The sequence below is a fragment of the Lepisosteus platostomus genome, chromosome 3, assembly GCF_059453375.1.
Source record: "Lepisosteus platostomus isolate fLepPlt1 chromosome 3, fLepPlt1.hap1, whole genome shotgun sequence".
In the NCBI taxonomy this organism is placed as follows: Eukaryota; Metazoa; Chordata; class Actinopteri; order Semionotiformes; family Lepisosteidae; genus Lepisosteus; species Lepisosteus platostomus.
In genome coordinates, this window is record NC_142613.1 from 33,447,740 (window position 1) to 33,501,260 (window position 53,521).

Sequence of the window (53,521 nt, forward strand, 5' to 3'; positions counted from 1 at the left end):
CGCAGGCTGTCTAGGCAGGCAGGGAGGAACTCTGCTTGGAAACGCCAGGTGGTGGATTGGGAGTGAAGAAATACCAGTTCGCCAAGGAGAAACTTAGCAGTGTTTAAAGGGGAACAGCAGTCCCAATTTCTCAGACTGGTTATTCAATCTTGCTAACAAAATAAATTCATTGGTGTTATAGAAACATTTGACAAATTTTGAGTTGAGCTCAAAATCGTGAACTTTGTGAGTTACTGTAAGTAGCCATGTTCTCGCAAACTCGCATTTGACTTCCCATGAATTGAGACATGATGCAACCCTTCCTGCTCACTAGTCACTGTAATGGCTAATGTAATGTGATGCACAAGCATATGAGCACAGGTTGTGCAGCAGATATTTCACTGAAGAAATGTTCCAACGTGATCTGCATTCAGACTCAACAAGTAAGTAGTATTTATTGGCAAAACTGTCTTAAAATTGAAAGCAATATTTCTATTGGATTGATAAAGGTGTATTCACAAGCCTGGTTGTTTACAATGTAGTGAGGCCACAACACGTTACCAGATGTTTTGTTGCCTTGTTCTGAATCACAGAACATGGGGCTGCGCATACCTGGAAATTTCACCTGTTTTGTGATGTACTGTAAATTGGGGGTTTTACAAGTGTCCATTGTACTTTTATTGTGGTTTGAAATGCACTCATCAATGCTGATTCCTTCTAATTCTGAAATATAAAAACAGCATTGCAGTTCTCCTTTAAATAACCCGGAGCTCTTGAGCTCTTGGTACTTCTTGGACTTGGACTTCTCACTGCAGCCAGGTGCTCCGCGTACCCTGTCTCCTCAACAATCATTGCAGGGCAGAGGCGTGGCCTGCTGTCACTTTAGCTGCACACACCCCCGCCGCTTCACAGACAGGGAGATGTAACCTCATCTAAGTACACTGGCAAACTTCAGACAGGCATCAATGACTCTGACAATTAAATACAATACAATTAGATCACAAATAAGATTTGGAATGCCATTTATTTATTTATCTTTGGTGCACAGCATAAGAATGCCCCCATCTCCCTGCCCGACATAATGCAATTGAAATATTTAATGAATTAAACTCTTTAATAACTGCAAATTGTATTGAATTGTATCAAATACTTTATGCTCTTTCGTTGCAAAGTTTCATTGGTATCTGTGTTACATTGTTGATGATAAGAAAATGGTGAGGAAGTTGAGAACTTTGGGTAATTGCACATTAGGTAGTGGAACGGGTTTTGATTTGGAGACAGAACCAGCTGAGTGAAAAAACAGAATGCACATGTGCTGGAAGCAGTATAGATGTGGCTTAAATTAAACCATTGCTTGAGAGGTGTTGTTTATTTCCAGGTGGATGCTGCACATTGGTGGTGGTGGAGGGGAGTCCCCATTACCTGTAAAGCGCTTTGAGTGGAGTGTCCAGAAAAGCGTGATATAAGTGTAAGCAATTATTAATTATTATTATTATTTCAACTTGGAGCATAGAAGGTGTTGCTATAAAACAATTGTACTACATTAATTCTCAATCAATTGTGTGTAGGAACTCAAAGTTGTGAAATAATTTAAAAGTGTGGCATAATTAGACATACTTGTAGAAGCTAACATACTTGTATTCACATGTTGGTGAGGCTTTTAAAGCATTTGTAGTACAGTAGTGCTTTATTTTCCCAGGGCCAACCAGTAGGTTAATCCAGCTCTGTTAAATCATGCATGTCAGAGATATGAAATTATCAGCTGCTTCAGCTGCTGGAATTTAATGATAAAAAGAAATGCCTACACCAAAAATGCCTAATTCAACTGTTATTTATCACATTTTGTAAAGATATTTTTACATTGCATACATCAGAAATGAACTATTTTAAAGTGCTTGTAAAATTCAGTTTAAATAAGCATGAATCAAGATTATGAAGAAGCACAGTTATGACCCTTAAACAGTTTTCATATGTTGTTGTTTTAAAGCTTGTGATCAGGACGCTTTAAGGTGGAAATTTATATTTCTTATAAATGTAACCTACAAAGCTAAAAACAAAATGAAGTAAATAGATAAATAATATTAAAGAAAAATTGAAAAGTTGTGATCTCATAGGTATTTAAACCCTTTGCTATGACAAACCTATATAAATTCACTGTAGGTGTACACAATAACTTGAATGCAAAGCCTTACTTCTGACAGAATCTGATGGAGCTAAGTTGTAGCAAAGTACTAACAGATCTGAGAGGAAAATTCTCTTCTGACCTAAAACAGTGACAAACATTCACTATGCAGCAGGACAATGACCGGAAGCACAAGGCTAAAGCTATGCTAGTGGTTTAAAAATAAGAAAGTGAATGTCCTTGAGTGGCCCAGACTAAGACTTGTCTTGATCTGACAAGAAAAATGTTTATTTCTTAGTATTTCTTGCTGATTCTTACTGTAAATTATCTTACCTTTTGTAAGATCTTAAGTTTTGAAGAAAATCATAAATTGAAAAAAATGTGTAAGCATCATATGAAGGGACTATTTTTGCTGCCAACTACTGTACATTTTCACTTTTTGTGATGCCTGTATTATTTTCTGCTCCATCACATATTTGCCCATTTTAGGCTCCAAACCATTATAGCTTGATTGTGCAGGTGGGAGGAAGGATGCGAGGAGGCCTTTGAGAGGAAAAGTGCCAAATATGAAGATCTGGTACAAGACTGCGGGGGAAAAGTGTAGCAGATCTGGTTGTTCCCAGTGGACGCTGGATACAGAGGATTCCCTGCACAATCAGAGTGGAGAATACTGAGAGCTGTTGGGCTGACTGGGAGGGACAGACAGACAGCATCTGACGACATCTATTCCTGGCCAACAGCAATAGTCATTGTAACTATTGACTAATGTGAGCATCTGTAGATGGATACAAGAAATAGCACTGACCCAGTTTTCTGGCTTAAATTACATGCTTTCGGTTTCTTTAATAATTAATTCACATTAAGTTATGTATGACAAAACGTGCTTCCTTTGAATTTTGAAAGCTAATTTGTGTAAACGTCAAAGCGTTTAATGTAACTGAAAGACCATGTTAACACCCACCTCGGGTTGTGATTTAAAAAAAAAAACAACAAAAGACTACAGTGTGTTGTCTTTTAAAAGACCATGTAGCTTACAAAGCCTTTGGAATAATGTCAGGTCCAAATCATTTTCTTCTAAGAGCAACGTGGCCTTAATGGATTTCTGATGCCTGTATAAAACATACAGTTTTGTGGTTTCTGAGCACCAGCATTGCTGCCTGTTTCCCTGTCATTTCTGCTGCGTGAAAAAACTCCAGTTCTGACTGTGGAAAGTCTTCATAGGGACATTTCTGTGTTGCAAAAGCTATTCCAAGGGCAAAGCTGAAGTAGGTTTTTCTGGGGGCTTCAGAAAGAGCCCTGATAAAAATATGGCTAAATGAGGTGAAGATACTGTGACAAAATCACAGTGGTTACTTCCTAGGTCCAATTCTATATATCAGAATTGATTACTCTGAAATTATACAAACTCACTTTAAATTAATGAATGTATCTAGAAATTAAGAATCATTTACTTTGCCCAGTCGCATTATTTATTTTCATATAAATAATCTCTAGAATCTATCTCTGAATTGAAGTAGAAAGTATACCTGAATGTATAAAATGCAAGAGAAGTTTTAAAAGGTGGTCAATGAAACGGAGAAAACAAATTAAGAGTTCTGTCCTGCCAGACTTTAATGATTTGATCTGTATTTGGTGAGCAGAGATCTGGTATTTTGGGCTGAGAGAAGTTTTGTAATTATATTGTTTCTTGCAGCAGGTCAGTGAGAAATTAACGGTTGTCCAACAGTAATGTCCTACAAGTAAAGACATACAGTAACAGAACTTTATGACTTTGCATAAAATGAGCATTTCAATACAAATGTGTCTGAATGCCAGTCATACATGCTACAGAAGCAAGACTGCTGTGTTGTCTGTTAGTATTTTGGATAAAGCACTGAAACTGGTCCCCTGGAAGATGGTGTATAAAACTCTCATATGTACTGCAGAGTGTGGCAGAAAGAATCATGATTCAAATAGTGAGCATTTTTGGTGTAACATACCTGGCTGAGAAGAACGACAACCCTTCCATAGGCACTGTCTAAACACCCCCCAAAAAGTGAAGTACTGTATTTATACAGAAGTAGGACAAAATGCAAGACTAGGCGCTGATCTGCTCCCAAACATTTGTTTGAAACACAAATGTTGGTATTCATTTTTTTTATGTCAACCGCAGAATCCTGTTTAAAAATAGAATAACGCCATAAAACATCGATTACAGCACTGCCATGGATGTCAAGACCGTGCACCTGTTAGCAGAATAACAATAGACTAAGTACTGTATATGCAGTATATGCTTTTGTTTTCTTTCATTTTTTGAATGAAAAGAAGGGGTGGGGGGCAATTGTAGCTAGCAGTGTTCTTTAGAAAACTAGTTGAACAGAGGCTGACGTTTTAAAAATAACGTTATTAGAGTTTATGTCCGCTTTTATTTGTCTTCTTTTGTTCACAGAAAACAAAATCTTGGCAGTAAGTATTACCCATTATGAATTTGCTCACACATTTGTATATAAGAACACCCTACTCTTTGCAGTGGAGAGTTTCTTGTTAATTGTATTTGGGGATTTACCTTTTAGAGATGCTACTGTATATTGTACTGCATTTCAGTAAAGATAACTGCTTGTCTTTATCAGAAAGTGCACAAAAGCTGCAGATATTGTGGACTGCACATACAGGAGAGGATTTGGAGCATACATTTGTAAACCATTTGAAAACATGCATTTGAATGTTTCATTTTCTGTTTTCCAAGATATCCGATTTCTGATATTCATCACCTACTGTATTTTTCAATGAGAATATATTTTAAATCAATACACATATTGGCTGAGTTTGAAAAGACAGGAAGTCTAAGTAGTTATATACAGTACAGACATGTACAGTACATCTCAATTATACAGTACACAAACTTCCTTGATTCCAGGTAAAAATAACTTACAGTAATAACATAAAACATTATCCTCGTATCTACAGTATGGCTATTAACAGTGCTTAATTACAAATTCCAGTCCCTACATGTCTTATTTTCTCATTTATCTTTTTCTCATGACTTGAAATGCGCTTAATCTATCAAAATAGCAAATGTTGTCAGTGAGATATCAATACTACTAGGAAATATTTTATCATACCATGCTAATCAACTGAAATCACAATCAGATGTTTCAGAAACTGAAGTGTATTGATTACACTTGTGTATTAGATTTTCTAAGAGGTTCAAACAGAAATCATATTTATGTATTCATGTAAAAAAATGAAATGGCTGTAATAATACATTATTGAGCAATGATGAGCATTGTTTATCTCTGATTCAGAAAAAAAATCCCGATTAATACGAGGTTCTCTAGGAAGAATGGGTTTCTGAAAATAAACAATGGCTGATTGACTTTCTGGAATTAACTGAAGCAAAAAGTAACTGTTTAAGGGAGCAGCATCCGTCTGACAGCTGTACAGGGTTTATGTTAGGTGTTTTGAAGTTTAGCTGTAATACTGTATTCACTCTAGGTACACAGACTATTAAATACTGTATGGCAATAATCATGGACAACTTGTAGGTGAGTGACTACAGGACTAGTGCTCCCCTGCTGTGACAGCAGCTCCATGGGCGTTCTGTCAGATTAGTTGCGTTAATTGCACTAAGTTTGTATACGAGTGTAGTATTGTAATCGCATGCTCATTTGCAACATCGGGACAAATCCCTTATGCCTGTTGTATCTAGTTTATACTCTGTATCTTCCTGCACGGTTTTGAATTGTATGCAAAATGGTTGCACACAGGGAGTCCACAGAGATGACACCGCAGCAGGTTCTACACTGTACGTCCTGCCTGTGTCTCACACCGTGTCCAGAACCCTGCTGCCCTGGCCTCAGCTGCAGTGGTAGGGAATGGTCACTGGAGTGCACTGTTTACAACCTAACCGCATGGAACAACAGTCTCATCATGCTAAGATACTGTACTTAATGCAATGCATCTTTAAGACTGTCTAACAGCATGAGGTTACTTTTCAGCAACTGTATCATTCTATATAAAGGCAGGCTGCCTTTCAGATTAATATTATAGAGTAGCGTTCATTCTAAGTATTGGACATATTAATTCTAAAGTAAATATACATTCGAAATATGTAAAGGTTTATTCTTGTGTGTCACCCCCCGAAGAAGCTGAAACATAGTGTTCCCTTTCTTTTCTTTGTTTAGCTTGGAATAAACCAACTGTATTACTTGTTCCTTTGCAGCCTACGCATGCTGACGTAGCTAACTACTGTACTTGAACTACATTCTAAATATTCTAAGTATTGTATTCTAAGTATAAGTGTTATACAAGCGTTATACAAGTATTAATGTATCACTTTAGAGACAGAAATTGAAAACTAAAGTATGATGAAAGGTTAAATAGCAGGGTTTTTTTCTCATTTATATGTGTGTGTTTCTTATGTGGGGTACATTCTATTTATTTCTGAGAACTAGTTGGACAATTATTCAATGTAGTTAATACAAAACGAGGACCCAAAGTAGAATTAAGCTCCCCAGATATTTCACAGATCACATATTACCATTTACTGCAGATTTAACAACTCCATAAGGTTTAACGCCAGTTACTGTATGTTCAGATTGGTCCATAAGTAGAAAGGAAACCTATTCCTCAAAAATCTGCAGTAATGCATTTAAATATACATTCACATACACACACATATAAATATACACATATGCTTTACAAAAGGATACTGTAGTAATGAAAGAGTGCATGTTTTTGATAAAATGCAACCTAGTACAAATTAAATTAAATTTGTTTTCTATTATTCTATACCATACTGTTTATAAGTTTTCTAAAATTATTTTTGGTTTTGAGCTTTTCTTAATGATAGGATCCCCAAAAAACAACCAGTCTGGACATTCTTAAATTCTCTTTCACTACAAAGATCTTCTATACTGTTACCAGATTTTAGATAGTTTTTTGCAACTGTAATACAGCCGTAGTGCTGATTAAGTATAAATAGGATTGTCATTTTATGATCAGTACAAGAAATCAATAAATTGATTGTGACACAACACTGCTGAGAACTAGGTTTTCAAAACTGATTACATTTAAAATTATTTAGCGCTATCCCACAAAGTACTACAAAGGATATTCAAATATTCTGTGGAAATAGACAATCAGCCTCCAGGGTACTGGCTCTCTCTTAGAAATATATTGCTTGGGATCAATTTATTACAGACAAGAATAATTTATTCCTCTAAATTAATTCAACTTTATAGTTTTTGGCTTTTACACATTTTTTTGTGTGAACACAAGTTTCTTTCTGTGGTTTCTGGCATTAATAAGGAGTTTTCTTTGAAGGGTGAAAAAAAATGGTGAAGTTTAACCTTGGAATAACTCTATCCAAAAAGTGGACCAGCAGCTGGGTTATATAATCTTGCTCTAGAGATCTTGTTAATCCAACCACATTGAAGGTTCTTATTGTAAATACTGAACGATATGCTTCAGTGAAGTGGTCATTTGACTGCATATGGAGAAGACCTTTTAACCTTTCTTGTGCTGAACTCTAAATTAATTCAGATACAGGGAATTGATATAGCATGTTAACACCTTGCTGAGATCAACCAAACTAAACTTTACTACAGAGGGCTTTTATGATTCTGCATTAACATAAAAGTCCCAGAAGTTAGAGAAAAATCACACACATGCTCTGCATTCTGCTTGAGCATGAAATACCTTTCTTGGGTGAATACAAACATAGGCATTTCCTTTGAAAGAGATGAATGAAATTCTTCATGAATGAGCAATTTTACGACCATTTTCTATACTCAAATCAGACCTAAAATATGAGACAATATATGCTATTCCTTGTTGACTATCTCACTGGATTATAAAACATTTAAAGTCTTCCACACATTTGTTAAAATGTTGTAGCTAGACAACTTCCACTGTCTAAATAACTTGCTTTAATTGTCCCTGTAATGTCTGCACTAGAGCACCTTTTGCTTTTCCTTTCTATTTTTTTAAAATCTCTCTCTCAGATTTTAATATACAGTACTATGATTTGGTCACTGGAATACACTCACAAAGGTCTTTTTTGATTCTGAAGTTCTTACTCTGATTTTCCATTCTAGGTGAATGTACAGTTATCTCCATGTCCATGAGTTGCCCTTCTCCAGCTCATATCATGTCTTGGGTTTTAAGGCCATAACTGCAGTGTGGTATTTTGAACAGTTGTTGCCTGGGCAGTCCACGAGGGGTTGTAATCCACATTTCCACATTTCCAAACTGTGTACTCTCTTTGGTCCTTATAAATTATAGTAAGATGATCCCTCTGGATGCAGCTATCTAGTCAGGCACAATGAAGCAGGGTGGATTCGAAAAGGACTGCTCAGTCACAGGTACAACTACCTCAGTCCCAGTGCTTAACAAAGGTCTTGTAACAGCTGCCTCTGTGCCAATTCATGACTAGGACTAGGTGCTTCCCAGCACCATTATCCTGCTTATGCTGCCATGAGCTGGTCACTGGACAATGTGCTGGGATGGAAGGTACTGGATGGAAAGACATCTTTTATCATGAAGAAAACACTACATACCGTATTGACAAAACATGACTTCTGTCTAATGGCACGCAGACTAAGACAGATAGAGGTCTCATTTTGCTGCAGCCTTCTTCCACAAGAATATCTGTTGAGAAATTCCATGTGCTACATCTTCTTCTTGTTCTGTCATTGAGGACCCTGCTTGCTGAATGTGGAGGATGCAGGGATCATAACAGGCCTTCACAGTTACTGAAGTGGCTGTAGTTCCCTCTGTCAGTGCTGACCTTACATTACTCATTGTCCAAGTTCTACATAGAAGACAAGGGTGTGGACTTTGGAGCCCTAGTTGTGCATTGCTCACAGCATAACAAATTCACTCCTTTACCTCTGAATTATAACACCTAAACCTTTGCCTTGAAACCATAAATCCATGGTATGTTCAGCCGGGCAAAAAATAAATTTAAACCCAGATTACAAAAGTCATTCAAATCTATGAACTGAAGTAATCACTTTCCAGGTATTTATATTGAGAGCCAGGTGGATGAATACAACAATGTCATTTAAAAAGCTTTAAATGTTCCTGAGCTAGCATAAACACTGAAAAAGAGTGGGTCTTATTTTATCTGTAACTCCACAAGAAACCAAATTAGAAAAAACATATCCTAAAAAACATATTCAGTGGGTTCAGAGAAAACCCTACCGCTAAATGTACTTAGTGGTTTAATTTAAGAATGCAAGGATTTAGCTACAGACATTTTAAAACTTGAATCCTATTGGCTGAAGGGTGTCCAAGAGGACAAGGTAATTCAGAAATACCCATATTAAGTGAGTGAGAATGTACAGTAGCTAGAAAACAGATAGAGGGACACAAAGCAACAAGCCCTGAGGAAAGAAGAACTTCTCCCCTATCTGTAGGTGGCCAGGTAGTTTATCTTTTCTCTGAATCTTCAATTTCCAAATTTAATTTGGGGTGTATTGAACTGTTAATCACAACAAAAAAACTTTTTTGTCTTTGCTATTTCTCATTTGTGGTGAGCAATAAGGACGTCTTAATGTTAAAAAAATTAGCATTTAGGTATTCAATTTTTTTATCTTATATTGCATTACAGATTTTTTTTCATTTTCATTATATCTTTGCCAGATTTTCCAAAAAAATCTATTCAATCTTTCTGACAAACAAATCGAAGAACTACATTTCATCCTAACGAGAATTAAATTACATGTTTAACAAGTACAAAAATCAGATTCCAAAACAGGAGTATATTCCTGGTGGCCAAAATTGTACACAATATTCTAAGGCCTCATTTAAGATCTTGTGTACAATGTTCACCATGTCACAGAAAATATATTCCTGCTCTGGAATCTGGCCAGAGAAGAGCAACCAGATATATTCCAGATCTTAAAAGAAATTAATATTTCAGTGCTGAGCAGAGAGGATTAGGAGGGGATGTGACAAAATTGTTCAGATTTCTGAAATCAGGCAAAGTCAACCCAGTGGACGTCTTCAGAATCACCAGTGAAAAGTGACGTCGAGGACGCAAGTGGAAACTCTGGGTAAGACTATTTAAACCAAAACAGGAGGCACAAAATTTCTACCCTGCCAAGTGATTGAAGCCGATAACCTGGCTTTTTTCAAGAAATGACCGGATGAAATCTGTGGGACACTCATTCTAACTACCAAATGAACTAGATAAGATGAATGGAAACCTTTTCTTTGTAAGAGTACTGGTGGTTTTATGCTCTTAATTCATATTCGCTTAACAGTCCACGAGTACCAAGGTTGGAGATATACTGATTGAACTATTTAGCAGTAGACAGGCAGATTATTACTTGCCATTGCCTTAGAAATTGGCTGTGTAAAACTTAAACTCTGGCAAACAATCATTATGGGGGAACATTTCTTGAAATAAAACCCCGCTATTAACGCAAAAGAGAGGGTTTGTCTTTCACTAGTCTGTTTTTTTATATATGGAGTGACAGAAATGCATGTACAATTTGAAGTGGATTCTTTTGAGGAATGAGATACACTGAAACATAGCTGCTAGTTACTTTGATTTGAGAAAAATAGTACTGTATAATGTTTTAATACAAAGAGAAATGAGGGAGGAGGACTCCTGTCATCTCTGCAATAAACATCCATATACATCTGAAAAAAAGGTTTTTATTTCAGGTCAAATTTCACCTTAGGTTTCTTTTAATAAAAATTGCACTATAAAAACCTTATATCAGTTTTAAAGTTTTAAAAAAATCATAAATAACAACATTGTTTTCCACATAAGTTGCAATGATTTACAAATAATCAAACATAAGAGTCATGTTAATATTTTTGTCCAAAAAAAAACTTATTTTGGTTGGCCAGTGATGTTCAGTTAAAATAATAATAATGAAAATGAGAAGAACTTCCAAACTTTTTGTACAAAATTTAATTGCTGATGTAATTTGTGCCTTGTACCAAGTGCCAGTGTTTAATGTTTTTATGGGCTTTTATCCTAGCATTTGTCCAGTGTGCTATTACATAGTCCGCAGAAAAATGGAGACAGTGATTCCAAGTCGCTGCTTTGATCATTGCGTTTCCAAAAGACATAGCTGCGGTCGTGCACATAATGTGTGGCTTTGTTATAAGACCTTCGGACTTGTTTTCAAAAACCACAGAGGAAACCTAGAGTTAACATAAATATGTATTACATACACGAGCCATCTTCGTAGCGCTGTTGAATATGAGGAATGTGCTTGCCCATTCAACCCTTTCAAATTGTCCATGAGAAATCTTCATATATCAACACACTGCTTACTGTGGGTTTTGTGAAAGAGAACACACCATTGCTCAATTTGGAACCTTCAACAATTGTCTTGGGAACATTAAAAATATCAAAATGTGTGTCTAGAGAAGATTCAGATTATTCTGGATGCAGACTGGAGTTTTGAAAAAAAGCAAAATAGGAATCTATTAATCTAAACCACGAATTTTCTACTTTTCAGCCAAGCCTGAGCATTTTCAAGCTGGAACTTTTTTAAACTGGGATATTTTGTTTATTTTTGGACCTTTACGCTTAGCAATAAGAAATTGTAACTGGTTATGATTGCATTGATTCTGGTAGCTTCAAAATGCCTCTGGACATTTAATATTGTTCTTGAGTAAGCCAGTATATGGCACTGTGGAATGGTATTTAGAACCTCGCAGCTTTTGTATCCTGGGTTTGATTCCAGATTTGGGTGGATTTTGCACAGAGTTTGCTTGTTCTCCTTGAGCCTATATGGATTTTCTCTTAGAGATCTTCAGTGGCACATCCAGCTGACAGCATCGTCTCTAGCAACCTCACTCACAACACACAGACACAAACACCTCCACAGCCCTTTCCATAGCTTCTTCTCCAGTGATACAGCCACCACCTTCCTCTCAGGCTGCTTAGTGGGATTAGGAAAGCCTTCTACCAACAACTGTTTCTCTTTCGAAGAGAGTTTCTCTTTCGCCCTGAACAGACCTTAGACAGACCGTTTAAATAGGACAACCTACCGCTGCAGCTCATCAAAGCACCAACTCCCTGCAGCTGTGCCCTCCCCAGATGAGCACCTACTGACAACCTGTCACATCCACATTGTCAATAACTGTTATCTTCACAATTTCGGTATCACAGAGTTAAACCGGATCACGGTCCAATCTGAGGGAATAACAATCCTCTTCATCTAACAACGTGAAACAATGGAAGAGGAAAGGCAAGTCAAGAGCAAACGTCATCTCTTGAGCATCACCTGCAACATAAGGAGAAAAGGAACTTGTCATCATGAATCTGCTTTAGGCTTAGGAACTGCCCTCACACAAGGTTAATGTGAAAAGGATAAGGAATTATAAAAACAACATTTTAAGGTCTCAATTTCTGAGACATTTATTTTCTTCAATGTAAATATTTCAAAATACAGTATTTAATAATAATAATAATAATAATAACTGCTTACAGTTATATAGCGCTTTTCTGGACACTCCACTCAAAGTGCTTTACAGGTAATGGGGACTCCCGTCCACCACCACCAATGTGTAGCCCCACCTGGATGATGTGACGGCTGCCATAGTGCCCAAAACGCTCACCACACATCAGCTATCAGTGGGGAGGATAGCAGAGTAATGTAGCCAATTCATAGAGGGGGATTATTAGGAGGCCATGATTGGTAAGGGCCAATGGGAAATTTGGCCAGGACGCCGGGGTTATACCTCTACTCTTTTCGAGAAACGCCCTGGGATTTTTAATGACCACAGAGAGTCAGGACCTCCATTTTACATCACATCCGAAGGACAGCGCCTGTTTACAGTATAGTGTCCCCCTCACTATACTGGGGCATTAGGACCCACATGGACCACAGGGTGAGCGCCCCCTGCTGGCCCCACTAACATTAAACCTTAGTTTTTTGCAGGAGGTCTATCATCCAGGTACTGACCAGGCTCACGCCTGCTTAGCTTCAGTGGGTTACCAGTTGTGAGTTGCAGAGTGATATGGCTGCTGGCTACATAATTTAGCCAAATTTTAGCATTTAAATGCATATTACATATTTGTTGTTAGCTTTTGATGCTTCTCAGTCTTTAAAATGATCATCTGTGTGACATTTGTTTCTAAACATTTTGTTTTGTAAGAAACAGGCTTGTGGAAATTGAACACAGCCCTCAGATGTGGAATTGCCCTCATGAGTTTCTCTCTCATGCTTATCATTGAGAATTGAGCATTTATCAAACAGATACGTACATGCCTATAACATTTTCACAATTCGGGTCTAAAGTGGATGACTGAGAATCAGGTACAACACCCAAACCAAGTATGTTCCTCAGCTCCGAAGGAGAAATTCTCCATGAAAGTCAGAGCAGGTAGTCGAATTTAACACACACCAAAACAAACTTTTCTGAAACATACTTTTCTACCTAACTACTCCCCACAAACCCTTCAGAAAAAGAACTATAGATTTTTTTACATCCTACATTGTAGTCTATAGTCACAATCACCTCCTTGTTGTTTCTAAACGGTGCAAAAGGTGCAAAACTGAAATATTCACCTTAAAACATCTTGTGAATGATGGAATACCACTTTTTCAACATAATAATAAAGCAGGAATTTTAAAAAAACTCAGGTACTGTATGGTTTGTGATCCTGGATCAATGCCATTGAAATGACTTTTTTTCTATATACTGTATGTATTCTGTAAACAATAGATTTTAAGATTCCTTATCATATTAAAGATGGAAGTAGATTGGTATAATATACTTCTGTATGAGATGTGTACTGTAACTTGTGTGGTCATTTCCTTATTTTGAATATATTGTAGAAGATATTAAAAGTTTATTGATATAAGGCAAATTACTTTTTTTTTGGCACTTAATTTTTTCTTTATCACCTTGCTATAAAATAAAGGCCCTGAGGATATTTCTAAAGATGACAATTATCTTTTTACGAGTAAAGTGCATGTGTTACTCAAGTTGCTCTGCTGTTAAACAATGTGATGTACTGGGGGACAATAAGGGTGTAGAGTATCCTCGGGTGCGTCTGTCAGCTCCAGCGGGACACTCGCACAAACTGTGTATCAGGTTTGGTTAATTATCTACTGCTTGGTTCTGCTTCAGCAAACCAGTCTGCTTGTAGACAGAGATCACTGACTGGGAGGCAGTCCTGGGAGGGAGGAACAGCCTGTGATGAAGGTCTCAGGGCTCTCTCCCAGTGGAGGTGACCGACCGTTAGTCATCCACATCTGCAGGAGCTGTAGCCCTGGGAGTGAGTTCAGGGATAACAATGCCTGCGGCGGTCAAGACTGTCCTGGAGGGTGTCACAGGGGACACCGGGGAGCTGGAGAGGATCATTCCGGAATGGGAGAGGTCTGGCAAAGACAAGACCCAAGTGCCCGCCTGTCTCAGTAAGGTCCCGCGGGATACAGTGAAAAACTTTCCTCACACCAAGAGGGTCGGGAGCTACCTGGTGGGCAAGATGATCAACAAGGGCTCCTTTGCCAAAGTGATGGAGGGACTTCATATCAGCACAGGAGAGAAGGTAAGTTTCAAATCTGCGAGCACTAATTATTTCCTGTGGCAGCCTTGGCTTCCCACGTCTTTCAGTTATTACTTCCTTTTGGCATTGGGCTCTGTTAAACAAAGCACAGTGTCGTGGCTTTCTTGAGTTGTGCACCAGAGCAATAGAGTTCTGTACCACAAAACCTCTGAAAGCTGTCTTGAAGCTGTTTTAAACTTGCTTTCCCTGTTTGATTTATCAGCTTAACCAGTACCTTATTTTATCTAAACACATTTTATGGTTAACTGGTTTATCTTTGTCTATTATCCCTTTGCAGTGATTCTACGAAATATATTAAATGTTCAGTACTTCATAAAACTGTTGCTGTTATTGCTAATATTCTCACCTATGATTCCTCAACTACTGAAGTTCCCATTTAATTTTTGCCCAGCACTTTTATTCCTTTGTGCTGATGTTTATTGGTCCTCATACTGAACTTCAAATGAGGATTGCTGTTTACTAAATAATGATTGTATTTCTAAGTGTTATCTAAAGCAGAGGCTAGGTATTATAGATTTCTTTAAATTGGCAGTACCCAAAAAGCTTGACAAATCTGTTAAAGTACACCCATTGAACCAATAATCACTTCAATTAGGTTGTTAATTGGATCGTGCTTGCAAGAATACCTGCAGGACAGCAGCCCTCTAGGACTTGCATTTCTGATCTAAGGCTTTGATATGTCTGGATGAAAGTTTAATTTGTATCCAACTTTATAGAAATAAAACAGAATGCAGTATAGTATTACTTGGGATAGAAGGACAAAATTATTTTAATAGTAAAAAAGTTAGACATATTAAAGTGGAAATGGTTAAAAAGTATCTTCTTTATGATTTTAATTAGCCACCTGCTTGAGTTATGTGTAAGAGCTTCAATTACACGAGAGGGCTAACTGCCAAATGTATGTTGAGCCTGGCATTTTCTACATTTAAGTGTGAATTACTCAAAAAAATGTTTTTTCTAAAAATAACAGCTTGAATACAACAAGGTCTGGCATAAACTACCAGTTTCCTTCTTAGGACTTTTCTTATTTATTAGCTTTGCATTGCCAGCTGTAATAAATTAAACATTTGTCAGCAAAGGTAATTTAAAATGTGACAAAACTGTGAGTAAATTCATCAACAATAGTTAACAGGACTTCACTTTTCTTCAGGGTTCTAAAGTATGGCCTTGGATTTCACTTAACTGCGCTTTGTAGAGGAAAGCAATAAACAGAGTTTGTGTACAGACTTTTAGTGATCTCTGGTGTGATGTATTTCCCAAATATAGCAACGGGATGTTTTACTACTAGTGTGTGTCTTTGTAAGCAAAGTATTACTTTTTACACGCGTTTCAGGAAAAATAATTATCTCTTAACATAAAAGACCTGGATGGGTGCCATTCAAATTTTATCACACACCTGTTATATGCCTAAGAAAACTGCTTAAAACCCCAACAGAAGTATCGTTATTTCTCCTAGAAAAAAGGACATTCACCTTTTTCAGATTTTTGGTGATTGAATTAAAACAAACACACAGGGAATTACAATGGTGTACAAACACTAAAACAGTAACAGATTTTTTAAACGGAATTTATGGAAACCTTACTTTCTATTTTTTAAAAACTTGATCTAATGCAAGACAACTTTTAAATAGTTTACTGATCAAACAAAATGGTTTTATAAATCTTCCACTTGGGATTCAGATTTCAATAATAGCTTGATAAATTGAGCATAGTTTATTTTTTTATATCTGTCTGTCTCTATCTCCTCTGAGCTTTGTTGTAGATGTCCTGCAATAAAGGTGGACAAAATAAATAATACTTCAAGCCGGACACTTCCTAAAAGAATTAACACACTTCATACTATATTAAAACTAAATTTAATTGAGACAAAGAAACACTTCATTACATGCCTTCAATTTACTTTATGCTCACACCATTCAGATCTAAAGTAAGTTTAATTGTGCTTTATTATATGACTGTTCAGTTGTGCATTTTTGCAAATCCCATGATCTTTCACAAATTAAAATACTTAAAACCTCTTTCTTGGTGTAGCACTTGCTTTACCTCATGCTGTCTTAAGTATTGTATTTACCTTACAGTGACAAACATTCTGTTCCTTTTACGCAAAAAGAAACGCCAAGTAAACCTGAAATCCCTCCATGAAATTTTAATCATGCATTAGCCAAATGACACCATGAGAAATGTGTTAATCAAATACCTCTAAGTAGACCAAGTACAGTATATGCATTCACTTAGGTTTACATTTACTGTAATCAGAAGAGCCCATTCAAAAGTAAATTCATTTTTTTTGGAAGACCAAAAAGCTTAAATAAGTTCACAATGCAACAGTTTATGCCTAAATGAAATCACAGTGGGTTTAGAGTAAAATGACTGTCAGTTCTTTTTGTCAGTGAATCGTAGCATCTAGTCTGTAACAAGCCATGCAAAACCTTCTGTGTTGCTTATTCCAACACAGGATATGTAAATCACGACTGGTGATTGAACAGCAGGTCGCTCAGGGGGGGCAGATTATTTCTTACCTTACTTTGTGTATCTGTTATGGAAACCATGGAGACGGGCTTTCATCCTGACACACAAAGGCTGATTCCATAACTATCAGGCTAGCTGTGAAACCACATGTTAAACTATATGCCTTGTCTTAGTTGCTCATTTAAACATATCCAGCAACTTTCTGACTACTCTGAAGTCATGTGTTTTGTTTTGTTTTTTGCTGCTTGTTAAACGTGAGCAGATCCATATTTTGCTCATGAGATACATTAAGTAAAAAAACACAGAAATGTAAAGTTCCAGTGGTCTTTGTTTGGTCTAAAGGTCTGTGGTCTTTGTCTGCGGAGTGCATGTGGTGCAGACTCCCTGTCAGAGTAGATTGTCCGGTTGCCTATAACACGACAGAACAATTGTCACACTTCACTCATAAGGTACCTAATCATAGATACTACAGTCAGTAGGTGAGGGACACTGTGGAACTTCTACCAGTGTAAGATAAACCACCTTTCTTCTAATATGGTTCTATGGAAAGGAATTGAATTACCATTTACCACTTCAAGAAGTCTGATCTCATCCACACCTAAGATGAATGAGTTGGCATTTGCAAAAGCGAAAACACCCCCCTTGTAAACAAATTAGTAGTTTCTATCCATCCATAAAGGCAGGGTTTGTAGGGCTGCTGTAACTCCAGCATTAACAAACAGACATTGAACTGACTTGCCAGGTTGCCATCAAAGTGATAGATAAGAAGAAAGCGAAACAGGACTCGTATGTGCTGAGGAACATGAAGAGGGAGCCGCGGATCCACCAGATGGTCAAGCACCCGAACATCGTGCAGCTGTATGAGACCCTGGAGACGGAGAACTCCTACTACATGGTGATGGAGCTGTGCCACGGGGGGGACCTCATGGACCGGATCTGTGACAGGAAGAGGCTGGAGGAGAAGGAAGTGCGCAGATACACCAGGCAGATCATGTCGGCTGTGGAGCACCTCCACCGGCACGGCATCGTGCACAGGTAGTGAGGCCCTGATCAGAGCCCTGTTCCACCACTGACAGCTGTGGCCCAAATAGACCTTTTTATAGCAGCATCTGTGCAAAAACCTAGGCCACTTAGAATAGACATTTCATTTATCTTCATAACCTAATATTATTAAAGAATAATCAGTAAAGTGTGCGGCAGAGTGGTGCAGTGGTTAGCACTACTGCCAAACACATCTGGGGCCCTGGGTTCAACTATGGACATAGTACTATCTGTGTGGAGTTTGTGTTTTCTACATGTTTGTTTTGGTGTTGTCCATGTGCACTGGTTTCCTCTCAAAGTCCAAACACAAACTGGTAGCTTACAGTAACTGGCGTTCTGGAAAATTGGCTCTGGTGTGAGTGTGTGTATTTTTGTGACTGTACTGTATATGACAGTCTGCAATTGACTGGCATCCCATCCAGGGTGTACCCTGCCTTGTGTCCTTTGCCCGTTGGGATGACCCTGAATTGGTTCAAGAGCTTAGAAAAGGAATGGATGGACAGTACCATCATAGAAGAGGGAGAATTGTTTCAGGTACTAGAGGCACTGAACATTAATAAATCCCCAGGGTCCAATGGTATCTTACCTATAGTATTGTAGGAAATGAGAGATGTTATTCAGAACCCATTGATATAACTCTTCCAAAAGTCACTTGCTCACTTGTGAGTAAACTGAACCAAGTAATTACAGACCAATATTTCTGACTATTACATGTAAGGTAATGGAAACCATCTCATATACGGAAATAATATTCTAGGAAATAGTCAGCAATGATTTAGAAAAAGGTAGGTTTTGCCTTTGAACAAGTTGAACAAGAACAACTCTAATTAATTCACACAAGACATATGATATGGTGTATTTAGACTTTCAGAAGGCCTTCTTATAAAGAGTCTCATTAATGAATTGTCAAATTGCGGGAGGTTCCAATTTGAAGGCATTCAAGGAAATGTGATGGTTTGAGTGCTGCAGGGATCTGTACTAGGATCTTCATAATTTCTATCAATGATCTTGTTTGCAGTATAACAAAATATACATAAAGTTAGGTTTTGAGATGGCTTTCGATAATGTCTCTTGTAAAAGATTAATACTTCAATTACAGATTTATGTTTTCATGCATATTTTTGTATTGATACCTGGATAATAGATGCAAACTAAAAAGAAAGTTAGGGTTAGGTTTAGGAAACAAAAAGGAAAAGGGGTAAAAAACTGTGATATACAGTAATTAGTGGAGTACCACTCTATATTTAGTCCAGTGGATATTAATGAAGTAGATTCAAGTATACAGTAGTAAGGCCAAAATGGGAGGATTAGCAAACACTGTAGAAGCTGCAAAGGAAAGACAAAATTCAAGACGAGGCAAACAGACATTCATACAGACAAAAGCCAAGTGCAGTGTTACAGTGTACTGTATGTACAGTATACAGTGTAACAAAATCATGAATTGTAAATCTAAGATAATAAACACTAATCTTGAAGAAGCAATGTACAGTATAAAAATAAATTAAGTGTGTATGTAGACATGACCTTTAAGTTTCCCAGATGATGTGGAGAAGCAATAGAAAGGAAGTCCATGATAGGATATATAATTAGATGACCATCCACTATCAGAAACCTCACATTCATGATAAGTATTACTGCACCCTGAAGCTAATCCCAGAGCTTGTCCCAGAAGCACAGATGAGACTAAACCGTGGAGGAGATGGCAGTGCATTATAAGGCATACGAACACATTCACAAGCACTAGCACACAAGGACAAATTAGAAACATCAATTAATATACCCAGCATGACTATTTTACTATACTGCAATCTAGATCATTGATATAAATTAAGAAGAGCTGTGGTCCTAGTACAGATCCCTGTAGCACTCTAACCCTTATGCTTCCCTGAAGGGCTACATCCTGCCATTTGAGAATTAATAATTTATGGCAAATTTTATGCATAGCCTTCTGAAAGTCTAAATAGACCGTATCATATCTCCTGTGTGAATTAATTAGCGTTGTTCTTGTTCCTACCTTTTCTAAATCATTGCTGACTATTTCCTAGAATATTATTTCCGTATATGAGATGGTTTCCATTACCTTACATGTAATAGAAGTCAGACATATTGGTCTATAATTACTTGGTTCAGTTTACTCACAAGTGAGCAAGTGACTTTTTGGAAGAGTTGTGTCAATGGGTTTTGAATAACATCTCTCGTTTCCTACAATACTACACTACCATTGGACAATGGGGATTTATTCATCCTGAATGCCACGAGTACCTGAAACACGTCTCCCTCTTCTATGCTAGTACTCTCCAACCATTCTTTTTCTAACCTCTTTATCCAATTCAGGGTTGGGTGGGAGCTGCAGTCTACCCCAGCAAGTATTGGGCACAAGGTAGGATACACACTGGATGGGACGCCAGTCCATCACAGGGCACACAAAGGCGCAAAAGTACACACACTCACATCTGGGCCAATTTTCCCAGAAGCCAATTAAGCTACCAGTATGTCTTTGGACTGTGGGAGGAAACACATGAAAAACATACAATCTCCACACAGACAACACCCCGGGAACTGAAAGGCTCCAGCACTGTGAGGCAGCAATGGTAACTAATGTGCCACCATGCCACTCTGATACTCTGTTTTGCTGCCTGTGGCATGTTGACTTCTTTCCTAGTAAATACAGTACCAGAGCGAAATACTCATTTTCTACATCATCCGTTTTCAGTTCACTGTTAAGAAGTTTCCCATTTGTGTCCCAGATATTTTTTTACTTTGTTCTTGAAGATTGTTTTCCTCTTGCAGTGCCAAAAGAGCGTTTTATCACATATTTTAGCCTCCATTCCTTTTAATTTCTACTTGAACTTCCTCCTGATCCTTTTTTCTGGTGCTTGCAATGACATTCGACTTATTTTCTTTAATTGCTGTTTTTTAATCATTTTAGAAAATGATTTATTTTCCCTTATGTTTGTGCTTATTGCTGTCTTGAACCATTTGGAATACTGGTACCTCCACGTTTGGTCACCATGTTATGAAGAAGATATTGATACTCTGGTTTCCAGGGTGTAAAGAAATGTCCTGCTCTGACAGGTTAAACCATCTGAATCTTTTTAGTCTTGGCAGAGACCCTGATTCAAATACTCAATATCCTCAAAGGCAATGACAAATTTCATTGCATGGGTCTTCCTCGGGGACAAATACAAACTAGAATCTAAATGGAAATGCTTAAACCTTACACATAGTGTTGTGACAGTCTAGTACAAGCTTCCCATTTGTTGCAGGATGAGTTGCTTGGCTCACTTTGTTGCCAATCTCCAAACAAACAAGATGGGCCAAATCATTTACTTGTAATCCTTCTTATAATGTTATGGATGTTTAAACAGCAGACATTTCTATAATTCTTGAATTTGGGGACTTGAAGATAAAATTATGATAAATTTTGCCTGTGTTGATTTTCTACTTTTTTTTATCAGCTTTACCACACATAACATCCCTGTGTCCAGCAATCCAAGTAGGAGTACAGTGTAAGACTGTTAGACTAGCACTACACTTGATTTAGTAGGTGCTAAGCTACAGTACAGTATGTCGACCCTACACACTACCAACAGAACCCTGAATGCGGATCACATTTTACAGGATGTTTGAGGGGCAGATGCCAACATTATGCTAGATTTTATGATCTGAACTAGAGATATTGATTTCAGTCTACATTTTACAATCTACATTTAAAGGAATATGGTGGAAGACCCTCACAATCCCAGTGTTTCAATTAATTTTATGGACAGACTTCAATATACTGTACTGGATTTGATAACCAGTGTTCATTCACTGAATTGGAATATTTATCTTCTTCATAGCAGTTATTATTCACCTCATGTCAGTGAATGCTAAAACATGATTAGTTAAAAACCATGAAGCAACGTAGTATTTGAAAATGAAATGCTGAATATTACAATAATGAAAGAAAGAATAGTAAAATATATATTTTCCCTGACAGTCCTAAACCACAGCAACCCTTGTGTTTCTTCTATCCCCTGCCTTCTATTTTAATGTAATTCCCAAAAATCCTCTGCTCATGAAAAGGAAGAAATCATAACTCTTGCAAACTGTCAGGCTCAGTTCCAGGAACTGTCACTGGAGATTCCATTTATAGCTCAGAACACCCAACACCTGAACTTCAGCTGTAATCTTTCTAGTCCCAGACTTCTGCTTGGCTGTGCAGAAGTGTTATGATCTAGGTTAATCAGCAAACTGCTTGACAGAATTATTTGGTCTCGATTGTATGCCTGCCCAGGCTTTGTTTCAGGTAAAGTAGGCAGTTTCCCTTCTGCAGTGATATTCACAAGTTTAAAAGGCATTTTAAACAGCATTCTTTATTTCAGAACACCATTTTACAAAGCTGACAATATACATTCTACATTCTATCGAAGGCTACATACGAAAGTCATGTTTTTTGCACAATTTCTTTTTGCTTAAAAAAATATTTAACTGATATTTAAAATCAACTTTTCCATATGAGATTTGACTTACAGTGAGATTATGATTATTAATGTCAGAAAGAAATTTAAAATGAATCTAATAACTTAAAACTGGTAGAATTCAATATTAATTATTTGAAAACTTTGAACATGTACCTTTATAAATTTAATTCCGCACTACTGTACGTAAGATATAAGTTATAATTCACTTAGTTATACTTAAGGATGCTAAAAAATGTTGCATTCTAAGTACAGTATTTACTACTGCATGTCCTGTAGCATTATTTTACTCCTGCAGCATGTATTTATTCACGTTTGCGTTTGTTTTTCAGAGATTTAAAAATTGAAAACTTTCTCCTGGATGAATTCAACAACATTAAAATTGTCGGTACGTGTATAGCTATTTTAAAATTTACTGATAATTTACTGGCTTTCATATAATTAAGTCTTTTCAAGGTTGAAAGAGGCTGAAAGTTATTTAAATTGAATGCATGGTTTGTTGCAAAGAAGGGAAAATACAATCTCGTGATCATAACAAGAGTTTTCCAAAATGTATATGCTCAATGAATTTGCTCAATTTAAGTTGTAAGAGACAAATACATGTACTTTTGAGTCATGCTTTCAAAGTCTCACAATGAGGAGAGGGGCTTATATGTCAATGTAGTGATTGTGTCCCCTTGTGCTTCATGCATATGAGCATAAAACAAGAGATCTTTTTCTGTATGTGATGGGAACTTCAATGATGCTGCCAAAAGTACAATATATTAACATTTTGAGCAATACAAAACCAGTTTCCTTCTTGCCCAGCTGCTCTGCTCAGTTTAAAGGAACATGCCTGATCTTAGCAGTGTTTGGATGTCTTCTGCTTCTTAATGATCAACTTCATCACGTTTAAAGATGGTCTTTAACCCTTATTAAGGGTCTTTGAAATATTTAATACCATTTTTGTGATCCGCACCTTTATACAACTTTATTCCTGAGTAGGTTTGAAAACTCCTTCGTCTTCATGGGTGAATCATTTCTAGAAATTCACATAAGAGGGATCTTACAGCGAGAGGTATATTTATTCTGAAACCATGAAAATGTATATTTTTGCACACAGAGACCACTCAACTAATTGTGTGGCTCTTTAAGGCAATTTTGTGCACCTAATTTAATTTAGGTTTGCCACACAGAAGATTTGAATACTTTTTTAAAATACTTTTGTTACATATTATTTCTTTCATTTTGTTTCTTTTTACATTGAATGCGTGGAATAGGTTATGTATATAACCAATATTAAAGTAGTTCAGCTTTCTTCGGGTGTGAGGCTTGTGTTTTCTTTCTTCTCTTTTCAGCATGGAATAAACCTATTACTTGTTCCTTTGTAACCAATATTAAATACTACTTTAATGTGTCATGACTGCAAGCTTAAAAACCAACAAAATGTGAAAACTGCAAGGGTCTGAAAACTTCTGCAAGGCACCGTACTGTATATAGCACTTTTTAATTTCAAAGAATCATAAAGCACTACAAAGTAAAATAAATGAAAAATGTGAAAGCACAATAATTTCACCATGTGACATTGCATATGGAATATATAGCATAGTAATTGGCCGCACAAGTACTAACCCAGGGTTTTTCCAGTGTGCAGGACAGAAATCATGTGGTTTGTGTTCTTCCCTTCAAATGATCACATCAGATGACTTCATCTCGAACTGAAAGAACACCAACAAATTGAGAGCCATGAAATGTGACACATTTCAGGCCATTCATCAGGGAAATGTTTTAATACATTGGTAAAATATCTTCATGCTTAAAAAGGTTCAACAAATGATTTAAGTGATATTATTATGGGGTAACATGAAGAAGGTACCCTATAAGGGAGTGTAGGGCAGAGTTGCAGGTTCTGTGTATGGGGAATTGTCACCATGGAGATCTTCTGTTAAATGTCATCATTAATGGGTGAGGTTTAGTGTCGTTCTTTCCTTTGTGAGAAAAAAAACAGCTTGTTTTTTGTGTGGAGTGGAGCCCATGCACATGAGATGTAGAATCATTTCTGGGATAAAAAGAGGCACTGGAAAAAACGCGTTGAGTGGAGAGAATGGTGATGTTTCGTACTTACAGTACAAACATGGCTGTGTCAGTGAAGAATAAAATGTGCAGAGCATCATTGCAGACCATTGGTTAAAAACTTACATTTTGTTTGACTTAGGCTGGTTAACACAAACATTCCATTGTGCATTTGGTCTGATCATTAAAAAAAATTAAATATTACTGGCAGAAATCCAATATTTCTGATCTTACACATAAGGCATAATATATGATGATCTTACCCATCTTATATTATGCACCATTTGGCATATTGATTTGATTGGTTTAAGAGAGAATGTGAGCTTCCATGCTTCTTCTTCCAAGAGGAAATAAGGAAACTTTACTTCCACAAAAGCCTATTTGTGGTTTAAGACTTCAGGCGAATGGTTCTGAATTAGAAAGAAGTATTAAACACACTATGTAACTACATTGAATTTCTTATTAGGGAGGTTTTGTCAACCAGTATGCCAGACTGTCTGTGTAACTGCAGATACTGTATATGAAGGCACTTCACTGTGTATGTACTGTAGCTTCATATGGTTTCAAAGTTATTTGTATCTCGCTAAATTTCCTGGAGTGTGCATGCTTATTTTGAATGCACATTCTAATTCAGATAGAGTAAATGTGTCATGTTGCTGTGTATGTATTTGTATTGTCCAAATGACATCAGCTGCAATTGTAGTTTAAGAGGTGTAATTACACATGTCTTTTACTTGCACAAAAGAAATGCTAGAATTCCAAAGAGTAAAATGCTTAATATCATTACCAGTGATGTGTAATTTTCATGAGTTCAAAAGAGAGCAGAAATGTTTGTCTGCTCTTGTAGTTATTTCCATGTTTTGGTTTCACAGACTTCGGTTTAAGCAACACTTTGAAAGTGGAGTCCCTCTCACTGGAGCTTCTGAACACGCAGTGTGGCAGCCCTGCCTACGCTGCCCCTGAGCTCCTGGCACACAAGAAGTACGGCCCGAAGGTGGACGTGTGGTCAATGTAAGTTGCTGACCAAGCAGAAACACAGGCGATTTAATAGGCCTCAAAATAAGCCCTTGTCAGTAACAAATATTTGTGGCTGTTATTGGTGGTCGTGTGGAATCTAAGGCAGTCACCTCACTGTTTTGGTTTCCTGGATATGGAAAGTTCAGCTGTTCCCTAAATGAAATGCGGGTTGGATTTCTGCGAGGTATTTTGTGAAGGGTTACACTCCAGTTACTGCAGTGGTTCTGGTGGTCAGTTTGCTTCAGGCCATTAATGACGGGCTCAAGCTCTATTTCCAGGAGTAAATCATTAATGTTGCCTGGTGATTGTAAACACAATTATATAACAAAAAAATAACCTTTTTTTTTCCATCACAGTATAAGGCAATATTGTGTCAGGCCTTTCGCTATTAAAGCTAAAATACAAAGTTTAGAGAGTATCTTATATTCTTCAGCGTTGTATTATTGCTTAAAAATAAATGTATATTAACTAACAATGGGCAGCGCATCACTTAGAATGCTACCACACAGCACCGGGGGCCCTGGGCTCAGTTCTGTACCTGGGTTAATGTCTGTGTGGTGATATGTTCTTCCCGTGTTCATGTGGGTTTCCCCTGGGAGCTCCGGTTTCCTTCCACAGTCCAAAGACTGTGAGTGGGTGCATATCTGCGTCTGTGTTTGCCCTTTAATGGACTGGTGTCCCATGCAGGCTGTACCCTGCCTTGTGCCTGTGTATCCTTTTCTTTGCCAGGATAAGCTCTGGTTTCCCCACTAACCTGTATTGTGATTGTGGTATGAGTGATGAGGAAATGGATTAACTAATACTTATATTTTATTTCTATGAATACATACAGTATGAACTAAATATACATTTGTATCTAGGTGTTTAAAAAAGTTTCTCTGGTGCTGAGTGGTTGGTTCTGTTCACCCTCATCGTATCTCAAACTGATCTTAAAAACATTCCTACGCAAAGCATAAATATTGCTGTTTTATCTGTTGCACACAGGATCCCACAAAAACAAGAAATCCAGTTTTATTTAGCATTTACAATAGTGTACAGTTAAATGCCATACGGTATGTATTCATACGGGATGTGATCCGGTGACAAAGAACTATGAAGCATGTGTGTGATGGCCAACAGGCAACGTGAGTGGGGAGGTGCACATGGGGTGAGAAAAGGAATGAATAGAGGTTAATTCCACACTGAAAAATAAAAGGCAAAAGTAAGAAATGTGACCTTTCGGCCATGACGCCTTCTTCAGGTGAGCGGCACACAAACCCCAAGAAGGCTCCACAGCCAGAGCGTTGTTTCTCCTTTTGGTGGGAAATGACCTCCGCGCTTTCCCTGAAGGGGAAAAACCTCCCTTCTCTCATGGCCGCGATCGCCGGGTCTCTTTCTGCCTTTGCGCTGTGGCTGACTGATGCTGTTTCTCGCCTCCACAGCGGGGTGAGCATGTTCGCTATGCTGACAGGCACGCTGCCTTTTACTGTGGAGCCCTTCAATATCAAGCAGCTTCATCAGAAAATGGTCAATGGTGAAATCAGTGCTATTCCATCTGACATCAGCAAAGGTAATGTGCAACCCCATATAACAACTTCAACGTGAAGACAAGAGATATCCTATGTCAGTTATGTCACTGTTATGCAAGGTGTTATGTGCCATGAATTCTGAAGCCAGATAATAAAAAGGCAGAATAGCAATAAAACCAGCCATGTGTTACTAAAACATTTTCCCACTCTTGATCAGTCTTGTGATATCAAAGTTTCCATAAATAATACAGCTCACTCAGGCTCCAGTACTACTGGTGCCAGGTTTCCTGGCTGAGCAGACTGAAATGGAATGGATATACGAGGCATGCAAGCACAATTTTTCTCCCTCACCTTTTGCCCTAGAGATTCCATTTGCTTTTTGCCATCTACACACAAAAAGAGGTAAAAGTGGAATTCTGTCCCTCAAACTTGCTATAAAGCTGCAAAGAGGTTTTATCAAAATAATGGATGAAGATATAAAACAAATATGATGAAAATTCAGGAAACAAAAACATTTTAAAGCAAATCACAGTCACCTATTTAGTTTTTAACTGTGATGGACTGGTGTCCCACCCAAGGTGTACCCTGCCTTGCGCCCATTGCTTGCCGGGATAGTCTCCTGCTTCCTTGTGACCCCGAATTGGAAGAAGTGGTTAGAACATGCATGGAGGTTTTTTTATACACAATGCACGCTAAATTTGCAATTTGCCTCCAGTATTATACACCTGGTGTCGCTTTGTTTGGAGAACCTGGAAAAGGCCATACACATTTCTATTATGTATCATTGAAAGCATAAATTTAGATTTCTGCTACTGGAAAAATGTCTAACTCTGGACTGGTAACAAAACAAACAATGTTTAAGGAGCACATACAGACTGCAAAGAGAACAGTTAACAGTACAGTATGTTACTTTTCAAAAATATTATTTTGACACATGGCAAATAACCAGAGGTTTATTTCATTCAGGACTAACAATTCCCACAAACCACAAGCTGGATTTCTACATTTTAATAGCATACTGCCATACTATCTGTATTTCTCTAATAATAAATAATGTTGCCACGACAATGTTTTAAAATAAACACTACACTACAAAATATATTTGGAAATACAATTTGTTCACACTGGTATTGCACAGCAATCACGCAGTGTCATCAAGGAATAAGCAAACATACTGTATAACATCTAGTAAGTCACTCACCAAATTGGTTATGCCCACACCCAGGTACAGGATGCACTTCAGTGAGTGTTGTTACTATTCTTAGATCAGGTAACACGAGTTCTAGTTCCCCAGGGTTGGTTTACAGCAGTGAAGAAGACGGAGTGGCAGCAGTCAACGAGTGTCAGGCATCCCTTAGCCAGCCTTGTCAGAATGAGCTAGAGTTTACCTGCAGAATTACATCACTTGCTACGGAGACAGAAATTTACCAAGAGAGATGTGAGACAAGCCAGTCAGTGACAACATGATACCCGTGCTGGAACTGTACTATTTTGGCAACGAGGTGACCTACCTTTTAGCCTCTGTGACTTTAGCAATTTACTTCTAAGGCAACTTGGGTTTGTGAGCTCCACTAGATAATGTTGAGATCATAATCAGAGTCAGAAGAGAGCTTTTTTAAATTACTGTGCAATTCACCAACTGAACTGAGCACAATTGCATGATGTAGCCATTTCAAAAGCTGATGTCACACTTCCACAAAACATTGCCACAGAACAATGTATGGTACAAGGATTTTAAGTATGTTCACATAAGCAGACACTGGACACGCTATTTTGCTACAAAGATGTTCAGAAAATAGAACAATTGTTTAAAGGTTGTATAGAAACCTCAACATATGCAAGTTGTATATATGCTCATTAATTTTCGTGAGAAATTAGCAAAACGCTGTGCTATAAGCTCAATATCAAACACTGTATCCTTATCGAGCATGATACTGAAAACGTCCACTAATACACTTCCTTGCTCATAATTGTTATAAGAGTTCTTAAAAGCATAAAGTGTATACTGTTTTTGTTCTTACATTATGGAAATGTAATATATAGCAGTGCAAATAGGAGCCGTTTCCTGATAATGCAAATAACAAACTGAGCAGAATCCAACAGAATAAGGTCCGCTACCGTACATGCAAGAAAATATAGGAGATAACAATAACACCTTGACTAGGAGTTACTGTTTAGCTACTGTATGTCTTTAAATCCCAAATTTATAGATTAGAATTTAATATTATTTGATGGTTGTTTAGAAAAATGTGAAATAGTGGGTCAGCTCAAATGATGTTTGAAATGTACAATCACTGCTGTGGAAAATAGAGGGTCTTGTTGCACTTTGATGTTGCCGTGATTGTGACACAGATCCTTCAAAGTGAGGCAAACCATGTGTCACTAATTCCACAGGCGCTGTTCAGTTCATGCTGTCTCTGCTGGAGCCTGATCCCACCAAGCGGCCAGCCGTCAAAGAAGCAATGGAAGACAAATGGTTAAATGAAGGCTACATCAAGAGACCTCTTAATTCAGTTTTTTACAAAAACAGGTATCGGCTTTGATGGTTTAAAAATGTGGCAAGAGTGAGGAATGATCTGTGGAAAAAAACATGCATAGTGTGCTTTTAATGGTTTTGGCAGAATATTATAAGAAATCCAAGAACCCTGAATGGCTTGCACACAGACCTGGGCCATTATTTTTACTGCCGACCCACATCAATGTGTACTCTTAAGGTCTGGGGTAAGGTCTTTATCTCTCTATCTCAGGCCCATTCTCCATTACACAGTGGTGCAAAAGGCCACATTTCGGAATAACAGGGAATTGCAAGTGAAGTCTAAGGACCTTGTTGTGGGCACCTTTTGGATTGATTTTCAGCCAAAAGGGGTTTGGAAAGATAGACTTTTTCCTGTGTTGTATTATTGCTCTTGTAAAAGTCTGCAATGGTGAATTTAAACTGTAATTTCTGCCATGGTTTTATTCATGCTTTCCACATGTCTTCACTGAACCCTGCAAGCTTATGGTTTAGCATGCTAAAATCAAATGCTATATGGTGCTCTGCTTTCAGCACCTTATACAGAAACTATTATAAAGTGAATTAGCCGTAGTTTTAATTCTCAAGCACTTCTATTTACACTTTTGAATTAGTATACTGCATTGTCTTAATGATAAAACCTGTGAAATCATAGGAATGTAAAGTTTATTCTTCACAAAGCCTATTGCAAGGAAAACAGCTGTGAAGTAGCTACAATGTCATACTAATTGGTACAATTTGTATCTGATTTGGGGGGCATTTACTCAGACAGAATCCCATACTTTTCTGGACCCTGAAATCATTTGTTTTGTTTTGATTGTTTTCAGAAAGGGAGAAAAGCCCATTATTGTGTTCAGACTCAACCTACCAGCACAAGATTCTGTTTATAACCATATGATTCATCAGCTGCAGATGTCTTTTTTAATGACATGTATAATATTTTTTCTTGCTATTGAAACAAAAGAAAAAATACGCATTTGTACAAAAGAGTTCAATATATTTACAAGCATGACAGAATGACAAGCTTCTGTTTGCATTTTTAACTCCAGTTCAGTGGATCAGAAATGATTCTTTGGCAGTCTAAATAACAAGTTTCAATGTTTTGTTTCTTACTTCTGAAGTTCTAAAAAGATGAATAAGAAATGTAAAAATTTATTTTGCATGAAAAAATTAAATTATTTGACCAGGACTTTCTTTCAGACTTCGACCAGACGAAATGAACTCAGTGGTACTGAACTACATGACAGAGTCTCTGGATTATGCCCTTTCTGATGTCATCAGTACAATGATTAATAACCGACCCTCAGCCATCATGGCTACTTACTGCTTACTGGTGAAAAAACTTGCAAGACACCAAAAAGGAGTCAAAACAATTAAGGTAAATTAGATTAGAGTGCTAATAAAGTAATTTATTCTAAATACTACTACTAATAAACTTTATTTTATATAGCCCCTTTAAAGGTGGCTTCTCAAAGCACTTTACAGAATGACAACAACAAATGAAAGAAATACACAATATATACACAATGAAAATACACAATGAGAGGAGACAGTAGATGGGGGGTTTTAATACAGTAGGAGCGAAGGAGTATATAACAGAACCTGTTAAATAAAGGCCCTTCTAAAGAAGAAGGTTTTGAGGCTAAATATTGCTGAAATTCCTACAACCATTGAAAAAACAGTACCCAGAAATCCTTATACCATCCAGTATAGGATGTACTTCGTACATAGAATTTGCCTGAAAAGTGCATAGAATATACGTAAGTCCTTACTATAAAATTGAACTAATTCCCTAAACAATTCACAGTTATGGTGACCTCCAGAAGCATTGGGGTGGTAAAGTTTAAACTTTTTCACTATTAGTCTCTAATAATAATAATTTCACATGAAAAAAACATGATTAATACAAACAACTTTTCCAAGTATTTTATTTTTAATAAAGTAAATTCAGTTCTAAGATGTACAGTCAATTAAATACATTTATATTGTTGAAACACTTTATGTTGAATGCACAAAGGTGTTGGGATAATTGACAGGTGTCTGTAAAACTAAATATAAGAAAACTCATTAAAGGGCTGTGAATATGCTTAGCTACCAGTTTTGCGTCAGTCATCATGGAAACCAAAGAACGTTCCGTTAAAGAAAACAGGACATTTGGAGGTTGAAAGAAAAAAGAAAACTCAGAAAGTCAGAACCCTAGCACTGAAAGTGGGCATACCAAAATCAACAATTTGGAATACACTGAAGGAGAAAGAAACCACAGTTGTAATTACCAATCAGCTAAGAGTGGGATAGCCAAGTAAAACAGCTGTAGCTGATGACAGAAAAATGACCAATACTGTCAAGAAAAGCCCTAAAACAACCATCAGTGAAATCGCCAACAACCCCCAGAGCACAGGGATGAAGGAATCCGAATCCACAGATCGCAGAAGCCTGAGCCAGCAGAATGACAAAGCCTACCCCACAAGAAGGGAGCCTCTCACCAGCACACCCAGCAGAACAGCCAGATTAGAATCTGTAAATACTTAGATTCATCAGGAGAGTCTTGGAACCATGTTTTGGACAGATAAGATCAAAACAGTTCTTTATGGTCTGTGGAAAGGTTCAGGTGTGGAGAAAGAAAAGAACTGCAGATGATCGAAAGGACACTACTTCATCTGTGAAGCGTGGTGAAGATAATGTCATGGCCTGGGCAATGCTAAAGGCAACAGCAGAACGAGTTCTGACATTTACAGAAACACTTTATCTGGTTATAATTAATAATAATAATTGCTTACACTTATATAGCGCTTTTCTGGACACTCCACTCACCTCCACCACCACCAATGTGTAGCCCCACCTGGATGATACGACGGCAGCCATAGTGCGCCAGAACACCTCTTCCAGCAGCAACCTTAGTTTTTCCCAGGAGGTCTCCCATCCAGGTACTGACCAGGCTCACACTTGCTTAGCTTCAGTGGGCTGCCAGTTGTGAGCTGCAGATTATGTAGAAGAACATACTTCCATACTTACAGGCTGCACTTCACCATTCAGCGTGACAATGATCCGGTCATATGGTGTCACGGTCCGCGGTAATCAAAACAAACACCAGCGTCAGATTGACACACCTCCTGGTAATCTCAATCAAGCACCTTCTAATTCCCGCAAACGACGGCGCTTAAATTAATTATCCTATTACAATCCTCGGTCACCACCACACCTCCCGGTTCCCATAATAGTTAAGAGCTCTTTACCTTCATCACAATGCTCAGTATTGTGTTTCCCACAAGAGCTCCGTTCTTTGAAATTCCTCGCTTGCGGTCTATCTACTGTTCTCCGAATCTCTGGCTTCCCGACCCTCGCTTTATTTTGACTAAGAATTTGGATTCAGCATAATGGCTAAGTACAATTGGCTTTTTCTATGACTTGTGTCATACTCCTGATCGAATAACACATGGGGTCCTACTTAAATCTTGGCCGCCGATCGTTACATATGGCCAGTGCACCCATGGACACATTGGAAGTCCTTAAGAAAATCGATAGGCCAAGTCAAGGTCCAGATTACGAGAAATACGAGTGAAAATTTTACTCAATGAAGAAAGAAAATTAATCCAGAACACTTTAAGGATAGGCAAAAGCAAGTGACTGGTGTGAAGTGCCTCTGTTGATGACATTTAAACACAATGTAATCAATGAATGTACATTTCACTCAATGGACTGTGTGCAGGTACTTATGATCATTGGGTTGAACACAAAGTATTTTTGTTCTAATATGATCAAATATATGTATGGAGGTACCCCAAAATAAAATCTATAATATGCCATATTCTCACATATATAAATACAAATTGCTTGAGTGTAAAGAAAAATAATTTGCTGTCCCAATATTTAAAGGGCACTGTAAATCATTGTTGGCATTGTGAATACCAGATATTGCTGAAAATTAAATAGAAAATCCACAGGTGAATAACAAGGATTTATGAATTTTTAAATCTATATGTGGTTTAAAAAATGTAAGTGAAACTAGAGGTGTTTCCCAGCATTAATACAGGATAAGCCTTCTTTTAAAATCTTATTTTAAAAGTCTCAGTGTTCTGATTTTGCTTATGTTAATTATCATAGAAACTAGAGCAGAGTGACTGCAACCTCCCTAAGAAGACTGGTTGGATTGAGTTTGGAGAAAAGGCAAACAGAGGAAAGAAGATCCACCCAAAGGTACCAACACATTTATCTATCTATCCACTTTTACTGCTTAGTGTGATATGAGGCTATGACAGCGTGAGTATATGGACCAGTCCTCCCAGGCCCTGCTGGGATTCAATCCCAGTTGCTCATGGGCTGTAAGCACAGCACCACTCCCTATCCCTAGATAGTAGCAGAGTTTCACAGTATCTACATTTCAGAGGGGTGATGTCACTTCTGTACCTCGTTCACTGCATTGAGTCCTGTTCCACGTGCAGGACAATTTACAAATGCCCCTTATCCAAGAACACCCAGTGAAAACCCATGCTTTCACGATCAGCACAACAGGCACTGGAAGGAAACCCAGGAACCAAGAGCTGTGATTCCATAATGTTAACCACCAAGCTACAGTGCCACGCTCAATACCTTCATATTTAATCAAACTTCACTTAATTTAGTTACGCACAACAAGTCTTAAACACCTGGCAGAATGTTTCCATTATGTCTGTATGTGAAGGCAGATGCTGTTAATCAACCAGGTAACTCAGGTCCCAGTGCAACGGCAGCTCCTTTCCAAGCAAACAAAGGCTTTCAGAGGTGTCAGAGACAGACACACCACTCCTTCAATAGGCACTAATGCTTGTGTACGGCAGTGTGGAAATTCCAGCACGTCAATAACATGAAGTGCTCTGATAGGTTGGTGAGTCGGGGGCATATATCTACAGTCTCTTTGAGTCATTATCAGAACCCTGAATCTGAAAACAATTGGTAATTCCCAACTTTGTGTGTGTACATATAAAAAATAAAGTATTTTTGTCTTGTTTTTTTCAGAAGGAGACAGCTGTAGAGAAGAACACAAAGGAATCCAGTAAACCACTCTGGAACCCATTTCACCAAACAGAGTCACTAAGCAATAGAAAAAAGACTGAGGACATACCAAGAGAAAACCTTAAGAGCATTGACAAAACAGACCCATCATCTTCAATGGCATCTGCATCGGTTGATGTCATAGCAGAGGATGAAATTGCTGTTACACTGGAGAATAAGGATGAATACTTTGCTGAAGGTAATGTCTTTTTGTGAGTCATCAGTTTTCTACAGGTTCCCCAGCTTACATTAGTACCGTGAGGAATATTCTGAGCCATATTTCACACCAGGACTAGGTCAACGATACTACAGAGCAATACTCAGTCGGGGCCCAAACCTTTGCACCATGCCTGCAGCTGTGTGAAAAATAGACAATCTGTGCTACAGAAATGTTTCTGTTTCATTCATTCATTTTAATTTGTGGTGAAAATGAAACATTCTCTTTGTTGCCACATTTCGGAAACAAATGTCACTAACCATTAAAGCACACCAATATTTGTTTAGATATTTTTAGAGGACTGTTGCTGTAATGTTTACTCTTTTGCATGACTGGCCAGGGGTAAAAATGCAAGAACATCAATGTTCTTTGAATGGCATGTTCCTCACATGATGTTCATATTCAATAAAGTAAAGTTCAAAGTTCAACGTTCAAAGTTCATATTCTGTTTAGATGTACATCTTGACCCAATGATGCAATGGTAAAAGGTTATTAAAGCAGGAGGCTCATGTGACTACCTGTATCTGCTCTTTGATCAGTTTACTGTCTTCTGGTTTCGCGAAGAGCATATCGTTTCTAATTTTTCACAAGCATTCTCTGTTTCTGTTGCAGTTTCTAACTTTGCTAATAGAGAACTCATTCACCTTGTTCCCCCAGAGTGTACTAGTAAAGAGGAACCTAGTCACAATCCATGCCAATCAGACTCTTCTGAGACACAAGGTCATGCTATCCTACGCAAGGAAACCAGTGTGGCTACAAAACCGCAAAAGTTTCAAGAACAAAGAGCGAGTCATTCAGACAACACCCCATTGGAACCAATCAACTGTCATGCAGAAATCAAGATGGAAAAGCTCCATCCACTCAATTTGGATAAAGGAGTTTCTCCAAGACTGCTGGTAGAGAACAAGGGACACAATAAGAGTCCGGCACTTCATCAGGATACAAGGTTTAAAGACTTGCTGCAGGCAATGGATCCAAAAGTCCCAGCTCTTGCCTGGCGTTGTCCGGAGAAAGAAGGCCGTCATTTTACAGCACTTGAGTCAGCGCAGTTGTCCCCTTTGCCAAAGCTGCGCCATACTGCACTAAAAGACAACATCTCTAGGAGGATCACATGGGTCGGCACAACAAAAAACGGGACCGGCGGTTCTCCCCCATTTCTGGTAAACGGATCAAGGCCTCCTTCTTTTCCCTCCTCCCGTCAGCAAACCCTCATTGTTAAAAGCTTACGCCACTCGAAGGAGAGGGGCCGCAACGCAGTAAGCAACAGCGCGGCCAAGCGGAACTCCATTCAGATCAGACACACACATCGAGTAGCCGACTGGAATTTACCCGCGCTCTCGCCTGCTTTTCACTCCAAGTCGGACAAGAAATCGGAACTTCTGCGAATGGATTTTGGATGAAAGAGATGTTGAGGAGAGAACAATGCCTACATCTCTACTGAAGGATGTGTGGACTAATGGGGCCATTAAAGAAGATTGTGCATAGGTTCTTCCTGAGTTTCATGGGAAGGCACCTTAAGTAACAGCCTTGTTCTGGAGAATGCCACTTAGAATTTGGAAAGTTAGAATCCACAGATGAGCAGCATTCAAGAACATTCCCTTTAATTTCTCAGACAAGACCACTTCAGGGTTGATTTGTTAGATGGGAAGCCCACTGGCTCTATAGTCTGTTTTACCATCAATGTGTGACAAGAGTATGCCAGTGGACATCTTAGGAAAATGGGACAAGGGTCAAACAACATTTGAGCCTCAAAAAAACATTTTTTAAAAGTTACTTTAGCCTCATTTCCTCCTAAAATAATTCTAATTTTTTAAAAACAAAATGAATGTTTTATGCTACTTCAGAGGGCTATAACACTTCTCCTAGAGGACTCGGGGATCCTTGATTTCATTCTAACCCTGTATTTAGTTATTTAATTGAATCAATTATTGTCTAGCAAAGTCTGACTAATGTGATCTATAGATACGGTTTGAAGACATGAAGGATCAGGGCTTCTCAGGACTATGACAAGATATCATTATTTTTTGCAGGTTTTTACCTGCAAATATATATCATTATTATGTACTTTAAAATAATAAAATCAATGCCAACATATTGATTCTATTGAGAATAAGTAAAACATAAAATCCCAGCATATAGGATGACAAGTCTGAAAATGAAACAGATTTTATTAAATCTTTTGGGTTATTTTATTGTGAAAAATACAGTATATTTGCACTTTTAATTAATTGAAACCTTTTTAACTATAATTTACAGAAACTCTAGTTATACTGTAACTGTATGGAATTTAACTATATACAGAAGGAGTGTGCCAAAGAGTACTTGTCCTAATGCACCATAAATAAAAAATAATTTAGCATTAAAATGTTGTCTATTCTAAAACAAATCTTAAAAAAACGATTACATCTGTGCTTTGCATTTATTTGTTACAAATATTGTTTGTAACGGCATTCTTAAGGTCCTTTTTATATTATATAATATGCTTTCTGTTTTGCATTTGCAACTATTAATCAGTAAAGATTGTGACATTTTTGTTCTTGTGGTATTCTTTTTAATAGTCTACCATTAATAGTCTAATAGTCTTGGGCATTTAAAACGTTACCTGTCCCTGTACTACCTCCTTACCACCACACCCCTCACCTGAATCAGAAGACAAAAATGTGACAGGGTTTCATTCCTTTTTTTTAAATGTAATCTTTCAATTGTTGGAGACTAGAGACAGATTACTGCTAATTAACTACTACAGGAAGAGTAGTATGGACTTTTGTGTGTTATTCTTTATCACACTCATAATACCTTTGTCTAAAATGACAGAACACATATTGTACCCACTAATATATTGTTAAAGTAATCTTAATTTACTTTTTATTTTAATACTTTAAATGTATTTTCACTAATCACCAATATTCACACTCTTCCCTATTTATAGTGAATTTATTCACTATAATTATATTTATTTAATTATATTTATATTTATATTTATTCCTTAAGTTCACTCATTAACCCTATTTTTAGTGAATGTATAGTGAATCAGCACAGCAACCTCTGACATACTGTAGTAAAGTTTTTAAACAAGCAGAATACCCTTTTACCAAAGAATCCCTGGACAGATTCTCCTTTAATAGAGGCTTATTTTCAGAAAAAAAACACATCCGTTAATAATTAATCTGAAAAGGAATCTTTGGTTAGGTTCTGAAATGCTCTTTAATAATTCATAGGCTGTTGTGATATTAGATATCCTATTCAATAGAGCTATCTCAGCTGTGTGAAATGGTGAAGAGAGATTGAAAGGATTGAACCTTCTCTGCCACTCTCATGTTGCTTTTTTACAGGGAAACGAATTTTAAAAACCAAGTCCTCAATCATCTTCTCAAGCCTTTCAGTAGCTCAGTATTTTTCTACTTCGGCTTTGTTCTGTATCACTGATAAAAGGACTTTCAAAAGACCACTGACACACACTAATGATTTTCCTATTTTAATGCGTTCCTGTGGCCCTGTTTTCAATTCCTGGGGTGCTATCTGAGAGGAGTTTGTATGTTGTCCCCATGTTCATGTGGGTTTCCTCTGGGAGCTCTGGTTCCCAAAGACATACTGTAGTTAGGTTAATTGGCTTCTGGAAAAATTGGACCTGGTGTGAGTGTGTGCATGTTTGTGTCTCCCTTTTGATAGGCAGGTGTCCCATCCAGGGTGTATCCTGCTTTGCACCCATTGCTTGCAAGATAGGCATTGGCTCCTTGAATGACCCTGAACTAGATTAAGAAAATGGATGGATGGATGACAAAAATGATTATGGAGCCTTAATGCATCAACACAGGATCTTCCTAAAATTATTTTAAAAATCTTTCACTTTGAGTACAAAACAATAGAAAGAGATTCTTTAATGAAACAGTACAACATCACTTTAAGTCAGCTTAACCCCAAAACAAGTTATTATGAGCTTGCTGTTGGTCTGTCTATATATTAAAGGAAAATTGATGTGAGTTAATAGTCCCTTGGCTTTGTTCTTCAGAGATTTAATAACTGTATTTTTTTACCACGCTTTCAAGCCAATATAGCAATAAATCTATCAACTGCAAAGGTGATGAACTGTTACTCTAATGAAGTACATTCTACATTGTGTTATTGTCAGAGATAAATGTTCACCATATTTAATTGCAATTCCTTTATTGAAAAATGTCCATAGAGAACAATATCTTTGATCCTTTTATTGTGCTACAAAATTAGATACCAATGGTTACAGGAAGGAAAGCCACAATGAACATTGTTTTGATTTACAATTTCGTAACTGCTTTTTTAAACTGATATTCTTTTCCCCATTATCACCTGACAAAAATACAGTATTTTACAATATATTTGTATATGTTAATACAAATTAAAAAAACACCATCAAAATGCGATTTTGTTTCAAAATGTATCTTTCTCCTTTAATTACTTGAATCATTCCTTAAATTGTTCATTCTTTTATATATTTAAATGTATTGCAATAGTGATTGTGATTCACCCTGGAATTAAGGACTAACATTCTACATTATTTTGTTTGGTCATAAAAACCCCTTTTTCTATCTATGTACACAGATAGCACAGTACCCAGTTGACAAAAGGTTTAGCCATTTTAATATACATAGAAAAATAATTCCAAAGTAAAATAAAAAAAAAACATTGCACGTGTTAGTTTAGATCAAGAAATGTCAGTTTGGATATCAGCATGATCTGGACATTATGTGGTGATGGGTATGACTTTCACCTTTGTAAGATAAAACACCATCATTAATAAAGGAGTTTTATAAGCCTTAACATGATAAAAGTAAATACATGACAGCATGGTTAGTTATTAGGCTTCCTATGTAGATAAATGTGGTATTCAACTTTTGCTGCTTTGTCTAATTGAGTCATAAACCATTACAAACACCATTTAAAGTACCACTGGCATTTCCTTGTGAATGTTTAACTGCAGTCCATTCAAGGGGGTTTGTTCTTACAATTTCCACAAGAAAAGCATAGAGACAGCTCGCCATGAGATTCCATATCAGGGACATTAAGCACTAGATGGATAGAAGGGTCAAACTAAGGCCTGTCTCCATTCCTTTGCTATTGTATGCATTGTAATTAAAAAAAAACTATTGAACTCCTAATGCAACAGGAAAGCATTTCAATGCAGTCTTCAAGTTAAGATTAAACATTTGTTCACTATAATACACTAGCTATTATATTAAATATATTCTGCAACTTGCAAAACTGATATACTGTAATTCATTCATGTCAGTAGTGCTATTTGGAAAACGGTGTGCATGTTAAACAGCAATAGTGATGAAATGCAGCTCTGTGAGCCAGCAAGCATCACAAAGTAGACAGAACTCATCCTATACAAAGTATAATTAAGTGCATTCACTGTGAACATGTCTTTTTGTTGGTTTTCCATATTAAATTTCTTAAAGTTGCTTAAGAACTGTTCTGCGGGACTACAGAATTTTCTAGACAACAGGTTTACTATCTAAAATCTTCTAACAAAAGTTTGTAAAGTTTGTAATCACATTGATTTCAAATCCTGCTTCATTCCTTCATTCCAAGGGATTGATTGTGGTACAAGAACAAATGTGCTAATTCAGCCTTATTCACAAGGACCATATATTCTAGTATTGACTGCGTACAGATAGGAAGTACCCTCATGACTTTGTCATTTCTGAAATGGCAGGAGGTATCATATAATGTAGCATAATGTCTGCTGAACAGGCTCCAAATAATCCAAAAACTCCCTTGTCTGAATTAATTTATAAGGGGTCCACTACCCTGGTAGAACTACCTGATTAGGTTCCTTAAGTTCACTCATTAATCTTCTGCCTCATCAGTGGGGTTCCAACAGTCAGGTGACTCAGAATCTGACATTCCAGGCTGCCTTAAAAGCAGGAATAGACAGTCCAAAGCAATAAAGTAAAGTGTGCTATCCTACAAATTGTAACTATAGCGTTTCAAAGTTATAACTAGATTCTAAAACTTGCCTTTACTTGCCTGAAGACTGAAAAAAACGTAGGAAACACAGGTACATTTTGGTGCCGATATGTTTTTGAAGGCACAATTCCAGAATTCCAAAATATTTTTTTTTCCATAGACACTCACATTGTTTCCAAACACAAACAGATATCATCGATATTATAGTTGTTAAATATAGTTGCATAAAAGCAATATATTTCCTTCATAAAGTTCTGCATTATTTATTTTGGAAACTATTAATTCTTAAAGCTCTTAATATTAAACCCAAAAATGTTAAAGACAACTACATTTACTTGAAAAGACTTGAAGCTGCCTGGAGTAGTCAGTATGTTCTTCTGTAGTGAAATGTGAAAGTTTCCGTTTTTAAACAGGAAAAAAAAACAAATAAAAAACATTTTCAAGCACACCTGTGTGATACCCCCCAAATGAAAGTTTTAGTTCTTTCTTGTTTTAATAGTAATCTCCTATTGCTTTTCTTTAAAGCTCCACATGTTAGAATTGAGATTAGAGGGAAACCAGAACAAAAAATGAACCCCTTTGTTCCACTGGTGGAAAAATGAGGTGTTTATTGATTTGACAGGTGTGGTATACACAAAAACATGTTTGGAATTATGGTAAAAATTAACAATGAAACACTTTAAATTCAGTCCCAAGTAATGAAAGGAGAATGAAAAGGTATTTAACTAGACTAATACTTCTTTTTATTTGGTGTCAATGAAATGTCATTTCCACATACCGTGAAGCAGATATGCTTAAAGAACTGATTTTTAATGGCATGACAACTTTGCTGGGCTCATTCACACACTGTAGTGTGGTCGGATCTGCTTTCACAGTTCTAGTTTAAACACAAGGGCTATAAATGTGTTTCAGACGTTTTTATGATCGTTTTAACCTGCGTTTAGAAAAAGTCACAAACTTTCATTTAAGATTATAACAAACCATTATAGCGGATTAAGTTAACTTTGTGCTTGTACTTTAGGTGCATTTATTCTTTAAAAATACAATGTAATACATATGTTTGTGTATCAATGAAATAATCTGCAGTGATTTACTGTATAGCTACAGTAGGTAAGAAGCAACGTTTTTCTAGCTAGAATATTTCACAAAAAATAATCTTTAAAACACAAACATGAGGAGACTCTTTTGCATTTGAATCTTTATTTTTGACAGGTAATAGACATCTTACACTTCTTGTTTTGGTCCCTCCAAACCCCAGTTTGGAAACCTTTTTGTCTCAATTTTCAGAACTCATGTCTACGCTGTGTTCTGTTTAACAGGATTTTGCTGCTGAAGACTTTGAAAACTGTGCATTAATAATGAATCAGATAGACTGGTCATAGATTTTTAAGGTTATTGTAATTTTTTTGTTTTATCAAGCATGTTAAAGGTCCTAGTCACAATCATGGCCACTCATTAGATATATTTTTTTTTTCAGGGGCTCAATGTTCATACAGTATTTCTTCTGTTACAGATTCTGCTATAGCAGTTCATTTGTTATTGTGTTGCAGATTCCTTTAACTAGAAAGACTCATTTGTACTGTTAAAACTCAAATTTTTACTTCTTCAACTTTTACTGAGGTAGTGGCCTTAGCCCAGCTTGCCTCAGATAACTCTGAAAGTCTGCTTTTTTTATAAATGTTAGAGTTAGGAGTAGAATGGCAAAGCCATTTCTCAATGATAAGCAAAGCAAAATATAAAGTAGTATATAAACTGGCAGTTGCCAAATTGCTGATAACAATTATGTTATTTTAAGTCATTATTTTTGACGTAAGATCACTTACTGGAGTACCATGAAGTTTTAAATTAAAAAGCATCTGTCAGTTCTTATTAGCTCTATATTAACCTAAGGTTCTTCTAAACAACAGTTGACATGATTGTTAATCCCTTATCCTACACTATCCTACACAATAAAATAGTGTGTTTCAGGGATTAAGTATAAAACTTGATTTAAATTTATATATGCCTGTTACATAGAGAATCTACTGTATGATGGATTCATTTTCTCTGATCAGTGTTCAAGACCTAAATATAATAGTAATACAAATTAACTCTGCTACCCTTTTCACTATAATCAATAATTCTATAATTAATACGGTTAGGAATTAAGGAGCAGGGGTGGCCATTTCCTCTTTATAGACAAAAAGAGGACCTAGTCTCTACAGTTCTGACAGATGGAGAGAACAAGAGGTGTGCAGTTTCCTGTGACAGGGTAGTTTACTGCCTGCAGGTAGTGGAAGAGTATACAGTGCCTTGCGAAAGTATTCGGCCCCCTTGAACTTTTCAACCTTTTGCCACATTTCAGGCTTCAAACATAAAGATATAATTTTTTTATTTTATGTGAAGAATCACCAACAAGTGGGACACAATTGTGAAGTGGAACGAAATCTATTGGATTTTTGAAACTTTTTTAACTAATAAAAAAATGAAAAGTGGGGCGTGCAAAATTATTCGGCCCCTTTACTTTCAGTGCAGCAAACTCACTCCAGAAGTTCAGCGAGGATCTCTGAATGATCCAATGTTGTCCTAAATGACTGATGGTGATAAATAGAATCCACCTGTGTGTAATCAAGTCTCTGTATAAATGCACCTGCTCTGTGATAGTCTCAAGGTTCTGTTGAAAGCGCAGAGAGCATCATGAAGACCAAGGAACACACCAGGCAGGTCCGTAATACTGTTGTGGAGAAGTTTAAAGCCGGATTTGGATACAAAAAGATTTCCCAAGCTTCAAACATCCCAAGGAGCACTGTGCAAGCCATCATCTTGAAATGGAAGGAGTATCAGACCACTGCAAATCTACCAAGACCTGGCCGTCCCTCTAAACTTTCAGCTCAGACAAGGAGAAGACTGATCAGAGATGCAGCCAAGAGGCCCATGATCACTCTGGATGAACTGCAGAGAACTACAGCTGAGGTGGGAGAGTCTGTCCATAGGACAACAATCAGTCTTACACTGCACAAATCTGGCCTTAATGGAAGAGTGGCAAGAAGAAAGCCATTTCTCAAAGATATCCATAAAAAGTCTTGTCTAAAGTTTGCCACAAGCCACCTGGGAGACACCCCAAACATGTGGAAGAAGGTGCTCTGGTCAGATGAAACCAAAATCGAACTTTTTGGCCACAATGCAAAACGATATGTTTGGCGTAAAAGCAACACAGCTCATCACCCTCAACACACCATCCCCACTGTCAAACATGGTGGTGGCAGCATCATGGTTTGGGCCTGCTTTTCTTCAGCAGGGACAGGGAAGATGGTTAAAATTGAGGGGAAGATGGATGCAGCCAAATACAGGACCATTCTGGATGAAAACCTGTTGGAGTCTGCAAAAGACCTGAAACTGGGACGGAGATTTATCTTCCAACAAGACAATGATCCCAAACATACAGCAAAATTTACAAAGGAATGGTTCACAAATAAACGTATCCAGGTGTTTGAATGGCCAAGTCAAAGTCCAGACCTGAATCCAAACGAGAATCTGTGGAAAGAGCTGAAAACTGCTGTTCACAAACGCTCTCCATCCAACCTCACTGAGCTCGAGCTGTTTTGCAAGGAAGAATGGGCAAGAATTTCAGTCTCTCGATGTGCAAAACTGATAGAGACATACCCCAAGCGACTTGCAGCTGTAATCGCAGCAAAAGGTGGCTCTACAAAGTATTAACGCAAGGGGGCCGAATAATTTTGCACGCCCCACTTTTCATTTTTTTATTAGTTAAAAAAGTTTCAAAAATCCAATAGATTTCGTTCCACTTCACAATTGTGTCCCACTTGTTGGTGATTCTTCACATAAAATAAAAAATTTATATCTTTATGTTTGAAGCCTGAAATGTGGCAAAAGGTTGAAAAGTTCAAGGGGGCCGAATACTTTCGCAAGGCACTGTATACTGCCGCTATGCTGGAGTCTGGGTTGTTAACTGACCTGAGAGTGCTTCTATGATCATGGCATGACAAGGTGTCAGCTAGAGCTTGGCTGGGAGAGTCGCAGCTGCTGTTAGTTAGTGCCTTGACAAGAGACAGCTGGGATTCTCCCTACATAAGCACCCCAGTTCTGCTCAGAAGGGTGTTGTGCAAGCTGAGCAGGAGGAAATACGCCCACCAGGGCTCTGTGAGAGAGCCAGGAGAAGCAGTCTGCTTGCTGACAGCAGAGAAAGACCAAGCTGATGGAGGAATTCTGACTAGCCACTGGGAAGGCAGTTCATATACCTTGTGAAAAGTTGCCAGAATGAAGAAGAGCAGTTTCAGGTTTATTTATTGAGGTTTGTTTCAGGAGATATGTTGTTTAGTAGTGCCTCCTTTCTCAACTTCATATGCTTTCATGATGTGGTACGTATTAAAAGAAGACCCCAACAATATACATTATCAATATGCTATGACTAGGAATGGGTGTTCACAGATACTGTTAAATCTGTAATGGTCAAGAACTTACCTAAAACATCAAATTTACATAATTCTAAGCACAGTAACTAAAGGCCTCATTCAAACCTGCCTTTTTAGCCAAGAACCTTGAAAACATGATTGATTGGAATAATAATATTTTGAAGAAGTCCTCATTGTTTTTTCACTGTAATTATAGCACAGATTACACAGAGTATGTTCTAGTGAAAGTGGAAAAATTATGTCTTTATGACTGCATTTTCAATATATACTGTATGTATAAATTATGTTGTAGGACTTGACCTGAGTTTATGCTTGACCTGGCCTGTGTACAGTATGTGGTATTTTGGAAATAACTAACGGCAGAGATAACCTTACCATAAACAGCCATTGTGCCATGTGTGGAAATATTTTGTATTCTTGAAAGCCACCTGGTTCTCTTAAAAGTAGCCTTTTTCATTACAAATTAAAACTTGTCTCAAACCTTTGCTGGACTGGGCTGTGACTTCTTGCATCCTTTACAAGACCTAAGTGCTGTATCCGATGCTGTGGATGTACTTAGAACTGTTCCGAACTGTATTACATCATATCTAATTAACAGACAATACATTGTTCTGAGAGGAAGGCTCTACTGTATATCAAAACCATAAAACTAAAAACTAAAGGTACCTTAATTCACTAACCCATTAGTACAGAACATGCAAATTCAGAAATGGGTCACTTGTAACCTATAATATATGATAAGAACATTAATACAATGTCAGCAACCTGATAGTAAGTGTCCTTACTAATGATTGACTGAAGCCATTTAGTCATTTAGAGATACATCACTGCTAACAATAGTGTTTGTTATGCGGTTATACTGTAATTCATCATTTACACTTCCTAAAATAATTTTTAAATGGAATGCATATTTGTTGTGTCTTGTTTATATTACATTACATAATGGTTAGTAGTACTGCCTTACTGCTCTTTGGTACCAGGTCTGATTCTAGCTTGGTGAACCTCGTGTGGAGTTTGCATGTTCTCTCCTCATCTGTGTAAGTTTTCTCTGGGAATTCAGGTGTCTTTCTCAGAGACACAGTAGCTAGTAAGGCTGTGTTTGTACTATGCAATGCCTTGCTGTCCTATCCAGGGTGTAGTTTGGCTTTGTTCATTGGTAGTGTCAACACTATATTCAAGTATTTTAGCTAGGGTGGTGTTGTTTGACTGGTTGACAGCTTTTAGTCTAATGTTGAATAAATAATAAGAGCTCTTTGGCCTAGGTCAAACATAAATGTTGATCAATCACCTAATTAGGCATCTATTTAAAGTGTGACAGAGGATAATTTAGTCACTTGTCAATACTGATCTATTAGTTAATTTTCAAAAGAAAGTTCAAGCTACCTTCATTTTTTTAGATAGATTTATCCAATACAGCTATCCAGACAATCCGTAAGTATTGTCATTAGATGGCATGCTATGAAATCTGAGGTGCTTTGACGCAGCTCCAGTCACAATGGCATAAACAACCCTGACTCATGTTTCCCAGGGAAATAATAACTGTAGACTAATGCCTCTCATCAGGTTTCTAATGATATTCATTTATAATTAAGTGCTCCACTCTGGGAGAGCACAACAGGACAGCACAAAGGTTTCAGACCAGGCATGGGGTCACTTGCACACAAAACGCAGAGTGACAGGAGGAACAGTACACTGACACTGTTTAATTCATGTAGCCCCCGATTCACTGCCAGTTCAGAATCGACACCAGCTGATTTTGGAAAACCTTCCCAGATAACTTGCGCTTTTCAAAGCAGGAAGGTATCTAAAAAAATCACAGTAAAATATCACAAAGTATAGCAATATTGCCTAATCTGGTTAAATCAATTTCAATAATAAGAATGGTGGCATAGTCTGGAACAGTATGTTTCTTTGTTCAATAGTTTTGTATTTCATACTGTGAATACTACTTGACGTTGTGTATAATTTTATCAGAAATTATGAATTCAATACATCACAAGGAAAACATGAATGCTAAAATGAACCATGACATGGAACATTTATATTGTGCAGTGTTAATTATATTCGTTTTCATTTATTATTTCCAAATTTATAAATTTCAGTTTTTTTAGGGCTTCTGGGCCTCATCACCGCAGTTATGATTTTGCACAACAGCATGGATATTTCCAATAAAAAAGAATTACAAATACTTTATACTCTATAAACATAGAAAATAAGCAAAACATATCCAGTACATGTTCTTGTTATTTTAGTTCCTTTGCAATGTAGGTGCACTTCTGTTTTCACTTCTGTTTTCCTGAACAAAATGTTCTATAATTTTCAAAATTCTACTAAACATCCAAGTAAAGATGTAAGAAGGGAGATATATATTAGGCTACAAAATTATGAATCTGTTTGAAAGTTAAACAAATGAATTTTGCCTTAAATTAATATGGGCACAAATTCTACACTTCACTGTTTAACTAAGCTATTGTAATCTGGTATGTAATATAAAGAAAAGTTTAAACATTCAGAATTTTCAGAATTAGAAAAGTCTATTATTTGCACTTAAAAATAACTTTAATAGGTATAAAGCTTTTATCCATCCATTTTTCAATAACTCGTTAGTCCAATACAGTGTTGCAATGAGCCAAAGACTAAACAGCAGGCAATGGGCAAAACACAAAGCACAGTATGCCGAGGGCGCCAATCTACCACAGGGTACACAATGAGGGTGGACAATTTAGAAATGCCACATAACTTAGACTGTAGATCTTTGGATTTTGGGAGCAAGCTAGAGGAAGCACCTGGAGAAAACCCATGGGGGCATAGTGAGAACATGCAAACTCCAGACAGAAGGTTCCCTGGAAACATGGACTCAAGATCATTGAGGCAGAAGTGCTATGCTTTCAACAACACCACACCTGGAATATTACTGTATATTTATTCAAAACCCAAATGAAATGTTGAAGCAGAAATATAAAAAAGTTTTGGGGGGCATATTTGCATAATTTGCTTCTTTCATGTTTCACATATTGTTTTTTTGAAACAAGAGATTTATTTAGGATTTTAATATCTGTTATGTCAGGTGGATAGTGCACATTGGTGATGGTGGAGGGGAGTCCCTATTACCTGTAAAGCGCTTTGAGTGGAGTGTCCAGAAAAGCGCTATATAAGTGTAAGCAATTATTATGATTATAAATTATATTCTGCTATTTCATTCTTGGCTCACTTATGGGTGGCACATCTTCAGTCTACAAAGCTCTTGGCCAGTGATTTCTTAGTAACAAAATCTTCAGGATCCTAGGCTCTACATGTCATTAGTGTGAATTTGGTGGAATGCTGTGGTTAAGGTAAAACATATACTGTAATACTGTTTTCCATCCAATCTATTTTTACCATCAAAAGGCAAGACTGCCTGAATGACTGAAAACGTGCAGCTACAGTACAGCATATATGTAACAAGTTCTCCATTGTTATACGTTAACAAAGAGCGCCCTCTTCTGGAAGTGAGACGTTTAAACCGTTTATCCTAATGTTCCAATTTTTAAAGGAATAATGACTTGCTAACACCTAATCTTAAAATTATTAGGAGCACCTGTAGCTTTTATTTCTGCTAGGAACTAATAATACACCATTTGAATAAAGAAGTTACATTTAAAAATCTTACAAATAATTTTCAAGGCAATTAAAATGTCAATGCAATGCTGGTCTTAAGGAGCCCTGAGTAATTCACATATCTAAAGTGGTCGTCCCATCAAAGCAGTATGGGTGAAAATATTTTGCAATAAAAAGAAGCACATACAATTTTGTAAACATTCTTACTGCAACTGTCATATTCTACCTGCTGTGTGGCATGTCTATTTCTTATAAAGTGTATCCCATCCCCTTTACATTCAGTAGGTGTCCTGAATTGCTGACGAATTCAGCCTCCTGGCTGGTTGTCTGCTTGTTTTTACGAAGAGTTGGTTGATCAGCTGATGCACTGGAGGTATTGCAAAAATGCCAGTGATTAGACCATAGAGAATCTTCCACATACAGTGTCTTCTCACCCAGATCACTTCTGAAGGCTGAGTAAAGGAAAAGGTCCCATTTGAGCAGCAGAAATATCAGGCCAACAACTCAAGGTGTGAAAGGATTGTTAAAAAAAAAGTTTATGTTGATGTCTAAAGAAGTCTTTTTGTCTCTCAGAACACAGGAGAAAAAAAAGGTTTTATATAGGTAGATGACAGCATACAATATACACTAAAAAGCAAAAATACCTAATATGGCATAAATCTATACCCAATTTTAAATCTTCTTGTCAGTTGCTAAGAAACAACCCCAAGAGGACCTTGAGGTGCCCTTTGATAGTTGTTTAGTTCAGATTCGCCTTACAGAGACAGCTCACGAGACAAACTGCTTGACACTTAATCTTAATTTAGCATATGTGCGAAGAAAGCAAGACAAACGTTTGCAAAAACAACCTATGTTTACTTCTGATACTGCATAGATGATTTTATAAAAGCAATCTAATATTACTTTACTAATGCATAGATACATTTCCAATCCTTCAACTCCAAGAGGGGAATGTCAGTCACCCACCCAGACTAGTCTTCACCAGTGACATGTCTGCTACCCTAACTGTGAGCCTCTGTACATCTTTAAGGCTGGAGGGCAAGTAACCACTGCAGCAGCCTTCTAGAGAGGAATAATACCACCTCCTCCTTAGACAGCACCATGTCCACTCCAGTCTCTATGGTGTCTGTATGGAGGACAAATTACTTATCAAAGTCCAATACATCTAGCAATGGATCCCAACACAATGCCTTTTTTTGATTTGGCAATTTTTCATGCTTTATAGGACGTAGATTTCCAAGTTATATTGGTCAATGTTACTGCCCGCTACCTCCAAAATAAGAAATAAGCAGAGGTAGTATCCAATCAGCCTGAGAAATGCTCTTTATCTGCTCCTTCACCTAAGACAACTCTCTAATAGTAGTGACTAGACCAGACACCTCCAGATATACATCCTGTGTCCTTGGACCTATTATTATAGGATTCAACACTAACACTGCAGTCTTAAAACGGACTGATACAGAGTTCCACTAAGATATGTCTTGCAATCCATACTGAATATTATCTGAAACACTGAATCTTAGACAGTTTATCCATCTTATGACAGAAGGTGGCAGGTACCCCATGTATCACAAATGGAATGCCATATGAAGCCATTACAAAGTCATATGAAGTCTGAAACTGGAAGTTTGTGATTTAACACTACAGGGCTGGATGCTTAATGACGCTGACGTTTAGTGCCTTTTTTACCACTGTTTGAATTTCCTCCCATGTAGCTTTTAGCATACAGAAGGCAGGGACATGAATCATCACACCAGAAGGGGCATTGATACATGGTTCCACTATGTGGGGTCTCAATAATTTGGTTAGGTAGTAAATAATTCCACAGTTTTATTCAACAGTAATTTTACATTAGTCAGTTGCTCCTCGTTTGTCTCTGGTCACCTTTTGCTTTGTTTCAGTGGCTGCAATATAACACACTATTGTGCTGAAGGAGCAGTCTAGATACTCTAGATTGAGTTGTCCAGTCTGACCTGTTTTAGAAACTTCAAAACCCCTTAAGCAAACAGTCTGATTTCTATGATGGGGATCAGGAGCATCACCTGATCATCAAGTGTCAACTCTCATACCCAAGTATGCTGATGATATGAAATTTCTGGGCTTGCCGCTCCTCTTTGAGTGTTTGTTTTTAGCAATTCTACATTTTATATGGATAAAATACTCAGTGATATTATCTTCCTAACCATAAGTTTAGTCCCACAGCTCATGAGCTATACAGTATGTACAGGAGTAGGCTTAAGGATTTCTCCTGTACATACTCAGAGAAAATCCCATCAACCACCATGGACATTCCTGGACATTTGATAGCCCCAGTCTCTGTCCCTTTTGTTGCACTTTCTTTTTGAGCTTTTAATACTTTAAAATCCCTTTAATCCATTCAACAAGGCCATCAATTTGGGTATATGCAACAAAGTGCACATCCTTGTAAAGCACAAGAGTAGTGACCTCACTCAGATGGGACGTAATCAGTAATAATTTCTCCCAGTATTTCCACCTGAGAGAAAATCATAACCAATTCTTTGGTTAGCAAAGAATGTCATGCGCTGACATCTCCTCAGAGTACTTCATTGTGTCATCTGCTACACCTTGCATAAATTCATTTCCTTGCTGTGTCTTACCAATCCATTCCCCAAAGACCCTTGCCAATTCTCTCTAATGTGGTGCCAATAAGAGACCATAAAGGTATGGAGTTTGATAACTGTCAGTCCACACTGTTTAACAACATTGCTCTAGCTCTTTGCATATGCCTTGATAAAAGATCAATTGGAGTTGTCTCTGCTTACTTTTGTTTGTCTAAGTCCCATGATCACATGAAAATGGATGAACTGCATGACAGTACCACTTGTAACCTCTTCCCCCCCGTGTTCCCGTTTTAACAAATCTGGGACAATAAATCATTTCTTACACAATATAGGATTATTGGGACCTTTAATCTGGTTCTCTACCAGTGTTACATTCATCTCCACTATGGTCTTCCTGATGTGCTGCTGACTTACTAGCTAAGTCTCTTCTGAAATCTGGCCCAGTGACCACCCTCTCCTAACAGCTGGGGAAAATCTACCACATCAGGGATGTCACTGTCAGTCTCAGTGGCATAACCCAAACCCACACAAAACCACACGGGGCAACTCAGCTTCAACCTACTTACCAGGCATCAGAAAGAAATCACCAGTTAATGGGGAAGGGGGCACAGTCCCAGGTAAGATGAAGGATTCAGGGAGTTACTCTGATGAGCACTCATGCAGTGGGATATGGTCCAGTACTGTATCTCCATACACAGATGTGATTCTTCAAGCCTCTGTATCAGGGGGTCAGATTGAAACAATGGGGCTACAATTACACTGGAGTCTACCACAGATGTCGTGACAAGATTCTCCTCCTTTCCTGCTTACCATATAAACCACACTCCATGGGTTTATTGACAATCACGCACCACTGCCTGGGTTAGAATAGTGAAGAATCAATCACATTTTCTACAGGAAAGTGTATTATACCCTTGTTTCAACAAGGAGTGAGGACAGTCTGGGACTAAGGCTGTGAAAAAGAAGAAGAAGAGGGGAACAGAGTTTTGTTGTTGGGTTTGGCTTTATTCGTCCTTGTACTTTCAAGTTCAAGTTCAAGTTTATTGTCATTACACTCATATACATGGTATATGGTATAACGAAATGCTATTTAGCTAGCTCTCGGACATAAGTAGTACAAAGAGAAAAAAACAACAACAACAACAACAATACAATTGTGTAGCAAAAGAAAGACAGAGACAACAGGCAGTGTGCAAAAAACAACAACAGATGATGTGCAAAAAAAAAACAACAGGCAATGTGCAAAAAACAACAACAGGCAATGTGCAAAACAACAAAAAGGTAACAGGTTTTGTGCAAAAATATGCATCAACAGAATAAAATAAAGGGATAGAAATTATGGGGAGTGAGCTTTTGACATGTATGGTAGAGGTAGATTTTCAAAGTGTGTTTGGGTTTTTGGTAAGAAAGAAAGAAAGGAAGAAGGCACTGTGAGGTTCAGATCATAGGTGAGAGGTGAGGTGAGAGTGAGAGTGAGAGAGGCTGGGAATTTAACAGTTTGATAGTGCGGGGGTAAAAACTGTCTCTGAGTCTGGTAGTCCGGGCCCGAATGCTCCGGTACATTTTTCCAGATGGTAGCAGATCATAAAGTCTGTAGCTGGGGTGTGTTGGGTCTTTGATTATGCTTAGAGCTTTCCTCAAGCACCGTCTGTCATAAATGTCCTGGATAGATGGGAGGGTAACCCCACTGATGGACTGGGCAGTTTTCACCACCCGCTGTAGGGCTTTGCGGTCAGCAAATACTTACAAAGATTCCCATCTTTGTTCCAGTGTCTTCCAGTTCTTATGAATATTGTTTTTTCTTATGGGGTATCACTAGGTCTGAAAGTCAGACCATTTTTTCATGGCATGTAATCACAGATTCTTTGTATAAATTGCTTCCATTAAATTAGTACCAGCCATTTGATATTTGGCATGCACAGTCTTGTTGCACTTATCGAGATTTTGAGTATAGTTAAGTCTCCTAAATTGATTACACTGCTAAAGCAGTATTTTTTTTTTTTACTAGTTGCGTGATCTGGTTTTCTGATGAGTTTACTGACTGCACCAC

The 53,521-nt window shown here is 37.5% G+C and overlaps 1 protein-coding gene across 1 annotated transcript; it reads left to right on the top strand.

Annotated features, from left to right (window-relative positions):
* The first annotated feature begins 14,246 nt into the window (after positions 1-14,246).
* LOC148674766 (hormonally up-regulated neu tumor-associated kinase) lies at positions 14,247-37,255 on the top strand. The gene is made up of 10 exons (XM_088625343.1): positions 14,247-14,609; positions 17,839-18,131; positions 22,933-22,988; positions 25,525-25,663; positions 27,091-27,218; positions 29,572-29,707; positions 30,890-31,067; positions 33,791-33,883; positions 34,682-34,916; positions 35,547-37,255. The coding sequence occupies exons 1-10, from the start codon at positions 14,355-14,357 to the stop codon at positions 36,332-36,334; spliced, it is 2,301 nt and encodes a 766-aa protein (XP_088481469.1). The 5' UTR covers positions 14,247-14,354; the 3' UTR covers positions 36,335-37,255.
* Positions 37,256-53,521: the final 16,266 nt, after the last annotated feature.

Bases quoted from the DNA above. Each gene is read 5' to 3' on its own strand.
- LOC148674766 (XM_088625343.1), top strand. From the start codon at position 14,355: ATGCCTGCGGCGGTCAAGACTGTCCTGGAGGGTGTCACAGGGGACACC. The intron at 27,219-29,571 runs GTAATGTGCAAC...CTAATTCCACAG, and splicing joins TCCATCTGACATCAGCAAAG to GCGCTGTTCAGTTCATGCTG. The intron at 34,917-35,546 runs GTAATGTCTTTT...TTTCTGTTGCAG, and splicing joins GGATGAATACTTTGCTGAAG to TTTCTAACTTTGCTAATAGA.